Genomic DNA, 63,329 nt, shown 5'->3' with positions numbered 1-63,329 from the left:
CTTCCCTGCGCATTTTCACAATTCCTCTACACCCCATCAGGGTTAGCAAGGAGTGTGCCTTCCTGGGCTATATACATGGCTCCCATCACACCTTCCTTCTCATCCCTCCTAGAGAGGCACTCAGCACACATTCAGAAAATGTAAACGTTGAATACTTGCAAAGGAGCTTATAATATAGATGGTTAAATCATATTTTAAAATAAGAAATATGGGGGCAAACTAAAAACAAAGGTATTAGGGAGCCAAGAAAGAGATCGTTACAAAATCCGTGTAATGATGTCCTATATGCCTGCTGTAGAAAAATCTCAAATTTAACTCTGTGTTTTCAAGTAGCTAATGTGAAGAGGAAAACAAATCAATTCCAAAATTTCCTGGGTCCATAAATCAAAAGCACACTTGTCATTCTAGGTGGATGCGAGAGTAAAGACACATCCATTCCCGAGAGAGAGACTGGGGAGAATCTATTCTTTAGTGGTCCTCATTGAGAGAAGTCGGAGAATAGAATTAATATGAAAAGAAATACAGTAAAGTTTTGTGATAATAACTATTGCCATTTATTGAATTCTTACTCTGGCCTACATATTTTTTAAACATTTGATTAGCACAGAAATCCAAAGGGTTTTATATTATCATAGTTATTTTACCTACGGAAACTAAGCTTTGGAGAAGTTCAGTACTTTGCTGAAGATCACACAGCTGCTAGGCCTACAGAGGATGGCTTGTTGATTCCAAATACTATGATAGTTAGCCATACAATACCCTTTTCATTGACCAATATTTTAGTAATTCAACAAAACCAAATGGTAATCTACAGAAGTAAGGTAGCCAGATTTAGCAAATAAAACTACAAGATCCCCAGCCAAAACTGAGTTTGAGGTCTTCAGATGAAAGTTCATTGTCTGAATTCAACCTCAACAGGTGTCCTGATATTTGTTTGTTTGTTTTTTTTTTTTTTTGGACGGAGTCTCGCTCTGTCGCCCAGGCTGGAGGGCAATGGCGCAATCTCTGCTTACTGCAAGCTCCACCTCCCGGGTTCACGCCATTCTCCTGCCTCAGCCTCCCGAGTAACTGGGACTACAGGCGCCCGCCACCACACCCGGCTAATTTTTTTTTTTTGTATTTTTAGCAGAGACGGGGTTTCACCGAGTTAGCCAGGATGGTCTCGATCTCCTGACCTCGTGATTCGCCCGCCTCGGCCTCCCAAAGTGCTGGGATTACAGGCGTGTCCTGATATTTTAATACAGATTTCCTGTATATTATCTGGCAACTCAATCTGGGGATACAGATTTAAAGGTATAGGTACCTAGACAAATGAGTAACCATAAGGAATCTTCTAGAGATATGATTTCTCTTAGTACGGATTCTGAAAGGTATTGAATGACAATGAGTTCAAGATGATGTTCTCTGTCAACAGTCCAGAGTTCAGTTTTCTTTTGCCAGTGAAATACAGAATCATATACATTATTAAGCAGTTCAACTGAGATAAGCGCTCCATCCACTTACAAAATTTGAAGTACCAATAGGATTCCTATCTGAGGGGACACTCGCAGTAGCTCTGGATCCAGTCCTGCAACCCCCAATGGTGTGTGCTTTCCTTCAGTGCTCTGAGTAAAGTGGCCCTGACTGTAAATTAACTCTATTTTGCCAAAACGGTTTTCTCAAAATGCCCTATTACCTTCATAGAAATGTTACAACAAAATGGTCTCAAATTTGAGAAACATTTTAAAAATAGGATTGTTGCAGAATTTACCAGGGTAGATATTTAAGTTGCATCTGTGTAGTACAACTGGGAGATGGAACACTATGAATATTTTTAAATGTTTTAAAACGTTTCAGTGACATGCCACGTTTTTATTATGATGTTTGCAAAACTCCACATGGTATCATCTCAGCTATAAAAATGATATGTGTAAAACAAATTTTTGTTTGTTTGTTTGTTTGTTTTTGAGAGGGCTGTCACTCTGTTGCCCAGGCTGTAGTGCAGTGGCATGATCTCGGCTCACTGCAACCTCCGCTTCCTGGGTTCAATTGATTCTCCTACTTCAGCCTCCCAAGTAGCTGGGATTGCAGGCACGTGCCACCATACCAGGCTGATTTTTGTATTTTTTAGTAGAGACAGGGTTTCACCATATTGGCCAGGCTAGTCTCAACTCCTGACCTCCGGTGATTCACCTGCCTTGGCCTCCCAAACTGCTGGGATTACAGGCATGAGCCACCGCAACCAGCCATAAAGTTTTTTTTTTTTAAAAGAAAATTTAAATCTTAAAATGATGGATTTATGAGTGATTCTTATTATTTTCTTCTTTTATATTTTCTTTTCTTCCATAATATCCTTCTAGCCCTTTTATAGGGAGAAAATATTTCTAAATAGAATAAAAGTATATGAAAGAAATTTTAGAATTGAAAAAAAGCTTGATCATAATGGCAATGGGGATAAGGTATTCCAACAAAATTAACAATATTGAGATGATGAGACTGAGTATCCACTCAAATAAAATATAATAGGTGGGTGCGGTGGCTCATGCCTGTAATCCCAGCACTTTGGGAGGCCGAGGCGGGTGGATCACTTGAGGTCAGGAGCTTCAGACCAGCCTGACCAACATTGTGAAGCTCCATCTCTACTAAAAATAAAAAAAATTTTTTAAAAAGAAATACCCCAAAAATTAGCCAGGAGTAAAAAAGGTAGCATGCACCTTTGAGAGAGATATATATATATATAAATTCTGGCATGTTGGGAACAAGATTTATGACTGACATTCAGCCTGAGGGAATCAGAATGTTCTTCAAGATGATGTGAAAATCCACTGTCGAATGATTAGTTTGCTCTTCAGATTATTGACAAAGAATCAGGAGCAACAAAGCAAGACAGAGAGAGAGGAAAAGAGAGTAGTGAAAACATCCCACACCACAGTGAAGAGAGTCAAGCAAAAAGGGAAAGGGAAGGGAATGGTGGCTGGAGAATGGGGGAGGATTGAGGAGAAAAAATTCTGGGCATTTTGCATCCACCCAGAATCAGGGAAATGGAAGCAAAGTTACCAGATAAAACCTGAGGCCGGAGCCCTTTGACATTCCTACTCCTCACACTTCAGTGCAGGGGCATGGGCCAGCTAGGAGAAGTTAGGAGAGCTTCAAACTCAGATGCCTTTGCACATCACAGCAGGCACTATTGCTTCTGGGCTGCCAAGGAAGTCAAACTGGAGGCCTTTCTGGGCATTTTGCTTGGCACAGGCATTTGGTACCTCACGTGCTTCCAGAATTTGGAATTCAGGGACCGTTTATTGGCAACGTGGTCCTCCCTCCACTTGATGGTGCCCTGCACTTCCATGAGATGCCTGAGAGAGTCCTGAAGCGCTTCAGCCTGCAGCATGTCCAGCTCGCTCAGAGCCTCCATCTCAATAAGAATCACCTTGGAGTCGTTCTGGATGAGGGCACTATGCAGGGCAACTTCCTGCTCGTAGGCAAACTCCTCGCTGTGCGTGATCTGAGGGGTCAGGATGAAAATGTGCCGCCTGCTCTTTCGTATGTTGGTTTCCACTGCAGTGACTACATCTAGTCATACAAGAAATAGATAAGATTTCCTATCAGTCTAATGCTTGAAACATAAACATCCTGAACATGTAAAAGTCTTATTGTTATAATCTGGTGTGAGATTCTCTGACATCAATCAAGTCACTTATTCATAGAAGTGGAAATATACGTGGATAGAGAACCCATTTTTTTCTTTGTGCTCCTTTCATTTGAGAGAATATCAGCCCCAATGTCCTCTTTTTATTTCCCAGGTAGCTTAGTCTTAACTAAAATAGAGTCCTTCTAGGTAAATGGGAATGTAAAGATATTTAGTCTACTATTGCATTAGAGACTTAGAATTCTGATTCATTAGATATATATTATCTTCTTAGAATATTTGCTTATATGTTTTAAAATGGCTTAAAAATTTAACTCACATATTTAAAAGCACAAACTCAGGAAGCTCTGCCCCTCAAAATTGACCCAAATCTCTAGGAAAGTAAGTCCTGACTTCACTTCACCCCCCATTAATCTCTGTTGTAGAAATGGATTTGATCCAGACTAGAAAAATCTTAAGGGACAATAGATCCCCTTTCCCTTTTGGTGTTTATAGAGCATAGACTCCATGGTGATTCCAATTCACTCTGGGTAGACTTAGAAAGAACATGAAATACCCAGTCCTCACTGCAACAGAAGAAAGCACAACCATGAATAAAACAACCCATGATATTCTGATAGACTGGTGTCTGAGGAATTGCAGATGCATGAGGCAGGCCAGCTGAGAAGAGGTGCTCCCAGAGGCAGGAGCACAGCTGCTGCGGAAGTCCCACCTGGAGGGTCAGGTACATGACCACCCTCTGACCTCCTGCCAGTGCCTCCCATTGGCTAAACCCAGCCTGGAGCAGAGGACAAGGGTGCAATGGCTTCCATGATGATCAGCCACCCAGGGCCACTGGATGGAGTGGTGATGCAGAGAGGATTTTGGTGGGGCAAATGCAAGATCAGTCTCATGAGAATAAAGATAGCACCTTAGTCAGTCATGAACTTTCCTAAGCAAAGAGTGAAGTTTGGTGTTGTTTTATTGGGTTTCATTTTATTTTGGTTGAGGAAAGGTCAGAGGACATGCACTGATGGAGGGAAGTAGAAAACCATTCCAGATTAGTATGTTGTCACACATTGAAGGCAGCACAAGCTTGAGTGTGAGAGAGCTAGCATCTGGGTTTAGCTGGGGAGAAGTGTAACTAGAACTTAGGTGGATGGACTGAGAAAGAAGAGGTGAAGAGCTTGTGGCCAGATGTGGCACACTGTTGAGCTCACAAACAACAGGAGTCCCTGCAGGTCCTTGAGTACGAAAGGAGTGTTTGAGAGCATTACTCATTACTTCTATCTGCCTGGGTGGCCAGTGGGAAAATGGGAGAAGAAGAGAGCCTCGAGAGAATAAGTGCATTATATTCTCCTGAACTGTACCTTTCACCAGTCTCTTGAGCCATTATTGAGGCTATGAGCATTCCCAGATATTCCAGGGTAAACCAAATTCACCTGTTGTTCATACCTTTACATCTATAGGCAGGTGAATTCCTCTTCTTAGTAAGATGAGTTTAAAATGTAAAACTGAATGTTTACTTTATTAGGCTTAGGCCCTTGATATCTGAGCCCCATTTATATTCCAAACCCTTCCTGATCTGTGAGAAATTAGAGAAGAGTTCACAAGGAGGGTCCATAGGTACTGGACATAAATGTATGAAGGGAAGGGAAAAATAGCTACTGAAATCACAGGAGTTGTGATAAAACTGTCAAAAATATATAAAATTGGGTAAGAATATTAAGGAACAGAAGCTACAATTCTATGTGCTCTGGTGAGAATATAAATTTGCAAATGTTTCACCAACATAAAGAAAGTCATGAAGACTCTCTGAGTCCTTTTAAGGTATTTCAGCTAGTGCCTATGGCTACCAGAACAAAATTCTTCAATGTTTAAGTCCTCTTTCAAATCTTATGGACAGAATTAAGAAGTGGCAGAGTTATCCTGGTGGGGGACCAAGGAAATAAAGTAGGGATGATGGTTTACTAAGTCCTTGAAGCACAGGACTTCTAACTCTGAATTCACACCACCGACATTACTGTGAAGATCTCATCACCGGGACAATGATGGGAGAGGGAAGAGTGAAGGATAAGTGTCTGCTCCTGGATAAATATTTAAAGTTTTGGTCTTAAGGTCTGAGGTAGTAAATGCAATTCCGCAGGGATAAGGCCACCTAGTTCACAGCCTCTAATAAGCATGAATTTCCGTCCCTAATGTATGTCCATAGCTTTACCTTCTCCAGGTAGCATATCTCTCCCATAAATGCATAAGGTATAGCCACATTTATTTTCAAGAACATCGGGCAGAATCTGGTGGACAAAGTACTCTACACGACTGGCCCCATCTGTACTGGATGTGTAGTTCCGTGGGTAGATAACATAAGCATCATAGAGCTTTCCATCTGAAAATGAAAACAAGAAGTACAACTTCTTACTTGATTCTAAAAATTCTTACTGGACTCTTAGAAGACGTTGCTCTCCAAGTTTTATGGCTGTTGGTGAATGCGTGTCATCCTCCAAAATGTTCCAGACTCAAGAGATGTTGACGACCAAACCACTGCCACAAAACATGATCAGGAAATAACAGTCTTCATCCCAAAGTATTTCTCCTTTTTACTGTCACAGACTAAATAACAAAAAAGTGGACAAGAGCCTGTCCAGTGCAGTTAAAACCATTTCATCAATGTTGATTAATAATCTATGAACAAGGGGGCCTTCTGTGCTGGATAGACCTTGGTTTCATCTTTGGTTTCCCCATACTCCCCTGGGGAAGTGAAAAAATGTAAAGTTAATAGTAGCAAGGGCATAGAATTTTTTAAGGGGTCTGAATTTTCCACAAATCAAACCGTTAGCTCCTACTTGAGTCAACTGATTGAAAAATGCAACATGTATCTGCCTCCAAACGAAAGCATGAGGTTTGCATCTAGCAGGCAGAACTGACTCCTTTCATGAGCATGTTTGTGTGCCTAGGTTAGACTTTACAGATCAGGGTTTCAGGTAGAACACACATGCGTTCTGACGGACCTTTCTAACCTGCTCACATCTGGAAAACAGGAACAATTTTGCTACTGTGTTTAACTTCATAATATCTTACCAATACATTATGAAACTTACACCTTTCTGGGCTTGGGGCAGATTCTGTCATTGGTAACTGAGTAGGAATAGCAATCCTATCGGGGAAGAAATGTGAGCTGTTGAGATGAATCTCAGGACCATGAGGAGTTACAGAGCAGGATGGAAAATGGCCTCTAAGAAAATCCAAAAACACAACTCACTGATAACAGGTTAGCAAGCAAAATGGAATCTGGGTTTAGCAGCCTAGCTATTGAAAAATTAATAGACAAGTAACCAACAGTTATTATGTGACTTTTTCTTTGGGTGAAAAACTTGGTATTTGCCACTTACCATTCCTGGTCTTGTAAGGTTTAGCTATGTCCCTCCAGAGCAGAGTAGCCTCAATCCAGAACGTTTTTAGGATGATAACCAGAACATTGATTAGCATTAACAATACACTACATACTGCAATTATGCAGTAGGTGCTTTGATGATCAACTATTCAAAAGAAAGAAAAATGATTATTATTACTACTGAAACAAGATATAATAAACAGATACATGGATGCTGGCTTCCCTTGGGAGTATAAGAATTTCATGTAAGATATACCCACTGAGAATTTTCATGACTGCTTTAAGTACCAGGACATTCACATTTATTGAGCCTCTACCACATATCAGGCTAAGCATTACAGGGAATTCTCAACGGCAAAAGAGGCACAGAGACACTCGTCAACTTAACTAAGATGGGAGGCAAAAGCATGATTTTTGCTGGCAGAGGATTTTAGAAGGAGAACTTGCTCCATGCAGTACTTGGAAAGGGAGCCTTCCTGGAGGAGGAGGAGGCCTCTGAAAGATGAGTAGGATTCAGGGAGATGCAAAAAAGGGAAGGCCCACCTGGGCAGAGAGAATACCATAAGCCTAAGTGCAGAGAGGAAGTGTGTTTTCTGAGGAACTGGAATAACCTAGTTTGGGAAATTGGTGGAAGATATGATTAGGAAGGTTGGTCAGGGCCAGGTTCTGTCCAGACTTGAAACCCCAACTAAGGCAGACTGCCTTATTCTGAAGGTCACAGGACCATTGGAGCCTTGAGTGGTTTTCCCATGAGATTAATCTGATGGTAGTAGAAAGTTTGTTTCTGTGGAAAGAAACTATGGGCACTCAGAAAAGAATGGAGTGTGGTACTTGGGATGCAAGATGCAGAGGGTTGTAACTCACACAATAATGAGAAAGGAATAGACAAGGTGCTGTCAGGGCATTAAGGAGAAGGCATCGACAGGTCTGAGAGATTTGTTACCTCTAAGGGCTTGGTGGTGTGGGAGATAGAAGAAGAAGCAAGAGTCACCTAAGTGGCTAAAGCATCTTTGATAAAGAACTCAAAAGTCAAATTACTAAGTTCTAGGTCCTACTCATAGCCCATACTTCTCTCATGGTGAACATTACTCAGCCAACACTGAACTTTATCCTAGTACTCCTTGCTTCACAAAATGCAGATGCAACACGCATATGCACTGACGAATGTGAGAAGAATCTCAGATGAGATTTGCTGATATGGTTCATTTCCATCTTAAGTCTCCATGCATGGGCTCCCAGTTCTGAGGTAGAAAAAGCACTGGACCATATTCACAAATTCCTCCACAACCTCTAATAGTTTATCAGCTCTCTCAGTGACCAGCAGTATGAAATCAAGAATTATCAAGGTGATATGACTCAAAGTTGGGGGAAAAATGTGAAAATTGACAAAGAGCTTACTGTCAGCAGGTTAAATAATGAAAACTCTGTTAAGTAAATTGTTTCAACAGGATTCCTTTCCAGGTCACTCTGTCTAAAAACCCCAGCTGGATGCACAGAGGAATGTGTACTTCCTGTGGGGAATGCTGGGGAGTAACCATGCCAGTGACTGGACACTTCCAAGCAAAAGAAAGATGTTGATCCAATACCTCAAAGGGAGTCTTTGTAAGTGTGAATCATTTTATAAAAGTATAAGTAATTCAGGTATGTGATGACTAAACATTACTTTCTGTATACACATATAAATAGCAAAATGCTGGCTGTGTTTGAATCCTTGCTCCATAACTGTGGTATCTGGCAAGTTATCCAACTTTCTTTGCCTTTTACTTTGAAGTATTGAGAAAATAAACGAGAAAGTTAAATGTAAAATAAGTAGATGAGTCCTGGTACATAGGAAATAATGAATACATGTGTACTATTATTATTATGAGCATCAAATATGTATTTAGTAATAGTTAATAAAATGGGGGCACAGGCCTTTTAAGTTTTTGCTCTCTTAAATATCAGAAATAAAAAAGAATTCATCATGACAACTCAACAGCAGTAGTAATAATTTGTGTTTAATTTATACAGGTGCTGAAACAGACTGTAACCACGTTGACTTAAAGAAAAACAGGTGACATACAAATAAGCTAGAAGGAGCAAAATCACTGAACACCTGTAACACGAAAACAATTCCAACACATCGGTAAGCAAGGACATTGATCAATGATAATGTAGCAAAGCAGGAAGACACAAGGGCAGCGTGGGTGGGCAGGCTGGATGGATGGCTGCAGGGTCCACTGGGCCCACCACCACCCCAAGCGTGGCCCTCACATAGCACCTTGACAGGGTCCACAGCCTTCCTGAGGTGCCACATTTATCACTGGCAGACACCAGAGACCCACAGAACACTATAGCACTTACAGCCATCTGCATGAGTTATGATTCTGTTTATTTTATGAAAAACCTACAAATCGGGGGTTAAAGTCAAAATTAAAACAAGAAAAACCCCACATACCACTTCAGGCAGAGACCTGCCACGATTACACCATATTGGGGGTCTGCTGTCCCCACACCCCAATCCTTTCTCCTCCTGTTGTGCCTCTCTGTGTGTATCTGGATGAATCTGGACCACACTGCACATATGGGTGGGAACTCAGGATTTAACACTTTCTTTGGCTATTTGACAAGTACGTTAAACAATTTCTATATGGTTGTACAGCCCCTGAGAAGTGATGAGTGTAAAAAAATATATTTTTCTCTCTCCTTCCTTTTATACGGGATACAATGCTTCGTATAGCGAACAGGATGCCTTTGCCTGGATATGCGAAGAACAAGTGAGGAAACTGACAAGGGCTCAGGAGTGAAATGCTTGGAAAGCTATTTTCCAAGACAACATTGCATTGTCTTGGACACAACGGAGACACACCAAGGGAGAGAGCAGAAGGATCAGTCCATCTCTGTGGGGGAAGAACTTCATCTCTGATGTTTCGCATTATCTGGGCATGGTGATGATAAGAAGCACAATGACTTGTAGACAGCTTTATTACTGTTTTGAAAACTCTGTAGGCAACACATCCCCTTCTTGTGTGCACCCAGGAGGGATCACTCTCTCCACCCTGCTTTGGCTATTTGTGAAGCCACCAATTATTTATATATAAGAAAGAATGTTACATTTTAAAAGATTATATAGCATCTGAAATTAACCCAATAAAGACTCATCAGTTTCATGTTGTCCTTTTATTGTGTCAAATCATGATGATATCATTAAAATCCTGCTAGATTCAGAAAAAAGCTATAGGGAAGCAATAAACAATTTCACTTTCCAAATGATGGAGAAAGTTATTGAATTTACCAAGCATAAATATAAAAATAGTATTTTGTTGTATAATTAAGCCTTATAGCTAGAGAAGTAGAAATGTACACAAAAAACATTTGGTATCAATAACTTGGTTGTGCATTCGTTTATTCGGTCAAAAAATATTTAACTGAGCACTGGCTAGCTGCCAGGTATTGCGCTAAGGACCCAAAGATGGTTGAGATGATGTCCCTCCCCTCATGGAGCTTGCAGTCATGTTGAGCAGACTGTCAAACAGATTTTGGCAAGGCAATGTGACCAGTGCTACGATACAAACAGGATGCTACAAGAGTACTTAGAAAGTATGTATACCGCAAACCGAGGGCCAAGAAAAGTTCCCCGGAATAGGTGGTACCTGAATTGCATGGTGAATAACAGAGGCAATAAAGAAATGGGTTGAGCTACCAGACTTCCCATGTGTTCCATATACCTTAAATACTTTATAAAGTTTAACGATCATAATGTGTGTGATATGGTTTGGGTCTGTGTTCCTGCCCAAATCTCATGCTGAATGGTAATCCCCAGTTTTCAAGGTGGAGCCTGATGGGAGGTGATTGGACCATGGGGGTAAGCTCATCATGAATGGTTTAGCACCATCCTCTTGATGCTGTCTTTGCAATAGTGAGTGATTTCTCATGAGATCTGGCTGTTTAAGTGTGTCACCTCTCTCTCTCTCTCGCTCCTGCTTTCACCGTTTGAAGTGCCTGCCTTTGTTTTGCTTTCTGCCATGAGTAAAGCTCCTGAGGTGTCCCCAGAAGCAGATGCCGCCATGCTTCCCGCACAGCCTGCAGAACCGTGAGCCAATTAAACCTCTTTTCATATAAATCACCCAGTCTCAGGCATTTCTTTATACCAGTGCAAGAATGGCCTAACAAGTGTCTTACTATAAAGTAGCACCTAGGATTTTCTCACTGAAATGGCAGTAGTTAGATACTTCCCCTTTTTGTTCACTTTACCACCCTCACTAACAAAATGAGTGTTCATTATGACCAGAAAAAGGTATAGAAGGAACCACGTTTACAACAGGTAACACAAGTTATAAAAGAGCACAAAAGAACACGTTCAGTTTACTGTTGTTGGTGCATTTTCTTTCACATACAGTGAGACAGAGGGAGTTCATAAAGTTAGAAAACAAGGATGATCAAAGAAGCAGCTGAGTGTTGTAGAGAAACCAACCATAGGAGGCAGTGGGGAAGGAGGAGGAACTTAAGCAGCAGAGAAGCTCCCAGCAAACAGGAACAGTCTACAAAGACCAGATAGCAAACAGCATCCCAAAGAAGAGAAGTACATTTTATGGCACAAGCCATTCCCATTGTCTTGATGGATCTCTCGGAACCACACTCCATTCCGCTTACCCTTGCTACAGAAAGTTCAGGTGACCAAAGTCTCAGAAACACTCCTTACTTGGATTTTTCCTACTTAGTCTTATGGTGTGCCTTCTCAAGCCATGCAAATTCAGGGCCAGACAGTCGTACCGCAGCAATAAATCCTCTTCCTTTACATCAGCTATTCTTAAAACCGTGTTTACACAAGCCAGCCCATCGCTGAAACTAAGAAAGCAACCTGTTACTTGTAATGCCTACTTCGCACGTGCAAACGATGTGCAAGGGGAAGAGGATGGTTCTCTTCGATATAAAAATACCTTTGATTTTGCCCTTCCTCTTGTTGAATTCTTGGTTCACTGAAGTCTGTAATTTTGTTTCCATTAAGCTGCCACTGGACGGTGGCCAAGAACTGAGCGCCTTTTCCAAAACAAGCAGAGCAAGTTAGGTTTGTGTTTTCTCCTAGAGGGGAGTAAGGACATTCACCAATAAAATTAACTTCTGCGACTAGCATTTTATCCCATTTAATGTAAAAAAAAACTTACTGAACACTTAGTATGCACCCCGCCAGGACCTCCCTCCCTCATCTCTAGCACCTTCCTCTTTCTATGTCCTCTCTTACCTCCTCCCTGCTCCCATTACTTTCATTCACCCAGCTGGGTTTCCCATTCACCCACCTGCATGGGAAACTAACAGGGCCAATGATTCTGGCTTCACCAACCCCACTTTATAAAGGATTTCTAGTAAAAGGATTGCCCTTTACTAGAAATTAGAAGAGTTTCTTTCCAACTGCGCCCTTCCACGTCTTTCTACAGTACTCTCTTCATCTCTCCATAAGCTACCTTTGAATATAAATGTGTTTTACCAGACCTGGCTACCATTGCCCAGAATGGACACTCTGCAGGTTTCCATCCCAAGCTCTGGGATAGAGATGAAGATGAAATTAGATGCATACATGAAAGCACCATGAATTACAACATGCAATAAACAAATGTAAACACTGCAATTGCTGTGTCCTGGTTCCCAATATTAGCAAATGCTTGGGGCAGGTGCTTCCAGGGATGTCACCTCACTTACCCCTCAAGGTTCCCTATGCTAATTGTCTGACCCCTGCTAAGGGAATTCAGAACAGGGGTCATATGGAAGGATTTTCCAGGCAATATTTACAGCATTCTGATAAATTTTCTTACCAATTTCCACTTCCTTTGTTTCATTGTGTGCAGGGGCTCTGATTACAGGAAACAGAGAGAAGCCTTGCTCATCTTAAAGACAAAAAGAAATATAAATATTAGGGGAGCATTGAATGCTACTCAATATAAGTTTGTATCTTCATGTTTCTATTCTATTTCATAGCAATGTTTTTCAAATTCTTCTAACAATAACCCATAATCACACACACACACACACACACACACACACACACACACACACACACACACACGAAACAGAAAAGCATTTAAATAAAGCTTTCTTTTATTACCTATGATGCTTTGTAATATCTGTATTCTCTTTGACATCACTAAAACAAATGCAGGTCCAACCCATAAAACTAATTACATGACCTAGTAATTGTTAGAAAACTACACTTCTACAGAATAAGACTACAGGGAAGATTTCAAAAGACCTCTGAAAACAATAAATGGATGAGTCCACAGATTTGCTCGCAGTTCTCCACTAGGGTGGCCCATCCTCAGGGAACTGTTCCCCGTATGGAATTCTGACTCCTGGGACCACCAGGGCTGAAAGACTGGCAGTGCTTGTGGAGCGCTGCTGCAATCCTCCATCCCTTCATGCTCATTTATTTAAGGACAGTGTGATTAAGGACCACTGTAAGGGTTGATATTAAACAGAAAGAGACGCTAATAGGAATGTGGTCTGGTGATGCTTATTTTGCAGCGGTGCAGTGAAGTATTGGAAAACTCCAAAAAAATGTCTCCAACATTGCTTTGCCCTAAAAAAACTGTCATACGTTAAGGGGCTATTTCATCAACGTGTATAGATCAACTTGTGCTAAGGAGACCCCAGTTATTTACAGATTGATAAGCTATGATCGTGAAGTCTTTCCCTTAAATAGGCTTTTATAAAATTTAAGACAACTTAGAAAACACATTTTTAGAATGAAGTGAACTACTCAAGGCCACTGATGATATTGAAAGTATTTTGCAAACATGGATTAAAATCCACGCAATAACATTTATGTACACCATAGTATCGCATCATAAAGCCTCTCATTAAACTTTGAATCCAGTGAGTATTACTAAAGAGTAAATTCTTCTCTTTTTAATTTGCAGAAACTCTGAAATCAAACTAGGAAAAAAAAAAAAGTTGGTTTTGCTCTCCAAAATTTGAATGGCAAATTTTGTATTGCCATTCAAAAAAAGTAAGTTAAGTTAGAATTCAGACTGCTTTATCTTTGAAAAATTAAGTCACAAAAAAAGAATCAAGAATAGATGTGGCTTTGAATTAGTAATGTAATTCCCCCTGAAATTTCTTAAATCTTGATAGTGCGTTCAGAAAATCTCTTTGCGTCATAGTTCAGAATGTGTAAGATAAGATGGAGCAGGAGGAAGTAGAGGGAGGAGGGTGAAGCGCAAGAAACCCAACCAGAAGGGCACAACTGTTCCCACTTTGACTTCTTTCCAGTAGTATTCTACCTCATTAATGTTGGTAGCTCACCCTTGACCGTGAAGGACCTGGTTGCTGTCACACTATAATTGGCTCCATTTTCATTGTGTATAAATTTACAGGTATAATCACCTGCATCATCAGTCATCACATTATCAATGACCAAAAATGACTTGTGCGCCTTGTACCTTGATCCTTGAAGAGCCTGACAATTCTGAAATGAGAAATTTCATTTCCTTTTCAGTAATTCTTCACTTTTGTTTATTTATTTATTGACAGAATCTTTGTTGCCCAGGCTGGAGTGAGTGGTGCAATCTGGGCTCACTGTAACCTGTGCCCTCTGGGTTCAAGTGATTTTCGTACCTCAGCCTCCCAAGCAGCTGGGATTACAGGTGTGTGCCACCATGCCCAGCTAATTTTTATATTTTTAGTAGAGATGGAGTTTCTTCATGTTGGCCAGGCTGGTCTCGAACTCCTGGCCTCAAGTGATCTGCCTGCCTTGGCCTCCCCAAGTGCTGGGATTGGAGGCGTGAACCACTGTGCCTGGCCACTTGTGTCTATTTTAATTGTGTAATTTTCATCTATTTCCTTCCAAATTTCCTCTTACCTTAAACCACTCAAGAGGTGCTGTCCAATTGTAGAGGTCAATTGTAGGACAGTAAATTTTGGAATTTTTTTCTGATCCAGATACGGTTGAATACATCAAATAATCTGGAACGTTGCAATCTGGTTGTTTTTTATATATGGTGACATTTGCATATCCAGTCCTATTGAATGTGGGACTATTAAAATAAATCCAAAAATTAAGAGTCACTTAGCATTGTGAAATAACTTAACCTAAATTTAGCCTTTACTTAATATTGCTTTTCTTCTTAAAAACCATCAATATACATAATGGGTATTTTCTTATTTAAAAATAAACATGAAAATCTAGAGTTTAAATACTTTTTTGTTACATTTGAGCTAAAAACATAGCCCCCATAGTAGCCCTAACAATGACTTCTTTGCCATTTATTCATATACTACATCTGCTGTAACGCTGTAATCCCAGTGTAATAAAGATAACCACAATTTATTGAGAGTTTATTATGTACCAGTAACAATGTTGAGCACTTTTCCCCATTACCTTAGTTTATTTTCACAGTAATGCTTTGAGATGAATTCTATTATTACATTATATGCATTTTACAGAGAAGGAAACTAAAGGGCAGAGAAGTAACTTGCTGACATCGCACAGTTAACTAGTGGCAGAGCATGAATTTGACAGTTGTCTGGCCTCAGACCTAGGCCCTTAACTAATACATCCTGCCTTTTGATGTCGTTCATTTGACATTTTGTGTGTGCCAAATACAATCACAAAATCGAAACATTTAACAATTTGTGAACAAGAGTAATTTTTAGGCACACAATCTCATCAGCCTTCTGTGGCTTAACTTGGAGGTTCAAAGCATTGGTCATTGCCCCTTTTCACCTACTAGAGGCCCCCTGAGATGGAAAACATCCAGATTACTATTTTCTGCTCTAGTTTGTTCTTAATTCCAGCCAAATGTAAGCAATTGCTCTCAGTTATCTTGGTCACTAGGAAAGCTAGGTTTTTCTCTAAGTCAGCTACAAATTAATCCCTGCAACTGTAAATCCAAATAGCTCAAAATGAGCTAGACCTCAGTCTGATAGTATTCCTAGAAGTTTATCCAAATCACTTTTATTCAAATCACTTTATAAATTTAACTGTTCCAGAAAAGACTAGGGAAGGAATGAAAGCAAGGGCACCTCAGGCAATCAACCATTCAAGAAAGGGGAGCAGGGTGAAAGAAGATGGGAGCTCTCCACATAATACCTTCTGACAATGCAGGTATAAATACCAGAATCAGCAACTTCAGCTGGTAGAAACTTAAGAAGTTGGCCTGAGGCAAACACACGATTTCTTTCCTGGGTGGGAATACTTTTGTTTGTTTGTGAGTAATACCAATCCACGATGTAACTAGGTTTTCCTTGTCTAGGACATCTCACAATTAAAGCCTCATTTTCCAGGCCCCACGATTGTTTACCTGCAAATAAAAGATATAAAGACGATCCTGAAATGATCAAATGAGAAGATCGTAATTCCTAGCCTCTCAATATTTGCTTCCAGGATTAAATTTAGAAGCCAGTCATATACTGTGATACTTTGGGAAAGAATAAGTAACTGATTAAGATCTCTAATGAAATGCTAATGAGTTAATTTGGAGCTAAACCCCTCACAGTTCTCCGGTGGAAAAGCAGTCATACCTATCTAAACAAACTTTGTGTCAGTCAATAAACATCTGCAACACTTCCCATGTGCAGGCACCATGTTAAATTCTGCTGCATTTGAATATGTGAAGCCAAACTGATGATATATTCATTACAAAGAATTTCTTCTGATAGATTTGTAATGAATAATGATCATACAAAAACAATATATTTTTCAGTTTACAATTCAACTGGAACAATTGGAAGCATGCTGCTTAAAACAAGGTGAATGTTCTTGAAATTAATTTATAAAAATTTAAATTATAGTTAAAAGGCAATACTTACTAAACTTCGCTGCTGTGGAATACACAAGAATTGTGAGAATTGCTAAGATCCAAAGCCCCATTCTCTGTTTATCAATCAAGAGCAAGTGTTGGTAACTGGCTGTTGAGATTACTCCAGATGAGTCACTGGCATACGACAGTGAAGGTCACCACACGTGAGGCAGTTGATGATGCTCTCCAAGGCTGAGTTGGGAAGAGTAGCCTATATCTTAACTGAAAAATAAATTAGACAAAACCATAAACAGAATTTTTATCAGCCATGATTTTTACTTTCTCAGCACTACCCAGGAGAATGAATCGATCAACACATATTTCATTAAGTGCAAAGAGATATAACAGCAGGTTTCAGATATGCAGTATTGCACTTATTCCTATAGAAGTTTCAGGTCATATAGCTCTCACAATAATCATGCTATTTCACAATTATCATGCTATTTCACAGTTATATTTTACCAGTCTCATGAGAATGTCCCGAAATAAACTTAAGAAGGAAAGAATATGAGTTTCTATTTTTGAAACAAAACAAAACAAAACAAAAAAAACATAAAATTCAGTAGATTTAGAAAATACATTGTATCTTGTGAAACCACAGACATCCACACAGGCTGGTGGCAGCATGCTCACAAAAATAACTCACAAACAGACACGTGTGCAAGTAGTCATCACAAAGCAACTTAGGAGTAGCAAAGTCAGAACTAGACTAAAGCATTAGCCAAGCAATTGTCCTATGCTCAACCCCAAACCCTCAAACTTTTGTTCCTGACTCAGCTTGTTCCCAGGAGTCACCAAAGGCTTTCTAAGAATAGTTGAAGGTCTGTGAATAATAATAAATACATTTATTTTTTCTTTCAGAAAAATAATCATTTACTTTCTTACTTCTTTTCTTAAAATATAAGGGGAGAAATAGAAGCAACATAGAAATTTACAAACATAAAGATAAACACAATCATGAATGATGAAGACTTTTTTATTACAAATTTTAGATAACTAATTGATGCTTACCCAAACTGAAAGACAGAGGGGATGAACTTGGAGTCAGTGACGGAGCTAAGAATAGTTTCCAGTCTATGTAGCTCCCTCCTCCTAGACTACTCACTCTCTTCTATTTTAAAGCAGCGACACTCCACCCATCCTGAAATTTGATTTGTGGTCAAATCTATGACTTGTTCAAAAATGCTGATGCATCATGTCCTAAGAATTCTTGATGTTGACAAATAAATATTTAAACATAAAAACAACATTGAGTAATCCCTTGACAGGAAATAATTGAATGATTTCCTCCTATTTTAGCATCAGTTTCTCAGGCTGAATAATAAATAATGCTTATTGCCTGTGCCCCGATATTAGGACACTTTCAGTTCTAAACCGTCTTGACACTGGGGGCCTGGAGGCTGCCTTTCCAGATATTCCTTTACACCTCATTTCCGGAGACACCACTCACGAAAGCTCCGTCAGCCTTGGCAGCATTGGTGCCAGGAGTTTCGAAAGCAAAGGTTGGGGAGAGGCAATGCAAAGTAAGCTGCACTTTCTGGAACTTAGAAATTCTCTGTCTAGGGTCCAGAATGTGACTCCATCCCATCCCAAAACAGATTTCAGCTCCTTGGATTTAAGTCCCAGTAGGGCTCTCTGCCTGGATGAAGAAAAACAAAAAAAAGGAAGTTTTTCTAGAGTGCAGAGAAAGAGAAGGAAGCTGTGACTAAGAAGCTTCCCTCAAGTGGAATGACAAAGGAAACCATAACCCTCAACTCTTGGGCTCCAGGTAAAACAAACTTCAAAAGCAAAATTTGATTTTAGCTATGCATAGTTGCGATGACCCTAACATGAGTAAACTCAACCTACGTTTATGAGTCATCACATCTCAGAAGGATTCAGGAACTAATTCCAGACCAATATAATAATATAATGATAATAACTAACCTTTCTTTAGAATGTCCTCTATGCCAGACACAGTCTAAGTGATTTCCATGTATTAATTCCTTCATTCTCACACTCACCCAATGAGGCAGGCGCTATTATGATGATGCCCATTTTACAGACAAGGACACTGAGGCACAGAAAGATTAAGCAACTTGCCCACGTCACTTCACATTAAGAGTTGAAGTCAGAATCCGAACCCAAGAAGGCTGGCTCTGAAGACCAGACTAATCACAGAATCCAACTGCCGCTGCTTGTGGAAGGTTAAGAAAGGAGGAGCTGCAAAAGGGAGAGTTCTCAGTACATTTTTTGAGCCAGTGTCTTTGCTCCCCACGGGGGCTGGGACCACTCTTGAATCTCTTATCTGTCAGGGGTTTAGTCAGCCTTTTGGCATGTGGAGTGGCTCTGAGAGGAAGAGATATAGAGTCCTTTGACCGCTGGGAGAGGAGATAACCATGAGATGTTCACCGTAAATTAGAGGAATTAGGTCTGCACATTGTTATTCTTGACCTACTTGTGGAAGTCCATTTCATCAGGATCTTATTGCAATTGGGGCATGAGATCACAGCCAGGAGCCAGCGAGTCTGCAACGGTGCCTGCGATTGCCCAAGTGCTGCGTAGGGTTTGTTCAACAAAATAACACAAACTAGGAATTGTTTTACATTTGATATCCCAAAACATCTTTTTAAAACATGTATTAAGTTTGAGCATTCATTCTTAAACTAGGCCACGTGAGCACTGGTTTCTCAGTTTAGAAAATAAAGCTTCCATCAATTTTAACATCATGATGAAATTCTGCAGGAGTATTTATTAAAGTTGAACTATTCCTGTAAAACAATTCAGTTGTTCATTTGACAATTCAGACTTTTCGTTCAAAGTGCAATACTGAGTGGTACTTATCATCAACATCACTCAAATTTTATAGATAAAAATAAAAACCCAAGGATAAGACTGGTTAAGTAATTTGACTAAGTTCACCCAGTTGCGGCTGGGGTTGAAACAAGACTTGCTGAACTTCAAAGCCAAGGTTTTCTTTACCCCTAATGTCAACTAAAAAAGAGAACATTCTCTATGCCAGAGATTAGAGTGGTAAAGCTTTTCTTTTTATAATTGGGACTGGGTTATTAAAATAAGCTAGTCTATACTTTCTTCTTTGAAAAGAACTAAATCATTTTGGCTTCTCACTATTCAGGCACCACCCAACATAACAGAGAGTAGTTTATACCAACTTCAGACAAACTGGAAAAAGGCAAGCTCTTCTAATAAACGAATAAAGCAAGGCATTTTAAGCACTCATACATTTCTGCCAACTTAATCAGAAACAGTATCTGCTTGTTTCTCTGGCAAATATCCACTTTTTAAAGACTTCTCATAACTACTATCCCTTTTCAGATTAATTTCATAGAATCTAACCTCATTGAACTAGATTTTTCTTAATTTTGTTACAGTTTTGAAATCTTATATGTGTCTGTTTATAATCTACTTCACTGACATATCCACTAAAAAAAAACCAAAAAACAAAAGAACAAACAAAACTTTATATTTTGAGGGCAACAACTAGCTGCTGGCTTATGGAATGTGACACTCAAATACTTCCAAACTTAGAAGGCATCTTTCAAGACTTCTTCATTTGACTTAGCAGATATCACACTGAAATGTAACATGCAAATGTCCTAACACATTCCAGAGCTGGCCATGTGTGGCCTGCTCTTACTGTAAACCGGTGTCAAAAGACAGAGAACTTGGTTACATTAATCTTGTATGAATTTCAGTGAGACAGGCTCTCATTGAGTGACTCTCACTATAAGCCAGAAATGGATTTTTCCCCTTCATTTCATTAGAGGACACCTGGGTACCATTTTTATTCTGTTTTTCTTTTAATTATTTTTTTCTTGATGAAAATGTTTGCAGGACCCGCAGCGGATGGGGCAGAACCAGTATGGCCCTAAACGGCCTGGCCTGGGCCTCTGGAGAATGTGCTGGACCCCCAAGCTTTATTAGCTGCGGTGCCTTGAGTAAAGTGCTTGCCTCTGGGATCCTTCTTGCCCACACTCTAAACTCGAGGCCCACTCAAGCCTCCACTCCTTCCCTCCAAACTCCTTCCTGCTTCACCCAATCCTCCCCTCCAAAAACCAGAAGACCCGTCTGAATGGCTATTATTAAAAACTCAAAAAACAGCAGATGTTGGGATGGATGTGGAGAAAAGGGAATGCTTATACATTGTTGCTGAGAATGTCAGTTAGTTCAATCTCTATGGAAAACTGTATGAAGGTTTCTCAATGAACCAAAAATAAAACTACCATTCACCCCAGAAATCTCACTACTTTTCTAAGGAAAAGAAATCATTATATAAAAAAGACCCCTCTCCACCACTACTAGTATGTTCACTGCAGCGCTGTTCACAATAGGAAAGTCATGGAACCAACTTAAGTGTCCATCAATGGTTGACTAAAGAAAATGTGGTACCTATGCACCAAGGATTACTGTGCAGCCATAAAAAGAATGAGATTATGTCCTTTGCCACATGGATGGAGTTGGAGACCATTATTTTCAGTGAACCAGTTAAGAAACAGAAAACCAAACACCACATGTTCTTACTCATATATGGGAGCTAAACCATGGGTACACATGGACATAAGGTGGAAATAAGAGACACTGAGGACTCCAAAAGTAGGGAGGGTAGGGAGTGATGAATGAAAAATTACCTCCTGGGTACAACATTCACTAATTGGGTAAGACCAATCCCCAATAGTATGCAATATACCTTTGTAACAAACAAGTACCTATACCCTAGAATCTAAAATTTAAAAAAACAAACAAACAACAACAAAAAGAAAAAATCAGAAGAAACCAGCATATATTCAAGGAACAAGTGGAATTTACAAAAGCTTCATGTCTCCAGAACAGAACTTCTGATCTCCTCCAGCCTCCTTGCCTCCCTTGCCCCAAAGAAAAGTCACTGTCTCCCATTGCCTTCTAATCGCAATGATGATAACTCCATGCTGAATGTTGGCTCAGACCAAGACTCCATTTATTATTGACTCTTCTCTTCCTCACATATTGGAAATGCAATCCATCAGGACAACTTATGGTTTCATCTTCAAAGCACATCCTACCTGCAATTACATCTCTCCATTCTCATGGCCACCATCCTTGTCCAATCCACCATGGTCTCTCACTTGGATTTTAATAACTGCTTCTAAATTGCTGTCCCTGCTTCCAGTTGTACCCTCTTAAGTCTATTCCTAAAACAGATACTCTGGAGATTCTGTTAGAACCTAGGTCAAATCAAGGAGGCCTCCAAAGTCTTCCACCTCACCCAGAGGAAAAGCCAACATCTTTACAGAAGTAGGGAGGTCCCACACGATGGAACACCACCAATCACCTCTCTGACCCCTCCCCTCCAACCCCATATCCTCGTTGCTGTTCCTTGAAGGCACTAGGCACACGTTGTTCCTTCCGCCTGGACAGCTTCTTCCCATTACCCACCTCCTCCAAGAGCTAACTTACCTCCTCCAAGTGGGCACTCAGACTGTACATTCTCAATGAGACTTAGCCTGACTACTCAATTTTCTGTTCTTTTTTTTGCTTCTGATTTTTAAAAATTGTGCTGAAATTAACATAACATAAAATTAACTATTTTAAAGTGCACAATTTAGTGACATTTGGTACATTCACAGTGTGGTACAACCACTAACTTTATCTAGTTTCAAAACATTTTCACCATCCCCAAGTATAACCCCACACCTATTAACATGAAGTCCCCATTCTTCCTCTTCTACCACAAACCCATAGCCACCACCAATCTACTTTCTGACTCTATGGATTTATCTATTCTGAATATTTCCTATAAATGGAATCACGCAATAAGTGCCCTTTGTGACTGCCTAATTTCACTTAGCATAATCTTTCCAAGTTTTGTTCATATTGTAGCATGGGTCTGTACTTTATTGCTTCTAATGATTGAATTATATTCCACTGCGTGTACCTACCACACTTTGTTTATCCATTCATCCGTTGATGGGCATCTGGGTTGCTTCTAGCTATTGACTATTTTGAATAATGCTGCCATTAGTGTCCAAGTATTTGTTTGAGTTCCTGACCAATCAATTTTGAATTACAATGTCTCCTCTCCCATTCCCCATCTCCTTAACCTGCTCCAATCTTTTTCTAAGGCATTCATCACTGTCTAACATTCTAATTATGCATCATGTTTATTATTTTCTGTTTTATTCATTGGAATATGACCTCCAGAAGGCAAGATTATTTTTGTGAGTTTTGTCTATTGATATAGCTCACGTGCCTGGAAGAGCACAAAGTAGGTGCTCAGAAATGTTTATTTATTATTATTATTTCTGAGGCAAGGTCTCACTCTGTCGCCCAGGCTGGAATGCAGTGGTGCGATCATGGCTTACTGCAGCCTCCATCTCCCAGGCTCAGGTGATCCTCCCACCTCAGCCTCCAGAGTAGCTGGGACTACATGCACGCATCACCATGCCCAGCTAATTTTTGTATTTTTCATAGAGACAGGGTTTCACCATATTGCCCAGGTTGGTCTCAAACATCTGGGCTCAAGAGATCCGCCCACTTTGACCTCCCAGTGTTGGGATTACAGGCCTGAGTCACCATGCCCAATCTCAGAAATATTTATTGAATGAACCAGTGCAGATGACCAGGGGATGTAATTTGGGATCCAAAAAATAAAGCTTTTATATATGGATCTGAACAAGAGCAGCCTAAATTTTACTATGCTCTTACATCTCTACCCTGAATATCTGTCTCATTCCTTTTATCTTATCGGAAGATGAGACCTGAGTCACTCTTGGGAGGTCCCATGGGAACCGACCACTGTGTAATTTCAAATTAATTCCACAGACCTTACTGCTGTGGTCTGCATTTGTCACCCTTTATTTAGTTCATGTGCATCTTCTTTTGTCCTGAGGTCAGGGTAACCTTATTCTCCCAGCAGCAGAATCAGCTTCTAAAACTTCTATGGAAATCTAAAATCTGCATGGAAAATTAAAGTACTGGAAATACCCAAGACATGGTTAAAGAATAAGAACAAAGTCAGAGAACTTACACAACCTGACCTTAAGACTTAATATAAAAGCTACCATAGTGAAAACAGTGTGGTATGGGCATAAGGGCAGACATATTGATCAAAGAAGAGAGATTCCAGAAGTAGACTCAAAAATATACAGTAAATTAATGTTTGATTAAAATGCCAACATAAGTTTATGGTGAAAAACACTGCCTTCAACACATAATGATGGAAAAATTGACTGTCTATATGAAAAAGCTCTACCTTACATTATACACAAAAATAAAATAAAAATGGATTGTATTACATAATAGAAAATCTTAAACCTGAAGTAGGAACATATTTTTTAAATGGATACAAAAATCACTAATCATGAAAGAAAAATAAATCATAGCTTGTACTTTATTAAAATTAGAAACTTTTCTTCTTCAAAGACATCATTAGAACTTGAATAGACTAAGCCACAGACTCAGACAAAATATTCATAATTTGCACATCAGATAAAAGACTTGTACCTATACTTCATAAATAACTCTTACAAATTCATATGAAAAAGATAAAATAACCCAATTTTTAAAATAAGGAAAAGACTTGAACTGATATTTCACAAAAGAAAATATATCAATGTTCAATAAGCACAGGACCAAGTGCTCAAAGTTACTAGTTATTAGATAAATGTAAACAATTAAAATCACAATGAGATTCTATTTCATAGCTAATAAAAATGTCTGACAATATAAAATTTTGGCAAGGATGTGGTGCACCTAGAACTCTCATGCATCACTGATAGGAGTGTAAAATGATACAGTGGACATAGTTTGGCAGTTTCTGATTATATGCTTGCATTACGCTCCAGAAATTCTCCTCCTGGGGATTTACCTAAGAGAAGTAAAAACTTATGCACACAAAAAGACTTGTACACAAATGTTCATACCAGTTTGATTCATATAGCCAAATACTGGAAATAATACCTATGACCATCAGCACATATATGGCTAAACTATTCTACATTCATACAATGGAACACTACTCAGCAAAAACAAAACAAAACAAAACAAACAAACAAACAAAAAGAAAACACTGATTCACAAAATATAAATGAATCTTAGAAGCATACTGAATGAAAGAAACCAGTTTTAAAAGAATGCATGCTATATGGTCCCATTTATATAATGTTCCCAAACTGCAAGACCAGTGAGTGGGTACTTAGAATGGAAGACGAAGGGTGGCAATTACTTACAAAAGAGTATGAGAGAGATGTGTGGAATGTGTCAATTGACATGATGGTTTCAGAGGTGCCATGTGTGGATATTTGTACCCTCCTCACCTCATGTTGAGACAGATCCCCAATATTGAATGTGGGGCTTAAGGGGGAGTGTTTGGGTCATGAGGGTGGATCCCTCATGAATAGATTAATTCCCTTCCTCAATCCCCTCCCTTGGTAGTAAGTGAGTACTCTCTCTATTAATTTCCATGGGAGCTGGCTGTTAAAAAGAACTTGGCACTCCCCCACCCCTTGCTGCTTCTCTCCCATGTGATCTCTGCACATGCCAGCTCCCCTTAACCTTCCACCAGGATTGGAAGCAACCTGAGGTCCTCACCAGATGCAGATGCCCAGTCTTGAACTTTGCAGCCATTAAAATCATGAGCCAAATAAACTTTTCCTTAATAAATTACCCAGCCTCAGGTATTACTTTATAGCAATACAAAACAAAGACAATAGAGTATACATGTATCAAAACTTACTGAATTTTACACTTAAAAATGTGTGTATTTTAGTGTGTATAAATTATATACACTCTACATATATATATATATATATAAAAAAAACCTAACAAAAAGTTAAAGAACATCTACTGTATGGCTCAATAACTTCCCCCCTTACCCAAGAGAATTAACAAACATATCCACAAAACACTTGTAAAAGAATATTCGTAAATGCCATATTCATAATACCAAAAATTAAAAATAATCCAAATGTCTAACAACAGGAGAATGGATCCTTATTTTTTTAATGTAAACTACTCAGCAATGAAAAGGAAGGAAATAGTGATATAATCACAGGATGACTCTCAAAAACAGCATGTTCTGTAACTTTGAGTTTGTTTCGAAACAAAAAATAATAAAGTCTTGCTCCCGAAAAAGTATGTTAAGCAGAAGAAACTAAACACAGAAGACTACATATTGTATATCATACCTACAGGAAGCCCAACAATAGGGAAATTATAATCTATCATGCTGGAAACCAGAGAGTATGTGGAAATTTGATTGGAAAGGGGTGAGAGCAACTCTCTGCGAAGAAGAAATACTGTTCTGTGCTGTTGGGATAATTATATGGATGATGATACATGGTGGATATGATTGCTGAATCTCATTCAACTGAATATGTAAGACTGATGCTTTTAATTGAATATTAGTTGTTTCTCAAAGTAAAAGAGTAGAAAATCATATTCTCCCATTATGTAATAGGAAGAGCCCTGTATTGAAGTCGGGAGACCCAGATTCATTTCTGGGGTCTGTCACAACATGATAAATCTCCACTGGAGGCCTTGCCAATATTTTATCATCAAGCTCCTCATAATAAGCCAGCTGTAGAGGAAATGGTTCCTTTTCAAAAATTATTCATAGGACAAGTTGTCCTGTGAATAATTCTGGTTTTGATCATTTTTCCCTCAAAACCTTTAGCTAAGTTTCCCCTCTCAATTTATTTCCATTTTTTCCATGTAAGATTAAGGGCAATGGGACAGGCAACACAAAAGCATGAAGGACAGCCAGAAGGACAGCACCGTGGAATGTGAGCAGCTGAAGGCCTGAAGAGCAAAGACTGAGGTTTCCCAAAGAAGAAGGAATTCTGCCTCAAGACTGCAACACAGAAATCCCGCCTGAAATTCCAACTGGCTACCCTATGGAATTCAGAGTCAAGACTACAACACCAACTCTTATCTGAATTTCCGGTCTGCCAGCCTGCTTTGTATCCTTTAGATTGCCAAGCCCCACGATCTCATGAGTCAATTCCTTAAAATAGACAGAGTATAGATAGATTAGGTAGATACATAGATAGATAATCTCCTACTAGTTCTGTTTCTCTGGAGAACTCTAAGACAGCACGGACCAATGACAAGACTAATCAGACTAGTTGTTTGACTTTGGACTGTTTTAAATGTAATTATAGTGAACCACAAAATAATTTTTTACCTTGACCACTTAAGAATGATTTAATTTTCCTCTTAATCTCCATCATCTCAAATGTACTATGCATTGCTGATATTTCTGTGAAACAATTTCACTTGTGTTTTCTACAATTTCCTTTGCTTGGAAGATTTATGATTCCTTGGTGATTTTGAAAGGTTTGAGAGAAAGACTGGGTCATCTACCACCACTGTGCTTCCTCCAGTAAATTCATGTTTGCAGCCTTAAATGTAGATGCATCAAGTAATTATTCAGACCATAAAATATCAGGAGGGTCAGGGGCAGTGGCTATTGACTCATCAGTGGTAAGGATGTCAGTGTTCTAACATCTAACATGGCTGCACATACTGACACTGCATCAACTGGGCTTAGAAAAGCAAATACTGAACCCAGACAACCAGTTGTTCTGCATCAACTGAGCTTAGAAAAGCAGAATACTGAACCTAGACAACCAGTGAGGGTTGTTCTGTTCATGCCAATCACTGCTCCTGTTGCTAGGGATACAGCAATGCACCACACAGAACAAAGGGAAACAAAAAAACACCTGCCCTTGTGGAATTTATGTCCTATAGGAGAAGGACAGCAAGTAACATAAAGAAATAAAAATAGTTATAAAAGATTTTAAAGTGTGATCCACTTAAGGAGAAAAATACAGCAGAAGGAGAGCAATTTTAGGCCAGATGACCTGGGAAGGCCAACTAGGATGGAGACATTTAATAAACAGCCCAGGTTGAAGGGGCAGGCAGCATTAAAGCCCTGTCATGGAGACAAGCCCAGTGTGTCCAAGGGTCAGCTGGGAAGCTATGTGGCCCAAAGGGCATAAAGAACTCCACAGCAGTGAGAGCTGATTGGAGAGGGGTAGAGACTAGATTGCGAGTGAGTCACCCTGAGCACCTTGGCTTTTATTCAGTGTGATGACGACCACTGGAGTGTTTCAAGCTGAGGAGTGACATGACCTCTAACTCAACGTAGGTATTAAACACTGTGAGTGTGAAAATACTCTTAAGAATGACAAGGGATGAGGTATCCGGGTGAGACAGAGACGGTGGCTACGACCAGGGCAGGGAAGTGCAGGTGGTGAGACGTGGTTGGGATGCAGATAGATTTTGAGGGTAGAACTAGTAGGACTTCTTAAAATATTGGGGGAAACCAGCCCCCGATAATTCAACATAGCTTCTTTTCTATTTTCCCTAAGTGTTGACCGGTCTGAGAAATAAAGGGAAAGAGGAGTACAAAGAGAGAAATTTTAAAGCTGCGTGTCCAGGGTAGACATTACATGTCGGCAGGTTCGGTGATGCCCCCTGAGCTGTAAAACCAGCAAGTTTTTATTAGCAATTTTCAACGCGGAAGGAGTGTACAAATAGGGTGTGGGTCACAGAGATCACATGCTTCACAGGCAATAAAATATCACAAGGCAAGTGGGCAGGGCAAGGTCACAAAGCCAGGGTGAAACTAGAATTACTAATGAGGTTCCCGGTCTCACTGTGCATGCATTGTCATTGATAAACATCTTAGCAGGGTTCAAGAGCAGAGACTTGGTCTGACTAGAATTCGCCAGGCTGGAATTTCCTAATCCTAGCAAGCCTGAGGGGACTGCAGGCGGCCAGGGCATGTTTCATCCCTTATCTGCAACTGCATAAGGCAGACACCCCCAGAGCGGCCATTTTAGAGGATGCCCTGGGAATGCATTCATTTCCCGGGACTGTTAATTATTAATATTCCTTACTGGGGAAAGAATTCAGCAATATTTCTCTTACCCGTTTTTGGTAATAAGAGAAATATGGCTCTGTTCTGCCCAGCCCACAGGCAGCCAGATTTTAAGGTTATCTCCCTTGTTCCCTGAAAATCACTGTTAACCTATTCTTAAGGTGCCCAGATTTCATATTGTTCAAACACACATGCTTTACAAACAATTTGTGCAGTGAACGCAATCATCACAGGGTCCTGAGGCGACATACATCCTCAGCTTATGAAGATGATGGGATTAAGAGATTAAAGACAGGCATAGGAAATTATAAGAGAAATGATTGAGGAAGCGATAAATGTCCATGAAATCTTCACAATTTATGTTCTTCTTCTGTCACAGTTTCAACAGGTCCCTCCATTTAGGGTCCCTGACTTCCTGCAACATTGATGGACAGGATATGAGAGCAGTCAAGAGAGGTTTGGGGCCCTGAGTAACTGGTCAAATAGGGTTGCTAGTTAATGAATGAGGAAATGGTAGGTGGTGTAGGTTTTAGAGTAGGATTACACTAGTTTTGGCCATATTCAGCTTGACACCGCATTAGACACAAAACTGGAGATGTGAACTCATCGGTAGGATGAATATTTGCTTCTGAAATTTAGGAGACATATCGGGCTAGAGATATAAATTTGGGATATGTCAGTGTATAAATGAAATTAAACCCATGAGACCAGGTGAGATCTTCAAAAGAGTGGAAGTAGCTAGGCCATGAGGGCACAATAGAGCAACTTCTGATTTTCACTGTAAAACATCCCAGAGAATAAGTGTTCATCCTTCCCTGAAGGACGAATTTGGATCTCTACATCCAACACTGCAGACGTGGTGAGCATCTGGCATGAAGTGACCCTGAGTTCTGACCCAGGTCAGCTGCACTGCCCCCATCAGCTTAAAGATGACACTGGGGTACACACAAACCAAAGCTGTGTGAGAAGGCATTGTATAGGCACCAAACATGTTTTTGCTTTTTTCCCCACCATGGGGTAAAAGAAAATAATTCAGGACAAAACCTAACCCACAGATATTAAGACATTTTTTTTGAAGGTCTCCTTATAGTTTATTACAAGGTAACAGAAAGAGAATAAAGAAAAGTTTTTTTAAAAAAATGCAAAAGAAAGGGCTGGGCATGATGGTTCACACCAGTAATCTCAGCACTTTGGGAGGCTGAGATGGGAGGACTGCTGGAGCCCAGGAGTTCAAGATTAGCCTGGGCAACATAGTAAGTCCCCATCTCTACAAAAAATTTAAAAATTAGTCTGGCATGGTGGCACATGCCTGTGGTCCCAGCTGCTTGGGAGGCTGAGGCAAGAGGATCACTTGAGCCTGGGAGGTCAAGGATGCAATGAGCCATGATCATGTCACTGCACTCTAGCCTGGATGACAGAGTGAGATCTTGTCTCAAAAAAAAATAAAAGAAAGATAAAAAAGATACTGATGATGCACCCCAAAATTCTATAAGGGCAGAAATCCAGCCTTATGGCCTGCTGGATCACTATAAGCACCCAGCATACTAACTGACACTGAGTCGGTGGTTAATAAATACTTGGTAATTGTTTGAAAAACACAACTCATAAATCCACACCTATATGTACATTTTATCCCCTGATCAAATGTATTTAAGTGTGAAGGCTAATATTTACTTTTCATTTTGTTGCATCCCCCTTTCTTTTCTGTTTCTCTTCTGTGACTGCACTGCATAACAGTTGTTCTCATTGACAATATTTGTATCTAAAAAAATTGTTCCATCAAAGCATATTTGTTAAGAGAAACAGTTGAATCTTAGCTAGCAGAGGCAGTTGGTTACTCATCACTAGCAAAGGGGAGGGAGATATATTTGTGATTATACAGCATTTGTGTTTTCAAAATGTGTCCTATGGACAGTCACTTCAGGATGTTTTAATTGACTTCTCAGTTAAAAAAAAAAAAGTGTAAGAAATGTACAGCCAAACACACTGAAATAAGTTCTATTCCCAAAGGACCTTTGAAACCTTTTAATAAGCAGATATTTCTAACCACCAGGAAGATATAGCCTGCTGAGTTTTCTAAAAGAGTTAATTTTTAACTCTTTTATCTTAGAATCTCTTGTTTGTTTTGCTTTGTTTGTTTGTTTTGCAATAACATTATAGAATTTGAATCCACTTTGGAAACATTGCATTGTTTCTTTAAATTTCAATTTTGTTAATAATTAGTTTAAATTATGATGTCTTTATGCTGTTGTCAATATCACCAATTACCACCATGTTGCTTAGGAATCCTCAGTCCTGCATCTTCCCCTTACCTTGAGCTATAAGCAGCCTCTGTCAAAGTGGCACAATTCCTCCAACATCTTTCTTCAGGACCCACAAGCTACTGCTTCACATCTCCTCTTCTCTCCACCACCTCAAGTTTCAGTCCTTGAAGCACTTTTCTTTCCTGTCCACACTCACTCCCCACATTATGTCATCCAGTTAACTGGTTTGAAACACCATCTCTATACTGATTACACTCTTGCAGTTACACCTGCCATCCACACTTTTCCTCTGAACTTCAGGTTCACATGTCCACCTGCTGACTCGACATCTTCACTTGTCTATATTCCAGACATTACAAAATTAACCTAACCAAGAATGACTCCCTTTTCTTCCTCCCAAAATCTGCTCTTCCAACCATCCTTTTCATCTTGGTTGATGGCAATGTCATCTTTTTTCAGCTGCACAGATCAAAATCCTTGGAGGCATCCTTATACCTCTCTTTCTCTGGCACATCACTCTCAAGTCACCAGTAAGTCCCAGTGAATCTACTTTCCAAATACAGCCAGAACTCAGCCATGTGAGCACTTCTCATGGCCATCTCTCCTGATCCAAGCCACCACCATTGCACTGGTCCTTCCCTTGTCCCCTGTAATTGATTTTCAAAACAGAAGCCAGAGTGATCCTTTCAAATTACTCTTCTCCTCAAACCTCTGCTTTACCCAACAAAAGCCAAATTGCTTGCAATGAACAAGAAGACCCTCTAGGGGTCTGCCCCCCCTCACCTCTCTAATTTACATCCTGCTACAACCCAATCTTAACTCCACAACACGTGCACTTTTGTCCTTCCTGTTGCTTGGCCTCCCGAGCCTGCTCCCACCTCAGGGTGTTGCACCAACTGTTTACCCTCTCTTGCATTTTCTTCCTCCAGGTGTCTGTGTGATTCACTCCCTCACTTTCTTAATGAGGTCTGTTCTCCCCAACCCTTTGACTAACTAATGCTGTGCTCCCAATCTTCCTAACTCTGCTTGATTTTTTTTCCTCCATGGCATTTATAACTTGCAACACACTGAACACCTGACTTAAACATCATGTATATTTCCCGTTTTGTTCATTTATGTTTCCCCTAGGAGATCCTCAATAAATACATATTGAATTAAAAATAAATGAATGGTCTATGGTTGAGTTTATATGAGGATCAAGTTTCTCTCTAAATGTATGTTTACTGAAATCAAATCCTTTTTTAAATTTTTATAATAGATATGAGAAAATTTTTATAAGTTAAAAATCTATGAAGTAATTTACATACTGAGTTTGTTCTCATTTTATGTGGAAAAAAAATCACAAAATTGTATTTACTCATCAACTACCACTTTGTAAAGCTATACATGGGAGAAAGTCTAATAGGGAACATAGAATATTAATCAGCTTTGTTGTATTAAAGAAGTGAGTTGATGAATTACATTTTTTATTATTCTTAAACTACCTGTAAGAGTGTAATATTGTTTGGGTAATTACAGTGCATTTTAAAATGTATTTTGCTGAAACATTTTAATTTTAAAGAAATTGCTCTGATTTTAAAATATTGACCTTATAAGCAGCTAAGTGTACATGAAAACATCATTCAATGGAAAATAATAAAAGAAGACATGGAAATAATACAAGTACTGAGAGAGTTGTACAATTTCAGAATGCTTTGAATCAATCAAATTTCTAAGTTGATCCATCATTATACTGGAAGTTTGACACTCAATCAGAATCAACTTTGCCAATTACAAAGAACTCTTCTTTGGAATTTTGGTTTCTAAGGGTCACACTTTTTGCAATATAATAGTTTGTCTCTTAAATAGTCTGTATCTACTACTAATAAATAGTAGCTGGGTATCCATATTATGTAACAGAAGGGAAATGAAATTGTACATTTTTTTAGGTAATTCTGGGAAATTTTTACATAATTTTAGATAAATCTCCTGGTAATTCTGAAATACCATTGTGGTTGAAAATGGGCTATATTGAAAGGTTTGATTGCTTTAAAAAAAAAATTAAACTCCCACTTCTCTTCCAAGTTGCTGCAAGATGAAATGCTCCTTTCTTTATCTACCTTGTTCTCCCCTTCTCTGAAGAAGGAAATTCTATCATAGGGCCCAGGAACCTGAGCAACTGTGTTACTTCTTTTAGATCCTTGGTCATTCTAGATTTTCTCAGGTTCAGCGAGAGAATATCTATGCCCACCAGATTACATAAAAAGCATGAGATGAGGTTTGGGAAATAGGATAAAGACTTATAAACTGGAATTCGGGATGTGGTTGATGGAAAGTCTTAAGGTAAATGAGCATATCTCAACTCAGGGACAGACAAGTCTTAGCAGCTCTCCTCTTATCAAACAAATCTTATTTCCATTTTCTTTCCATTTTTCTGTGCTCAAGACATGTTTAGCTAACTGTAGAGACATGCCAAAGACAATCAAATCCTTTTTTATGTGAATATCAGATTTAAGAATGCTTTCCTCATAAGGGTGAAACTAGAAATCAGAGGTGAGTGAATTAGCCCTGGATCTGACCCAGCGACCAGAGGCACAAACCATCACTGGCAGATTGAGATAAGGGGAGGATGAAAGTGGCAGCAAACAGCCTGAAGACAAAGAAAATGGAAAAACCAAAAGGAGCCACGTTTACATTAGACCTCTAATTTCCTAAAAATACTCCCCTAATGAAAGCAGGAGCCAAACCCACTTTAAGTAATTCATTTGGTTGCTATGATTGAGGAATGTGTTAGTTTCAAAAATCTTAATGTAGATTATTTTTGAAAAGGTTGTTCACTTTGCATGGGGGCTAGTTTTCTAGATAATTCCTCTAAAGGGTGATTTTTCCGGTGTCTTCAGGGTTTGTGTGTACGTTTGTGATCTGGCACAGACTACTCAGGGAGCATAAAGCAGCTCAGATTTCCAGAAACCACTACTCAAGAAAAAAAGGCAAAATGAAAAGAAAGCAATTTTGAACATTACAACCCCAAATCAAACAAGGTTTTGCTCAAGAAGAAAAAAATGATGAGGGAATTCCTCACTAAAGTCTCGGTCTTTACCCATAAGTTCACTGTTCCTAAAGAGTCATGAAATCCAAGAAAACTTGTCCTCAACATGGGCATCAAGAGACTCTGATTTTCTTTATAGTTTGAGGTCTCTGCTCAGATGGTGAATCAAAGACATTCAGCTATAGTGTGGGGTTCTTTCAGCCAAGCTTGCAGCAAAAGGTACATGATATTTTCTGATCGTAACACCCCAGAGTGAAGAGGAATTACAGAAATGCTGACTGGTCCTGTGGGTGGACAGGGAGAGTGGAGATTGGGGAGGATGACCAGCAACCCCAGGGGCATCGACATCATCCCATTCCTTTTCCCCATGGCATACACCCCCATTCAGGGAGCCTCAGTTGGGTGGCAGTGGGGCTGAGAGGGCAGAGGCCCCATTACTCAATGACTCTGACCTCAGACACTCCATCACACTTTGACTGCAAGGCTCCCGAGAGGAAGGCATAGGATGTGTGGAATCCTCATTAGGGGAAAAATGTCAGACTGGCAGTACCAAGGGAAAGCAAAGAGAGAAAGCAGGTAAACTGTAAGTCTGCCTTTCTTCATGGCCCAGGACACATAGCTCTTCTGAGCAAATAACTCACAGTCTTCTTGCACCCAACTATCACCAAACACCTGCAAGTTAGCTCACTACAACTTTGGCATTATCAGTACTGTACATAGCACCCTGGAGCCCAGGAACTATCCTATAAATATCCAGCAAGCCTTTGTTTCTTTGCAGTCAGCTCCTCTCTGGCTGTGCTGCCCGTTGCAACCTTGTAATGTATTTTCATACTTTCTCTAATAAATCTGCCTTTCTTTATCTACAACTGTCTTAGTAAATTATTTTACCCCTGTACCACCAGCCCAGATAGTTGTCGCTCACCTATGACAGGGAAGTATTCATTCCAATCACAGAATAAGCTCAAAATTGGCCCCTCATATCCACACTTAAGTCATGTTTAACTAAGTTGTCACAGACAAAAGTGGTCTTAGATAGGATCTGCAATTGTTGAAATTAAAGACTACCCACCCACCTGATAAGTTATCAAGTCTTCTCTAAATCTCAGTTACATCTTGGTGGACACCATCTTTATTCTGTGTTTTTCCATTAGGACAGCATCCCCTTCTACCCAGGGCTCAGTCACACCCAACTCCAGAGCCAATGCCACAGACTCAGCCCAGCCACACACATGCCCAGGTTTAGTCTTGCTGTAGGGAGCCTGGGGTCCTCACCAGCGCTGGTTGGAAGTACAGGATTAGAGTCAGCAAGGACTTGGTTTCATCCCTACTTCACAGCACTATCATAAGAATGGCAGGATATGGTGTGTGGAAAGTGGTTGGCTCAGGGTCTAGCACATAGTCTCAGTAAATGTTGATTGCTGCTGCCGCTATGTTATTTCAAGTGTACTAAGGACAAATACAACCCAGACAAGTTGGAGCCATCCTACCCTTGGCTCACAATATTTTAAAGATGTTTCTGTCATCACCCTATTTCTCCATTCTCCTCTGTGTCTGAGCCAAGGCCTCAGCCTCTATTCAGAATCCAGACACCCTGCCTAGCTAGCCCTTTCCCTTTTCTCTTGGAACTGGACTCTTGGTTCCTGTTAGATTTTTGTTCTAGGACCAGAGGGATCTTTTCCACCAACCTGTGGTAGGAACCTACTGCACATGCACGCACATGCGCGCACACACACACACTCATGCGGACGCACATGCATACTCCCACAATGGTGGCATCGCCAGTGTTAGAAGACTCTTGCACTGTATCCCCCCAACCAGACTTCATTTGCCCCTTAGACATGGATGTCAGCCTGGCTCAAAGTCATCACCGGAATCCCTGAGGGGCTCTCCTTTGCAGCTGTCTGCCTCTGCACTCTCAGAAAACCAGGAAGTATGGAGGGATGGGCAGAGAAATATAAACCCTTGTGATTATAGGACAAATATTTTAAAGGACATAGATGAAGAGAGTTCTCCTAGAGGAAAAACAGGTATCTGAAAACCGAAGACATTCCAGATACACTTGAGCTATGCGGCCTCATCTCCAAACACAGAGGCACCCAAGTAGAAAAGTAACTTGGAATCAATCTCCTCATCTAAACAATGCATTCAAGAACAGAGAGAACCCCAGGTCCTGCTGGGGATCCTGTAACATTCACATCAGCAGTGCCAGCAGCCTATCTACAGGGCACAGAGATCAAAGTTCCCCAAGCGGGGAAGGAAAAAATTAAGGACAATGATGAGGTCTGACAACATTAAGTGCTGAGTGTTGTCTGAGTAATGCACTAAACCCTTATACCCGGTTAACCTTCAGAAACTCTGATCATGATGTTAGTACTAATATGCTAGTTACCTCTTTGTAAGCAAGGAATCCAAGATTTAAAGACGTAGATGAGTTGCCTACTGTTATGTAACAAGTAAGTGTAAGAGCAGAGATTAAATGAAGATCTGCATTAGTCCAGAGCCTTCTGTCTCCAACACTATGCATGGAATAGCCAAAATGAGATAATCATGTCCATAATGGTATTCAGAAACGATGGCACATGAAGAGTTTGGCCTCAGAATCTGGCAGGAGAATGGTTATAGCCAGACAGAAATATGCCTCCCACTTTCTTATGCCTGGAAGAAATTATAAGGAAAAACTGACATTCAGTGGATAAGGCTTTGGGGGCCAGTTCTGCCATGTCGACCTCTGCAACCCTCTGTTGAGTAGCCTTCAGAGAAAAGAAGAACGGAGCCACCAAGCAGAGGATCAAAGCAGGCAGCCGCAACAAACTTGATCTTACATCAGTCATTCACTCCCCACCCCTCCGGAAACAATGGCCCTCATTCAGGAGGGCCTTCTCATATCTGCATATCCACCCCCCTCATGTCCCTTCTCTATTTCCTTCTTGCAGAAGGCTACGATCCTGCTTCCTCACCCCTTTGGTCAGCAACTTCTTGCTTCATTAGTTTCGTTTTTTTCCTTCATCTCCATCTGAGTAGATTACACTGCTGGATTTTGTGGATTTCAGAAAGAATAACTCCGGAATAAGAGCACTCTATGTGTATACTGCAAAGCCCCCATCCTTTCTTACCCTCAACCACGTCTTTTCCAACACATGAGACCAAAGTCCCGTATTACACAAATAAGATTTCAAGGGATTTCATCAATCTGTACCATGATTTTCCCATTGGTAATACTACTTTTCTCACAAGCAAAATTGATAACAGTGATTATTATTAACCTCAATTTTGTTCCCTTTGAGATAAAAGTACTTTTGAAAAACACCCCAAAGGCACTTACCCTCATTGGGTTGTACTTGAGTTCTTTCTTCCTCAACTGTCTGCGCACAGTCTCATAACTCGGGAAGCCAATTTCTCTAACAACTTTAGAGCTTTACTAAGTGCAACAGCCACCCTCTATTTAAAAACCTCCCATTTTCTTTATCAGTTAAGAGACAGGAACCAGGTTACTGATAAGCTGAACCCGAAGATCACACTGTTAACAAATGTTAACTGCAGTTTTCACCACATTCTCCTCTACTTGAAAGATCTTTGATGAAGTTCTATTTCCAATTTTTACCTTATCTCTATAGATGGTTACATTTTGTCTTAACTATATTTTGCCTTCCTCGCGAGTGACTTTCTCAGCAAAACCTCCCCAACTCCATGTAGGTGGCAGGTCACTCATTTCCCTTAAAGCGAGCTGTGTAGTTGTAACTTCCCTATGGTCACATTTCTAAGAACAACAATGTCCATTTCTGCTGCAAGTTGTTTATTTGGTGTTTTTTTGTTTGTTTCTGTTTTTTTTGGCGGGGGGCGCAGAGCCTCTCTACGTCACCCAGGCTGGAGTGCAGTGGTGCAATATCAGCTCACTCTGCAGCAAGTTTTATAACTGATGCGTCACTGGCAATGTTTTTGAAAACTTTGACACATGTTGTGTGCTTAAGTGTACACCAGACTCTGTGTGCAGTAATTTGGTACATGCTATCCCATGCAATCCTCAGAAGCTAACAGGAGCCTCAGAGAGGCGAATTACATTACCCAAGGTAGCAGCCAGTACAAGGGATATCCGGGATCCAAAGTGTCTATACCTGGGCTTTTTCCATGTGCCCCAGACGGCCTATCTCAGGTGGTTGTAATAGAGATTTATGGACATGAGATGCAATTATTAGAATTCCGGATAAACTAACCTTCATTATCTATGCAATTTTAAAAAATATTGGTGACTTTCAAATAATCAGGATGTGCCATCTGCCAGAGTCCTCCCTAATATAGTAGAGCATGAGATTTAGGGAGAGAACAGCCTAGTTTTCCTCTTCACAGCTGCTTGTCTTTGGGCAAATTTTCTAACCTCTGTCTTGTGTGAAGGGTATTGTTGTCAATACTAAATCAATAACCTATGGAGGGTGTCATCCATATTAATGAACACTGGTGATTTTCTGCTCTATCATATACCCATCCTATCACACCCAGCACAATTGTGTTTAAAATAAAAAACCTTCCGGCCAGGCGTGGTAGCTGACACTGTAATCCCAACAGCCTGGCCAACATGGTGAAACCCTGTCTCTACTATAATACAAAACATAGCTGGGTGTGATGACGCACGCCTGTAATCCCAGTTACTCAGGAGGCTAAGGCACTAGAATTGCTTGAACCCGGGAGGCAAAGGTTGCAGTGAGCCAAGATTGCACCACTGCACTCCAGCCTGGATGACAGAGTGAGACTCTGTCTCAAAAGAAAAAAAAAAAAACCTTCAAAATGTATTTGAAAAGATGGAATGATTCATAATATGTACCATATCTAAAGATCATGTTTATGTCAAGAGACTAACAAAACCTGGGTAGCACCTGACCTTCAATCTTCAGCATCTGAAGCTCATTTTGGTTTGGGTGCAGAGCTAAGACGTCTTCTCTATGTGAATATAACCTCACCCCCCAACCCCCACCTCAACACACAGACAAACAAACAGCTGGGTATACTCTCCAATTTTTGTGGATTTGTGTCAAGACCCTCGTCCCACCAAGTGAGCTAGATCACCTCTTCTCCTTACTTAGGGTTGCCATACATAAAAGATGAAAATCTACATCAAGGAGATAATGGTAGACTTATTTGCATACTATGCAGTCTTTAGGTGGATTATGACTTCATAAGGTCATCAATCATTTATTCTCCACTGCTAGATAACTGGAGAAAATATACCTAAATAATACACAAAACAATACTCATTGATGTCCCCAACATTGTGTCAGGCACTGTGAGAGGTGCAAGAGAAGATGAGACTCATTGCTGACCACAAGGAACTAAAATAAAGACCATGGGAAAAGAGGGGTGGGAACAGGGATGTAGGATTTTACAAATCTGCAAATTTAAGATTTCTTTTTTTTTTTCTTTTGAGATGGCGTTTCACTCTTGTTGCCCAGGCTGGAGTGCCATGGCACGATCTCAGCTTACCGCAACCTCTGCCTCCCGGGTTCAAGTGATTCTTCTGTGTCAGCCTCCCTAGTACCTGGTATTACAGGCACCTGCCACCATACCTGGCTAATTTTGTATTTTTAGTAGAGATGGAGTTTCTCCATATTGATCAGGTTGGTCTCAAACTCCCGACTTCAGATGATCCCCCCACCTCAGCCTCCCAAAGTGCCGGGATTACAGGCATGAGCCACTGCCCTCGGCCTCAAGATTTAAATTATACAGAAATTTACAGCAGTTAGAATATTTTTAAAATTATGGTGTGTTATCAAGAGACTATAAAGTAGTCTTTACTCAGGAGTATAACTTTTTGGCCTGGCACAGTGGCTCCTGTCACTTTGGGAGGCCAAGGCAGGAGGATTTCTTGAGGCCAGGAGTTTGAGACCAGCCTGGGCAACACAGTGAGATTTTGTCTCTACACAAAAATTTTTAAACAGAGTGGAACTCAAAAAAATTTTTCTAGCATGGTTGAGCTGCAGTTCTATCCTAGTTCTAGATCTCTTAATATCCTTCACATCACATGAGAATCATGGCAGCAGTATTTAGAAACTTGCACCACATCCGCTGTGGAACTTACCCTTCAGTCTCTATCATTGGCATTTACATACTTGATTGTCATCAAAATGAATAATGCCATTTTCAGTGCTTCCATAAATAGCTATCAAATTCAGGGAGACCAACATCCATCAAGGTCCTCCTGAGTTAGTGATAAAGAAGGCCACATCTGAATGCAGATATGAGGGACTGAGCAGCCGTGGGCAGCTTGAGGAAGTTTCTCTTGAATGATCCCTCTATGCCAGGACTCTGCAAAATGTGGAATTCGGACTCCTGCTGCTGTACCCACCTGGCAGGGAGAGACTAGGCAAGCCCGTAAGGGGCCAAGTCCTGCCTCGCTGTGAGGATCGCTCCCCAGGGGTGGAGATCTTTAATGGTGCACCCCAAGCATGGTTTGCTCGCAGGCCATGACACCTCTTGGAGGTAACTCTCCTTAATGAAAGTGCCCCAGAACCAACAAAGGCAGCTCTCTAAGGAGAGGCAGAACAACATCTGTGACAATTCACCAATCAGTGACCTGAAAGGAAAGATCAAAGTTGGCCAAACTTATTTGTCTGAAATGAGAATAACATACAGTGCTCCTGGAGAAGCAGAAAAGTAGAGTTTGGGCACACACATGTGTGATCAAGTGCTTGTTTGTGTGTGCACATGCAGGGTTGTGTCCACATGGAGAGGACATCTGAGCTCTGCACCTAAACCAAATGAGTTTTCATAATGTTGAAAATTGTCCTAAATTGGCAAAAACAAGAGGTTAGCTGGTCTTCCTTGCACTTTGAAGAAACAGGTTCAGATCCAATACCAATTCCACAGCTTATGATAACCCAGGGTCCCCTCATGGCATTTGCTGATTTCTGGGGCTCATTTTCTCCGAGATCCTGTGTCTCTAGCTGCAGGAATATCATCTTTGTTCCGCTCAGCATCAGCCCAAAACCCTCTCCAGTTTGCAAAAGAAATCCATTTACACCAAACATTTCTAAAATATGGTGTACCTAAAGATTCACACATCACACGGAAGACCTTATGGCCTCCTACCATCCACCAGGTCCTCTTCCTCCTCTCCTCTCCTCTCCCCTGCTCATCACCCCTCTTCCCTTCTTTCCAGTGCTTGCCGCTGAATGGGCTCAGCCCAAATTCACCAAGGTACTAGGCAGCTAGAAAGCTTTATCTCTTTTAGAAAGAAGGCAGATTGGCTGGGTGCGGTGGCTTATGCCTGTAATCCCAGCACTTTGGGAAGCTAAGGTGCATGGATCACCTGAGGTCAGGAGTTCAAGACCAGCCTGACCAACATGGTAAAATTCCGTCTTTACTAAAAATACAAAAATGAGCCAGGAGTGGTGGCAAATGCCTGTAATCCCAGCTACTCAGGAGGCTGAGGCAGGAGAATCGCTTGAACCTGGGAGATGAAGGTTGCAATGAGCCAAAATCCTGCCATTGCACTCCAGCCTGGACGACAAGAGCGAAACTCTGTCTCAAAAAAAGTTTAAAAAAAAAAGAAAGAAAAGAAAAGAAAAAGAAAGAAGGAAGATATAGATGGCAAATCCATTTTTCTCTGTCACATTTACCTTTGCTTCACCTTCATGTCTGCATGAGTACCCTTTCCCTCACTTCTAAAACATTCCCTCTTCTTAGTTGGTTGCTTTAACCCATTAAATATGTTGTCTAGTAAAACCTACTCCTTTACTCTCTTGAGGAGTACAGACTTTTTCAAAAAGTAGAAAAGTCATAAATACAAATATTTGAATGGCTTATACAGGAATTCCAGCATCTATGAAAGAAACAAAACTGAAGTAGAATTCGTTTTAACACAGAAAATTCTAATCAAACCTAATACACAGCCAGAAACTTTACCCTCTCTTAAGATTAGCCCTGTGTGTCTTTACCACACCCCTCGCTCAGAATGCTTGTTTTCATGAGATTTAACAGGAAGCAAAAACTCAACCTTATTTTATGGTTACACCATAATATGTGCATTCATGATTTGATAATGGGTAAAAAATCTTCCTGTGTTCAGAAATTAAATTGGCTGTTTTTTATTTTCCTGAGGCAGTTAGCCTTAATGATTGGCTCCTATTTGTCTGAATATGAACTGTAGGGATCAAAGACTTTGCTGTATTCATTCTCTTTCTTGTCCACTCTTTGAGAAATTAAAAATTACAACAAGGCACAAAAGCTAGTGTGTTTCACTCTTCCCCCTTACTCCTATTCCAAAGTTCAGAAAAAGTCTATGTTTAGTTGAGAGTTAACAGAGGTGTTTGATTTTGGGTTTGTGGAATAGAAGTTATGTTAAAACTATATGTTCACCTGGAAGAAAAAATTAATTTTGGTAAAAAATTAGATTTTTATATTCTCTCTCTGTCTCTCTCTCTCTCTCACACACACACACACACACACACACACACACACACACACTTGCCCCTTCCTTCCTCATCCGTCTTTTGCTCACTAAGCAAAAAAAAAAAAAAAAAGATTTACTCAACGGTTTCTATAAAACACATTTAGTCACATTTTAACAGGGTTCACGTGTCCCCCACCAGCCTTGAATAGTTTAAGCAAAAGAATGAGCAACTGGGTAGCTAGAAATTGTGAGTTGTCAACAAAAAGTACCTTTAATAGCTGTGGCAGGCAGTCTCCAAGATGGCCCCATGATCTCTACATCCTGGTGTTTACATCCTTGTGTAGTCTTTTCTCTCACTGTACCAGGTCAGGTCTTTGTCATCAATATAATATGGAACAAGTGATCACGTGCCATTTCCAAGATTAGGTTATAAAAGGCATCCTGTGGTCATCTGGGACGCTCTCTCTTGAATCACCCCCTCTGAGAGAAGCCATCTCGAGGGCAGCCCCAGAGAGTGCTCCACATGGACAGGTCCTGAAGCCTCCTGCCAACAGCCACATGAGTGAGCCTAGCAGCAAGTCCTTCAGTTGCAGTCGAGTCTTCAGAGATGACAAAGTGTAGTCAACAGCTTGACCACAATTTCATGAGCAACCCCAAGGCAGAACCACCAAGCTAGGTCACTGTCAGATTTCTGACCCTCAGGAACCATGTGAGATAATAAAGGTTTACTGTTTAAGCTGCTAAATTTTAGAGTAATTTGTTATGGCACAATAGATCCCCAATAGCTGATAGAAAATGAACTTATACTATATTCTTTGTGGATCTAACAACAAATACGTAGAAGTCAGGGGTACTTGCTAGTAAGAAATGACTTGATCTCCATGGGTTTTTGTTGTTGTTGTTGTTGTTGTTTTTGTACTGTATTTCCCTTACAAAGTAGTCAAAAATTCAACTGCTACTCCTACTCAGAAGGCCTTTTAGTGTCTGTGATGTCAGGAAGCCATTTTTCTTATAACTCTGGAGTTTCTGTTATCAGAGGAAACGTCCGGTCTTACAGATTGTTCCACAGATATTAAAAGCACCTTTTCCCTAGTCTGATCACATAAAGTCTCTCCCTTCTACATGCTCATTCTATTTATTCAACAGATTTTATTCATGGATCAGAAGGAAACACATTTGTTTTGTCAAGAAAGCAACATTTCCCCATAATGCCCTCACAATCGGGGGTCCTCCCCAAGTTACTACTGGTCAGCAGTGGTGTCTGAGAGACCTCAGGGAGACAGATCTCTATGAACCCTGAGGGGACACTCAGCGTCCTTCAGGCAATAGCAGTTGCGATAGCAAAGGCAAGCATTTGTGAGAACAGTGGGTGAAGGACCCCTTGGGCAGCTGCCCATGCTTTGTGCAGACAGTCTTCTCTTCGATCAGAAATGTTCCGATGATGCAGTGCCTTCCTGCCATAGTAGCTCTTGTGCCCTGAAATCTCAAACAAGCACTTTGCCTTATGACATGGTAAGAGCATAAAAGGAAAATCTGATCTGTAGGTTACGTTCTCAGTATTTTCCCTGTGTCGTGGCTTTCATGCTTTAGTGTCTCAAATACCCTCTCTGCTTCTCCCATTGTAAGAATGTGAGAGGAAAGGCTGATCTATAGATCGTGTTCTCACTCTTTCCTCCTGTTGAAATGTTGAAATAAATGTCAATATTTTCCTTCATGGCTGTATTTCTTCTAAAACCTAGAACTCTAGAAACTGCTATCTGGGGCTGGCAAAAAATTAAAGATGTCCTTTGTTTTGCTGAAATTACCCAGTCCTGTCAATATGCATCACAGAATACCCTCTGAGGTCAAGTCCAGATATTTTGAAACATTACAAGAAAATTTAGATTTAGGAGGGAAAGGAGATTAGGAAAGGGGGAAAAAAGGTGATTTCACAGGGACCACAGGCATGCATTTTCAGGAAGGATTTTAGTCATCCACTTAAAATTGTTTTGCTTCAAAGTTATGTACAGTTCTCTAGAAATTGATGACACATTTTTTAAAACAACAGCTTATTTGCCAATGTACTTGTGTAATATGTAACACATAACATCTAACAGGCACTGCCCTTTGGTCTGAAGCACTCAGCACCAGAGTTATGGGGCACAAAAGTCACTTAAAAATTATTGATTTATATCAGTAATGCACAGTTAATGAGTTTTAAAATGTATAGAATACTACAAATGAAAAAATTCTCATACCCTAATACTCAGAGATAATTATAGTCTAACATACCCACATATTTTCTGCTGGCCTTATTTCTTAGAGAGTATGTGGATACAATTGTGCAAGATATATATATATATATAACTATGTACAAATATTATATATACACAACAGAAAACGCAAAACTTCCCAAGAGACACAAAAGAAAACAAGTGAATGAAGAGTCATGTCATGCTTCTAGAGAAGACTCAGTAATAAGATTCATAATGAACTTTTTTGGAAGTTGACAAAATAATTCTAAAATTAAAGTGAAGAATAAGGGCAAATGGCAAAGCTAACTTCTCAGTAAGTGCCTGTGTGTGCCACACACGGGTTCCACCCACAAAATCATCATAATAAACTTATAATATAGGGACTACTATTACCCTTACTTTACAGATAAGAAAACTGAGCCATGTCGAAGTGAATAAATTTGCTGGGTCACATTGCCAGGCAGCTAAGAAGCTGAGATTTGAACCCAGGCACAATGAAAGTGAAGCCTGCACTATTATCCAAAATCTGCATTGCTTCTCAATTTTCCAGAAATACATAAGATCAGTCAGGAAAATATGAAAAATAGTAAAAGGTTAGGAGAACGGATGATTTCTCCTTAAGCCTACTGTTGTCCTACAGATATTCCTCTGTGGATATTCCTACAGATACTCTCTTTTGAGCCTACTGTTGTCCAATAAAGTTTCAGTAATTAAAATAATATAGAACAGCCACAGAAGGAGACAGACGACTTACAAGAACAGAATAAAAAATCTAGAAACCAATGGAGCATTAATAGGAATTTATCACAAGATTATCAACATGATGAAAAAATCAGTATATCAAACCTGAGAGAAAGAATAGGTTTTAAATAAATGGTGTTATGACCATTTTATATTCAATTTAAGCATTACAAATGGTTTAATATTATCATTATAAAATATAAACATGTAAAAATAATCAGTAAGAAAATTTAATCAGTAAGAAAATTAAATTCCAAGTAGATTAGAGATCTAAAAGGAAAAAGAAAAAAGTTAAATCTGTAAGCAGATAGAATTAAGTATTTATTTGGTAATGAGGTATAAATAATATTGGCCTTCTAAACTCAATGATAGAGATAGGAATCATAATGTGAAAGACCAAATAAATCTGATCACATCTGAAAATACCATAAATAGAGGGCGAGCAAAAAACCGATGAAAATGTTACAAACACACACATATGCATACACATGCGTGCACATGCGCACACACACTCTACAGAAATATTTTATAAATTAATAGCAGAAAAGACAACAATCTAAACTTTAAAATATGCAAAAGATATAAACTAAATTCAAAAAGAAAGTACAGAGATTTTCAATTAACAAATTAAAATATTATACATCAAAATAAATAAAAATACTAATTAAAACCAATAAATGTGCCATTTTTACTCACGAAGCTTGGAGGTTTAAAAATTTATAATAATGATACCTAGATATTTGGAGAGATAATAAGCATACAAACTGGTGCAACCTTTTTAGATGATAATTTGGAAATCTGCATCAAAATACCCCTGTACTCAGCAATTTCTCTTCTGTTAATACAGTTGAGATAATCATGGACGTTCAAAAACATTTAGCCACTCATTCACCATGTTGTAATAATAGTAGGAAAAAACTAAATATACAAAATAAAAAATTAATTAATCTATGGTACTTTTAAATAGTAAAATACTTTGCAGTCATCAAAAATGATGTAGAGTAATAATATTTAAATAAATAGAAAATGTTTGTGATATACTTTGTTCAGAGGACAAGTTTTGTGATTTCTACTTCCAGCCAAGATAGAGTAACAGGAACAAGATCTACCCTCCTGACTTAAACAACTAAACACTGAACAAAACGTATGAATCTATGGCTCTCAAGATATGAACATCAGGCAATGGACGATAGTGAACCTTGAGAGATGACAAGCAAGAAAAGAGCCCGGCAATTGCCCTGATTACTGCCTGGAGAGTTTCTGATCCGTGGCAAAGAGAAGAGGAAGACAGATGAAGTCCAGTGGTCTCTCTGAGATGAGGAATCAGAGCTGGGACTCTGGGAAGGCTAAGATAACTTGAGTTCACAGAGCACTGAGGAGGAGATCACTACAGAGGTATCTGTAGAGTCCTCTTCAATTACTCAACTCAGTACTGATGAGCTCATGCTTCTGAGGAAGTGATCTGTGGTCAAAGAACCACCCAAAAAGATTAGAGGGAACAATCACCACAACTCTTACAGAGTCAGAAATAGTACCTGTGCCCACTATTCAAAATGGAAAATGACATAACTCATGAGTTTTGTCTCAATAGTAGTATAAATTAACCACAGACTAAATGTCACTCTGGGTACACATAAAAAAACTTAAAAGTAAGACCCAAAAAGGTCAGACTTGTTTCAGGGCAACATAACAGTAATTCAGAGCATAGCTCAAATATTTATAGAAATACAAAAATATTCAGCCATCAGTATGTTAAAATTAACACTGTCTGGCATACAATCCAAAATTTTCAAGCATAAAAAGGAGCAGAAAAATACTACCCTTAATAAAGAGAAGAATCAATCAATCAAAACTAGCAAACAATTAACATAGATAGTAGAATTAGCAGGAAAGGACATAAAAACAGCTATTATATCTAAATTCTATATGTGAAAAAAATCTAGATGAAATATTGTATTAAGCAGAGATATGGCAGATTTAAAAAAGACCTAAATAAAACACCTACAGATAAAAGCTACATTTCAGATGAAAAATATATTGTATGGGATAGAAACTACGCAAAATAAAATACAGACAGAAAAAAGATCCGGAAAAAAATACAGCATCTGTGAATTGTGGGGAAATTTCGAGTCATCTAATGTAAGTGTAATTGAAGTTCCAGGAGGAAAGGAGTGAACAGAAGGACAGAAAAAAAGTTATGTGAAGAAATAATGACCAAAATATTACAAGTTTGATGAAAAGCATAAATCTCTGAAGTCCCAGAAACTCAACACTAAAAATAGTGATAAAGAAAAACTCTTGAAAGTGAGAAAAGAAAAAAACATGTTACTATAGAAGAACTAGGGAGAGGGTGACATCAGATTTCTCATCAGAAACAATGCAAGCAAGAGGACAGCAGAATGAAATCTTTAAATAACTGAAAGAAAAAGTCACCTTAGAACTTTTTACTCAATAAAAATATTGCTCAAAAGTAAAGACGAAATAAAGACTTTTTTAGACGTACAACAGCTGAACTAATTTGTCAGTAACAGACAAGTACTACAAGACATGTTAAAGGAACGTCCTCCAAGTAGAAAGAACTGATACCAGACACAGATCTGATCCACAGGAAGGGATGCAGAGCACTGGAAATGGTAGCTATGGGGTAAATACAAAGATTTTTATTTCTTATTGATTAAATTATTTAAAAGATAATTGTCTGTTTGAAGCGAAAGTAATGACAATGTAATGTGGGTTTTATAATATGTGTAGAAGCAACATGTATGACAGCAACAGCACAAAGGCCAGAGAAGATAAATGGAAGTTGACTGTCGTAAAGCTCTTAAATTACCAGTGAATTGGTACAATATCACCTGAAGGTGAACTGTGCTATTTAAAGATGTATACTAACTCCGAATCACCCTAGAGAAACCACTACAACAGCACAACAAAGAGCTATAGAGAATGATCTTACAAAGGAGAAAATTAATTTGGAATTATAAAAAAATACAATTAATCCAAAATAAGACACAAAAAGGATAAATGAGGAACAAAGAACAGATGGGACAAATAGAAAACAGATAGCAAGAGAAGAACTTTAAGCCCAAATATATCAACAATCATATTAACGTAAATGATCTCTGAACACCCCAACTAAAAGGTAGAGATTCTCAGTTTGGATTAAAAAAGGAAAACCCAACAACGTTCTGCCAACAAGAATCTAACTTTAAATACAAAGACACAAAAAGACTCAAAGCAAAAGAAAGAAACAAGATTTTCCATATTAATGCCAATCAAAACATAGCTGGAGTGGTTATCATAAGATTAGACAAAAAATGCATATTATATATTGCTCTAAAATTATATATAACCAGGAATAAAGAGAGTTATTCCATATATTATAGATAACCAGGAATAAAGGGTGTTATTCCATAATGATAAAGGGGTCAATTTATCTGAAGAATATAACAATACTAGCTGTTTATGCTTCTAATAATTGAGCTTCAAAACACATGAGGAAAAAACTGATAAAAATGAAAGGAGAAATGGAGAAATCCTGAGTTACAGTCAGAGATATCAATATTCTTCTTTCAGTAATTGATGGAAGAACCAGAAAAATCTGTAAAGATATAGACAATTTGAAAACCACTGTTAAGCAATTAGACCTAATTGACATTTGCAGAACTCTCCACCCCACAGCACTGGAATAAGTATACAAGGATCATTTACCATGAGAGAGCATATTCCAGTCCCAAAACCAAGTCTCAATAAGTTAAATGGATCAAGGCATACAAAGTGTGTTATCTGACAGCAATGGAATTAGAACACAAAATCAATAAAAGAAACATCTAGAAACTGTGTAAATGTGCGAAAACCAAATAATACACTTTTTAAATAACCCATGGCTCAAACAAAAAATCAAAAGGGGAATTAGAAAGTATTGTGAACTAAATGGAAACAAAACCACTACATATCAAAATTTGGGATATGCCAGTAAAGAGGGAAATTTACAACACTAAAGGCATACATTAGAAAATAATAAAAGTCATAAATCAGTATCATCGGTTACCACCTTAAAAAACTAGAAACAGAAGAGCAAAGAAAGCACAGAAAACAGAAGAAAATGAAATAATACAAATCAATGCATTAAATAGAACAGATAAACAATAAAGAAAAATCAATGATGCCAAAAGCTGCTTTGTTGAGAAGATTAATAATCTTGATAACTCTCTAGCCACACTGACTGAGGAAAAAAGAAAAAAGACACAAATTACTAATATCAAGAAAAAGAGAGTTGACACCACTAAGTTTCTATAGATGTTAAGAAGATAATAAGGGAATATGATAAACAATCAACAAGAATGACATATTGATAAATGCAATAGTATGGATGCACTGATAAATGCAATTGTATGGATGAATTTCAAAATAATTATGCAGCGTGAAAGAAGCCAGAGAGAAACAAGCACATGCTGTATTATTCCATTTATATCAATTTCTAGAAAATGCAAACTAACTTATAGTAACAGAAATCAGGTCAGTGGATGCTTGTGGATTAGGTGGGAGAAGTTGAAGGATGAACTTTGAAAGGGGTGTAGAAGCTTTACACGGGATGGGTATGTTCGTTATCTTGACTGTGGTAAGGGTTTCACTGGTGTGTATACATATGACAAAACTTAGATTGTACAATTTAAGTGTATGCAATTTTTCATATGTCAATTATACCTCAATAAAGCCGTAAAAAAAGGAAATTTTAAATGTAATATACGTTACGACTCAATGTATAATAAATAATCAACACACACCTGCAAATACATGTGTAAACACATGCACACATACACATATGCAACATCCCATACATGTGTGCACGCAGATATAGGAAAACATGTCTAGGGAACAAGGACTCCAAAATCTTGTCAATGGTTATTTGCATGCGTAGAATTGCAGATGATTTTTTTCCTTGTTTTTATTTCTCTGGATTTGCTATTTCCTGCAATGAAATATGTTATTTTTGAACATGTATCACAACAAATATGTTTCTGACTTTAATTTCTCAACATTTGTCTTATTGCATTTGTATTTCTATATTAGGTCTACATGACAGTGATGATTAAACACTCCAGTCCCTAGTCTGGGAAAACAGACCTCTAATACTGCAAAGGCAGAACTTTGAACATATAAAAATCCAGAAGTTTGTTCTGTTCAAAAGTCAAGGATAGCATAAGACTTAAAAGGTGATGCAAGACTAAATGCCCTAAACCAAAAGATAAGCTTCAGATATTTCTGCGTTCATCAGAGTGCTCCCTCATTCCTATGTACACACACACACACACACACGCACACACTTCTAAGATATTCTCAATGAGGGGTCATGGGCAAGGTTCTGAAGGACTCTGAGATTTTTAAGCGCACAGAAAGACATGTTCCAGATAAACAAAAGGGGTTATTCAATCTTTCTTCTAATTCCAGGAAAAAAAAAAAATGACATCTTAGCCTAATTCAGACAATGAATACCCTTCAAAATATTGAAGGTGCAATAAAAGGAAATTATGAGATATTGTATGTCTCAGTAAAGGCATGTGAGGCCAGTTGTCTCTCACTGTAGGAAATTTTTCCTCTGTAATGCAACCTTCTCTAATTATCTGTAACCATTTTCTAAATGGTCTTCAGTTTCCTGGTATAATTTAAACCTAATTACCTATTATCAACCATCTGTATTCCAGGTTGTTCAAGCCCATTTGTGCCAAGCCCAGGGATGAACCTGGATGCTAATTATCCATTTAGTGCTAAGGTGGTGACTCCTATGACAACATGTAAATAGCACATTTCTTTCTCATACACTTTTACTTATTTACGTGAGAAACACTTAATATGCATGTTCTGTATTCCAAGTCATACGTTAAGTAAGTTCTATGTTCATAGAAACAGACATGGTTAACCTAGTAACATGGTTAACCTAGTAACCATGATAAAATGCCCCAAAAAAGAAAATATATAGCTCTCATTATACAATATTTTTAAAATTTATATGTCAACAAAACCCTAGGAATAGTAATATTCCCCCAAAATCTGAAAATTTCTGGAACAAAAGATGTAACTATTCTTTATCTATTCTATAGTCTAAGTAAATGACTATAGCCTTAAACAGATTAAAAGGCATATGGAAACAAACAAACAAACAAAAAAACCTCATTATATGCCAGTCTTTAATATTCTTAATATGTCAGGAGACTTTACCAGTTAATACAAAAATGTTTTTGTTTGTGTGTTTTTGTTTTTTTGTTTTTTTGAGACGGAGTTTCCCTCTTGTTGCCCAGGCTGGAGTGCAGTGGGGCAGTCTTGGCTCACTGCAACCTCTGCCTCCCAGGTTCAAGCTATTCTCCTGCATCAGCCTCTGGAGTAACTGGGATTACAGGCACATGCCACCACACCCAGATAATTTTTGTATTTTTAGTAGAGATGGGGTTTCATCATGTTGGTCAGGCTGGTCTCGAACTCCTGACCTCAGATGATTCACCTGTTTCGGCCTCCCAAAGTGCTGGGATTAGAGGAGTGAGCCGCTGCACCCAGCTAAAGAGGTTTTTAAAAATCTACAAGTTACAAAAAATGCAAATGGCCAATAAACACAATGTTCAGTACCCTCATAATAAAAATGTATTTAAGGAAATGACTATATTTCTTATGTGCCAAATTGGTAAGGATGAGAAAAGACTTTTAACGTTTAGCTTCTGAGTAAAGGAGTTACTCCCTGTTTCAGGACCTGCAGTTGGTTGCACGGTTGAATCTGGGAGAAACTTGTTGTCTTCCCCAACGCCCCTCAGCCTAGTGACATCAGCCAGAGGGCCTGAGCCTCTCAGCACGGCTCTGTTTTACACTTGAGGTTCGAGGGCCAACTGTGAAAATAAAACAGGAGATCTTGAACACTTTCCAAAACCCTGCCAAAAAGACAACATGGCATCTTTAGAAACTTGATGAAAATGTCATCAGATAAACTTCTTGGTAAATGGATTGTATCAGCTAGTGTTTGCCCAAAATTCTAAGTAAAAGTCAGCAATTGAGAGACTTGGGCTGTAGAAAGCCTGAATAAAAGATAATTCAAAGAATATCTACAACCAATTCTTTAACTTTACCAAAGGTGACACTGAGGTGATGTGAAGGGGTATGTCCAAAACCACACAACTAGCTGGTGACAAATTCTGGGAATACACAATGACCTGCTCAGCCAGAGGTCTTTACTCAAAGTGGTTGACTTGTCTTTCTGATCTTTCCTTTTCCCCTAGAACTACTGTCCCACCCAAGAGATTTCTAACTGTGTAATCTTGAGGAAAATCCCCTAAACTTTGCATAAGTCATAGATGTCTTATCTGTTTAAAAAAAGAAAAAGAAAAAAAAAAGCAGGGGTGGGGGTGGTAATATTAGGTAATAATATCAAACTGTTAGGTGGTATACATAACATAATAAGTAAGAAGAGTTAGTATGAGGTCCAGCAATAGTAGATCCTTAATAACTGTTGGTTTTCTTTCCAACCCTAAAGACTTATCCCTTTACTAATTGTAGACTAACCATTTTGGAGCATAGATTATGTAATACTAGTAAAGTTAGTAATTAAATACGTGCAGTCCCTCCATGGGAGGAATAAGAAAAATTGAGAGAGCTGAAGAATGGGTAGTTAATGGTGGAAATTTATATAGAGAAGTTATTTTAAGGAAGGAAATCACTTCTTGTTATCCTCTCTAATCATAGCACACAGATAGCTCGCTTCGCCTAAATACAGGATAACTTCTGCTTCTGCAAACTAAGCTTTTATCCCACTGCTAAAACTATAGCAGAATAAAATTTTAAACTAAATATTTCTATAGAGAGAAGTATTATATTACCTATAAGAGAAATGTCAAGGTTCTTGGCTAACCTCTCCATTAAAAGCATCTAGTATCAATAGCACAGTTTTGGCAGAAACAGATTCTCTTCCACGTGAACTGCAAGGTGGCATAAATGGTGAGCCAGACGAGGACCACACAGGGCAGAGCAGCAAGATAGGAGGCATTGGGGATTCTGAGTGACTTCATGAAGCAGATCCATCTACCATCCCTAGAACACCTGGATACCCATGTGTTGTTATATGAGAGAGAGATAAACCTATGTTTTGTTTGAGCTACTCTATTTTTGTTCTCAACTCTGACTAATGCGTGAAGCATCATGTATACACAGTTACTAAGGTACGTCGATCAAGAGTAACAATATTAAGTACAGTTAGCTAAGGGAATGTTTGCAACCTCCTCCACAGTTACACGTGCAAGAGTAAAGTAAAGGAGATGATTCTAACAGGAAATTACAACTTTTGTTTGTTTGTTTGTTCTGTTTTGTTTTGAGATGGAGTCTTGCTCTGTCCCCCAGGCTGGAGTGCAGTGGCGCCATCTCGGCTCACTGCAAGCTCCGCCTCCCAGGTTCACGCCATTCTCCTGCCTCAGCCTCCCGAGTAGCTTGGACTACAGGTGCCCGCCACCACGCCCGGCTAATTTTTTGCGAGGCAGGCAGATCACGAGATCAGCAGATCGAGACCATCCTGGCTAACACGGTGAAACTATTTTTGATTCTATCATTTTCTCTTCAGTCTACTCCTTTTCCCAGTAGCTTTTGGGCACTTGTTATTTAACAGAATCTCTGTGAGGGGTCGTTACAGATCATCTCACTTCTTAACCATAAAACCTTGAATGACTTTTCGGCTTGTAATACCCCCAGACCACTCTGCAAAGGATGCTACTTTCCTAATTTGTCTGTCTGAGTACAAGCATCTTGATCCTAAGATCCAGATGGAATACAGTAGATATGTGACTCTCTGTATGACAGTACTAAGTATCTGTATGTGGCAACTGGGGGCTTCTCTGACTCAGGACACGACGTAGACTTCAAACAGCTTTGTTGAAGTCTGAACACGTGTGCTGTAATGAGAATTGCATGCTATTTGTTTTGTAGATTGTATACAAGTAATTTGTCAGTAGAATGACCTTTAATTTGTGACCAAATATCAAGACAAATGTGAGGTTTACCCATAAGCAACTGGGTCACTTTTTAATACCCATTAAGAATTTTGAAGTATTTAGAATGCAAGACTCATATTGAATTCAGTAGTATTTAGACCTGGGTAGAAAGATATGTACACATCTATGTAATAAGAATCAAGACCATGGTATAATTTAAGGAATCTATATATTTGCAATTATGTATTTGTAATGCCTAAAATATTGACCCATTAGAATAATAGTCCTACAACTCTTTTTTAAATAGGTATAATTGGAAATTGTTTAGATTTGCGATTTTAAGTGAAATCCTTACTAAGTTTATATCCAATATTTAAGCTTGTATGTAACATCAAAATTTCTAAGAGAACTTAAATTTATAAGAATTAATTCATTACTTGGGAAGGTTTTAGTCAAAGTTCTTAAGAAAAATCAAGTACAGTAAATCTATAAATGCAGTTTAAAATATCTGAAAATATTTAGTTAGCTAAATTTGTAAGTGGAATAACCTAGTGTTGAAGTTTGTTAAAATGTGCTAGACATATAAATGGTGTAATATGATTTTAAGGTGGTCTTCAATTTATAATAAACTAGATTTTTTACATTTCTAACTTTGAAAAATTGAATAGTAATTTTAAAATCAAAATAAATTCACGAAGAGTCTTTTCTGCCCATAAAACTGGCCCCAAAATCACTTTTTAAAAAAGGCTGGGCGCGGTGGCTCACACCTGTAATCCCAGCACTTCAGGAGGCTAAGGTGGGCGGATAACGAGTTCAGGAGTTCAAGACCAGCCTGACCAACATGGTGAAACCCTGTCTCTACTAAAAATACAAAAATTAGCCTGGCGTGGCAGCACGTGCCTGTAATCCCAGCTACTCAGGAGGCTGAAGCAGGAGAATCACTTGAACCAGGGAGGCAGAGGTTGCAGTGAGTTGAGATAACACCATTGCACTCCAGCCTGGGTGACAGAGCGACACACCGTCTCCCAAATTCATCAGACAGAGCTATAAAGGACATGTACAAGGTTTGGTTATCTGCCCCAACTGCCCATCACTAAGAATACACAGATAAACCTAATTTACTGATACTTACCTGGGGCTGTTCTGTTGTGCTCTGTTGCGTCCTGACAGCTCAGCAATGCCCCTTTGTTTTATTAAGGTAATGGCTACTGTTTTCACTGTTGATCTGGGGAAAGTTTGCATGCCACTGTATTTCTAAGTACATGCTGTTTACTTTCAGGCTGCAGGACTCTGCTTTGATAATGCATTTTCCAAGGATCATTACATAGAGGGGTTGAAAAGTTCTTTCCACAGTAAGTACCTCTTTCTGATGGTATCACAACTGCAAATGTGCAGCACACATTACACTTCCCATGTAACCACTTCCCCTGAGAATGAATTAAGTTGTTCAAAGTCATTGTGCTGAGAAATGTTGTATCTGCCATCTGGGGATTACACTACTTCACTTCAACTCTGTTTCCTGAAGGAGACCCCTCCACTGTCCAGGCTCCTTTCCTTTCTCTTTGCCTCTTCCCTCTTTCTCTGTGCATCATTTTCCTCTCTCTCCTCCTGACTTGTCTTTATTCTCCTTCCTCCCCATCCTCCACTGCCAAATGCACTGCTTTGCTTCACTTTTTCAAGTTCAAGTCTCACTCTCTTTTCCTCCATGATGAAAACTGCTGTTATTGCTCCCAGTCATGATCTTTTTCCCTAATGAAAACAAAAATGCTCTTTCTCATTATGAAACCAGATGTCTGCTACAGAGTTAGCTAAATATTTACAAACATTGAAATAGGATCTCCTGTGGAGAGCAAAATACCTGACAGGCTAGACTAGACCATGCTGTCAGAGGGTGGATCTGGAGAAGGCTTTATGCAGTGAGCTATGAAGTCAGAGGCAGCTATGAAAAGGTTCAGGGCTGAAAGATTCAGGGCTGAAAACCCAACTAAAACTTGGATTTTGGTCCTAGCTCTACTACTTACTGGAGCAAACCAGGCTTTCAGAACTTGAATATGCAAAATAAAGATAACGATGGTACTTCCAGGATTGCTGAAAGGATTTAGCAAGATACTGTAGGGAAAGCACTTTATAAAATTATACTCATACAGTCATAAGGCATGGCTCTTTAAACATCTGGAAGCTCTTTAAGGGCGGATCACAAGGTCAGGAAATCGAGACCATCCTGGCTAACACAGTGAAACCCCGTCCCTACTAAAAATACAAAAAATTAGCTGGACGTGGTGGCGGGTGCCTGTAGTCCCAGCTACTCGGAAGGCTGAGGTAGCAGAATGGTGTGAACCCGGGAGGCAGAGCTTGCAGTGAGCCAAGATCGTGCCACTGCACTCCAGCCTGGGAGACAGAGTGAGACTCTGTCTCAAAAAAAAAAAAAAAAAAAAGAAGAGTTCTAAATCAGCAAACGATGTTGTTGTTTTTACTAATGCACATAGCAGAGAGGCTTTTACCAATATAAACTACGTTCAAGAGGACATTTAGTGATTCATTAATTGTAGAACAAATGCTGTTCTTTACCTGCCTCTTTTTATCCCTCCACCATGTGATGTGATTTGAGAGGACCTGGGAAGACACACCACCACCGCCACCACTACCACCACCACTACCACTAAAATGCATTCCTTTGAGCTAAAGGTTCGTCCTTGCTGAAACTTAACTAGACATGAGAGGCTGAAAGGAATCTTTTCCTGTTAGTCATTCACAGTACACTATGAATCATAATGCAATACACATTTCTTTCCCTGCATGACCTCTAGGTAAGAGAGGTGTTAGCTGAATGAGCTCCTGAACAGTATTTCTCTATGTGTGACTCCCAGACCAAATTCAGACCAAATTAATCAGAGTTGCCTGGGGCTTTCAGTAAAAAATTGATTCCTAGCAAACTTCTACTTCACAACTCTGCTTCAAGCCTGTCCCATACTTTTATTTCCAGCGTGAAGACAGTTCTGTCAGGGACAAAAGGAAATCATGACGCTAGGAGGTTGCACACACTTTCAAACCACAATATTGTTCTAAAGAAAGCGAGGCTAAACCAACTACCTCTTTTCAAAAATCCTCAGCCTTCTACCCAGCTGACTAATTGGGAAGCAGGTTCTTCTTCCCCTCAAGTGTGGTAGTTAAACAGGGTTTGGAGTCCCTGGATTCCGTAGTCCCAACAGCTTCCTATGTCTCACATGTGTCAGCTTGCACAGTGACTTGGAATCCTGAACCCTCTGGGCAGTTCTCCATGAGCAGAGCTAAACCAAAAGGGAACACCAGTTCTTCCTTGGCCCTGGGCCAAGGTTTCTGTGGGCCTTCAACAGGCCCTCAGGAGCTGTTCTGTATGCAGAACAAGGGATAGAATAGGTTTCAGGACAGATTTTAGAATCGACTTTGCTGCTAATGGCTCCCACCTGGAGCACTGTAGAAAGTTTCTGGTTTTATTAATGGTGTAGTGGCTCCCTAACTCAACACATTAGAATCTTCTCCTTTGCCCCTCACATTCTACCAGGAGCCAAATATTGTTCCCAATAACACGAGCATCTCCCTCCCATGTCCTCTTCTCTTGTTTCCCACCGCCAGCATGAAGAACTATCTAACTATCACTGTCTAACTCTCCTGATCTAACCAGTGGCAGGAACTATCTAACTATACCCTGGACCATTTCAGTGGTCTCCTCTCCCTTCCTGTATACCCTGCTCAGTTGACACAATTTCCCAAACACATTCATTCTCTGGAATGCCAAAGACAAAGATGAGCTGAGGATTCCCAATCTGAATAAGGCTATTCCCCAAGTTGAATAAGCATAAAGTATACTGATGCTTGAAAAAATATTTAAAATAAGGCAAAAAAATACTAGAACATGTTTCTAGTAAGCAAGTATAAGGATCATTGTTTTCTCTTTTAAAAAAATGGGGTTTTAACTAACAATTCAGGCACAGCTATTTTACAACCCTGTAAAGTTAAAGATTATCTTGTAGAAAACTGACAAATGGGAGGTATTTTTGCTTCTATCTCGTACAAAACACAACAGAAATTGTTTTATTACACCATAAGACATTAAGCAGTTTTGTATCCAAGTTATTAGTATTATCTTAACATCTTATGTAAATACCAGTTTCTCAGATCCTTATGGACTCAGTCCTGACATCCTGTTGCTTCCTTCATTAATTAAACTTCGACAGACACTATTTACTTCATGAGAATCATGATGTTAACAATTTGAGGATTATACTTTCACGATAGGTACCTATTTTCAGAAACATTTTCTGGTGTGACTCCCAGACCAAATTAACTAGCCAGAGAATTGAACTGAAGAGTCTGCTCACAAGTGACCAAACATGGGGTGGAACATGAGAATCAATAGTACCTGCCATTCAGGTGCCTGGTACATGCTAAGGTCTTACTTCCCTGGTCCATTTAAGATCGTGTCTTCCTCTACATTAACGGGATCACCCCAGGTGTTGCCTGTTGGACACTTGCATACAAATCTCACAAATTTTGACTATGCACTCATGCATAATTCTGGGAAATTTCTGAAATATGCCAAACTTTCCACAAATTCATCTCTAAAAACCCAATGCTCACCTTTTCATGAACTTTTCCACTCTATGAAATTTTCCAAATCTAAATATTTTAATATACAGAGTTTATGGTATTGAGTTACAATTTACATACAGTGAAATTCACGGATCTGAAGTGAAATTCACAGATCTATGATTTTTTGACAAAGACATAAACCTGTATAACCAATGCCTCTGTTAAAATATACAGCATTTCCATTATTCCCAAAAGCTCACCTGTGACTACCTATATTAGTTATATTTTGCTGAATGGCAAAGTATCTTCCAAAACTTAGATATTTGAAACAATGAGCATTTGCTTCATTATCTCACATGGCTCCTGAGGGTCAGGAATCTGAGAGTAGCCAAGGTGGGTGGTTCTGGATCTGGTTGTCTTGTAAGCTGTTAGTCAAGCTGGTGGCGAGAGCCACAGTCTCAAAGGACTTGGTTGGAACTGGAGGATACACTCCCAAGCTCATTTGCTTGATGCCCATGTTGGGCTTCAGTATAGATGCTCATGGCATGGCTTCCCCCAAAGTGGGTGATGAGAGAGAGATGGGGGAAGACAGAAGACCTATATGCACTTGAATATGTATTATATGGTTGTTGGGTAAAGTGTTCTGTAAATGTCAATTAGTTTGAGTCAATTATCCATGTCTATTAAGTTTTCTATATTAGGCAGAGTTTTTTGGGCATTATTACTGAAAGAAAATTTAAATGATATCTAATTATAATTGCAATTTGCCTATTTCTCACTTCATATCTTGCAATTTTTACTTATTGTGTTTTGAAGCTGTTATTAAGTACATGTACTCCACAGAATTGTTCCTGTTTTAACAAATCGTCCTGATTTAACATTATAAAATGTCTTTCTCTTTCTCTGACAGGACAGTACTCCTTGTCCTAAAATCCACACTGTCTGTACTAATATAGCCTCCCCAGCTTTCTAACAAATAGAGTTTATGTGGTACACATTGTATATTTTTACCATCTTTCTATTTTAATTATGTCTTTTTATTGAATGTATGTCTCATAAACATTATACAGTTGGAACTTGTTTTTATTATCCAGTCTGGAACTTTCTGCCTTTAATTGGGCTATTTAGTCCATTTACTTGTAATGTAAATATTGATATTGGTGGCTTTTGTCTGCCATCTTGCTGTTGTTTCCCATTTTTCTTCTGTTTTTGTTTTTTTATTCATCAGTTCCTAGCTTCTTTTGGATTAATTATTTTTACATTCTGTTTTTCTCCTCTATTGAGCTTATTATCTCAACTCCATTGCTTTATTTGTATTATTCTGACTGGTTGCTAGGGTTTACAGTATGCATTCGTAAATCAACATATGTTCCTTCACATAGTATTATACCATGTAAGTATTATGCCACATAAATAAACTGAATGAACATTAAAACAATATATTTTATCCTCCTCATTGTGCTATTATCACACATTTTACCTCTACACATGTTAAAATTTCACAGTGCATGGCTGGTTGTTTTTTACTTTAAATAGTCGCTTATGTTTTAAATCAACTATAAACAGAAAATACTTGTTTTATATTTTCTTACTTACTTGACATTTCCTGTACTCTTTATTTCTTCATGGAGGCTTGAATTTTTACTTGGTATCATTTCACTTTACCCTGAAGAAATTCCTTTAACTTCTCTTATCTGAAGCTTAGCTAGTAATAAATTTTCTCATAATTGATTTGCACAAATGTTTTTATTTTACCATAACTTTTAAAATATTTTTTCTCTGGATATAAAATTATATGTTTACTGATGTTTTCGTTTCTTTGTTTTTTAGTATATTAAAGATGTTGTTCCATTGTTTTCTGGCTGGTATCGTTTCTGGCAACAATGCGGTAATCAATCTTATCATTCTTCTGTTGCATGTAATGTACTTTCCTCCTTTCGGGCCTAAATTTTCTGTGTATCACTGGTTTTCAACAATTTGATTATGCTGCAACTTTTTTTGTTTTTAATCTGTGTATGATTGTTGAGCTTCTTGAAACTGTGGAGGATTTTTTAATCAATTTTTTTTTTTTTTTTGAGATGGAGTCTCGCTCTGTTGCCCAGGCTGGAGTGCAGTGGCGTTAATCTCAGCTCACTGCAAGCTCCGTCTCCTGGGTTCAAGTGATTCTCCTTCCTCAGCCTCCCAAGTAGCTGTGACTACAGGCATGCACTGCCACGCTCAGCTAACTTTTGTATTTTTAGTAGAGATGGGGTTTCACCATGTTGGCCAAGCTGGTCTGGAACTCCTGACCTCTGGTGATTCACACGCCTTGGCCTCCCAAGCTGCTGGAATTACAAGCTTGAGCCATCATGTCTAGCCTAAATTTTGAAACTTTTCCTTGATCATTTCTCCAAAAGAAATTGTTTGTGCCTTAATCTTTCGTTATTCCTTCTGAGACTCTCATTGCAGGTGTGTTAAACACCTTAATATTGTCCTACAAGTCCTTGAGTCTCTTTTATTTTGTTTTCCAGCCCTTCCTCCCCCTCTGTACACTACAGTCTCTTATTTTCAATTACCCTATCTTCAAGTCCACTGATTTTTTTTTAATTCTATGTGGTTTATTCTGCTGTTAAGCACATTCAGCAACTTTTTCATTGCAGATATTGTAATTTTTTGGTTATAAAATTTTCATCTGTTTCTTTTAGTTTGGTCTTTCCATTTCTCTGTTTAGATGCCTTATGTGATCCCCTACTGTGATCGCATTTTCCTTAAATCTTTGAACATGATTAAAATAACTGTTTTAAAAATCTTTGTCTGCTACTTTCATCACTGCTATTTGTGTCTATTCCTATTTACTGATTTTTCTCTTGGTTTTGGGTTATATTTTCCTGCTTTTTTGAGTGTTTAGTACATTTTAATTGTATGCTGGACATTTTAGATGTTATGTTACTGCGTGTTTGAAGTTTGTTGTTTTCCTTGAATTTTGAATCTTATTCTAGTAAGGAGTAATTTACTTGTGGATCAATTTGATCCTTTGAAAGCTTTTTATATAGCTTTACTAAGATGAGTCTGGAGCAAGCTTTACTCATGGTACATTAAGTGTTCTTTTAATGTATGCCCCTTTCAGGGTCTCCTCTGAATACTCAAAATTTCAATAATGTCTCTCCACTCTGGTTTGCTAGAACTTGAATGTATTCTACCTCTGAGAGAGAGCTAGACTCTATTTTCAGCTCACCGCTTCCTTGTCATTGTTCTTTGCTTGATAGTGGGATTTTGCCTAGCATTGTGGAGTCTCACCCTGTGCATATACAGCTTAATATTTGTCCAAATCCCCAAAAGGACTCGTATGCAGATTTCTGGTACTTACCTGGTACTTTTCTTAGTTTTCTTTTCTCTGGTATCCTGTCCCCACAATATAAGCTACCTCCATAATCTCAAACTCAGATCGCTGTCCTCTCTGATAAGCACGACCACTGTAATGTTTGTGCTCCTTGCCCTGCACAATTCAGAAAGTGCTTCCAGGCAAAAAGCTGGGGTAATGTGGGAGTTACCTACTTCCTTCCTTTCAAGGAATACAGTGCCTGTTGTCCAAAATCTGGTAGATTTTTCATGTGTGCTGTTCAGTTTCCCAGTTGTTTATGGTGAGAAGTCTAGTCTAACAGCAGATATCTATCATGGTGCTGAAGAATCAGTTTTGATTACGACTGTGTCCTGCTCAAAATCATTTAATAGATTACTACTGTTTGCAGAATAAAATCAAAATTCCTTAGCTTGACAATCTGATCCAATCTACTTTATCTCCTACTTCTGCTCTTTCAGAGTATCCTCTATTAAAAAAGCTAATGTTTTCAGCCCAGTTATTAGAGATTTGGTTTGAATCCTACCTGAGTCACTTACTAGCTACGTAACCTTGGACTAGTTATTTCGTCTCTCTGAGCTTTGGTTCTCTAATCTGTAAAATAAGAGTTACATCAATACCTACCTTGTAGCGGTTTTAAAGCACAAATAAAATAGTTTATATAAAGCACCTAGCATAGGCTCTGTTATATAATAGAAGCTTAACCATCAGAGGTATTTATGTACCTTTTCTAATTCTCCAACTGGCCGGCAATTTCCTCAAGAGTGGATTTGTAACTGATTCATCTCTCTATATTTCCCACAACCTCTATCTATTAAATAGAGTTCAATGGTTAAAGATGTTGGCCTTGTAAACAGACCACAAAGGTTTGTTCCTTCATTCTCCAAATACATATATACTGAGTTTGTGTCACGTGTTATGTATTTAGCTCCATGCAATGCAGCAAGAATATTACTGGAAGCAAAAGCAGACATGATATCTGCCCTAGTAGAGTATGGCAGTTTCGCATGAGAAAGATACACAAACCAAAACAACAACAACAACAACAACAAAACCAAAATGTAAAATGTATTCATGCTTCTCATGTCAATTCATTTTAGATTCTGTTGACCTAGACTGTGTGGTGAAGGGAAGTCTCCCCAAAGAAGCCAAATTAATCCATGAGCTGAAGATCAATTTCCATTAATAGTATAA

The 63,329-nt window shown here is 39.0% G+C and overlaps 1 protein-coding gene across 3 annotated transcripts; it reads right to left on the bottom strand.

Moving 5' to 3' along the window:
* Positions 1–2,729: 2,729 nt before the first annotated feature.
* On the bottom strand, positions 2,730–37,361 carry IL1RL1 (interleukin 1 receptor like 1). Of its 3 annotated transcripts, none has more exons than XM_050753269.1 (11): positions 37,240–37,361; positions 16,776–16,987; positions 16,057–16,267; positions 14,827–15,001; positions 14,271–14,433; positions 12,785–12,856; positions 11,915–12,056; positions 11,677–11,822; positions 6,994–7,140; positions 5,823–5,990; positions 2,730–3,549 (listed from the first exon to the last, which is right to left on the bottom strand). In XM_050753269.1, exons 2-11 carry the CDS (start codon positions 16,834–16,836, stop codon positions 3,164–3,166), a joined length of 1,671 nt encoding a protein of 556 aa, XP_050609226.1. In that variant the 5' UTR covers positions 16,837–16,987; positions 37,240–37,361; the 3' UTR covers positions 2,730–3,163. The 3 variants fall into 3 exon arrangements, with proteins under 3 accessions (XP_050609226.1, XP_050609227.1, XP_050609225.1); XM_050753270.1 differs by lacking the exon at positions 37,240–37,361 and adding an exon at positions 17,777–18,475 and having other exon boundaries at positions 14,352–14,433; XM_050753268.1 differs by lacking the exon at positions 37,240–37,361 and adding an exon at positions 17,777–18,465.
* Positions 37,362–63,329: the final 25,968 nt, after the last annotated feature.

Source organism: Macaca thibetana, chromosome 13 (assembly GCF_024542745.1).
Source record: "Macaca thibetana thibetana isolate TM-01 chromosome 13, ASM2454274v1, whole genome shotgun sequence".
In the NCBI taxonomy this organism is placed as follows: Eukaryota; Metazoa; Chordata; class Mammalia; order Primates; family Cercopithecidae; genus Macaca; species Macaca thibetana.
This window is presented reverse-complemented; position numbering and strand designations above follow the sequence as displayed.

Excerpts from the sequence above, each read along its gene's own strand:
- IL1RL1 (XM_050753269.1), bottom strand. The coding sequence starts at position 16,836 with ATGGGGCTTTGGATCTTAGCAATTCTCACAATTCTTGTGTATTCCACA. Across the intron at positions 14,434-14,826 it reads CACCTCTTGAGTGGTTTAAG|AATTGTCAGGCTCTTCAAGG; the intron begins GTAAGAGGAAAT and ends TTCTCATTTCAG. Across the intron at positions 12,857-14,270 it reads CAGGTCCTTCACGGTCAAGG|ATGAGCAAGGCTTCTCTCTG; the intron begins GTGAGCTACCAA and ends TTTGTCTTTAAG.